This window comes from Carya illinoinensis, chromosome 7 (genome assembly GCF_018687715.1).
Source record: "Carya illinoinensis cultivar Pawnee chromosome 7, C.illinoinensisPawnee_v1, whole genome shotgun sequence".
NCBI lineage: Eukaryota > Viridiplantae > Streptophyta > Magnoliopsida > Fagales > Juglandaceae > Carya > Carya illinoinensis.
Window position 1 is genome coordinate 39920736 of NC_056758.1, and position 70888 is coordinate 39991623.

A 70888-nucleotide genomic window follows, 5' to 3' on the forward strand; every position below is an offset into this window, starting at 1 on the left:
AAACACTTCAAAATAATAAATAACAATGATTTTGATGCTCCAAAATATTCACAACATCGTGGGCCATTTAGAATTGACCTTTTCTAACAATCTCAGCATTAGATTTTGAGAAGGAAAAATGCTATATAGGTGATGTGATTGTGAATAAAAAAATATTAAATAATAATAAAATAGTAAAAAATACAGCCTCATAAGTCATATGATACGTTCTCCGCAGCCCTGACAGAAACAAAAGGTCCAGAATCTCCAGATGCTCCGAAATGTGCTGGGATGCTTTTGTCACCTGTAGAGTGGTAATATAAAGAACGGACGTTAGTGTATACCGCTGCGCCTAATTGAAGGTGGTCTTCAATCAGCCTCCAAATCACCTCCGCCGTCTTTTGCTCCGACTGAGAGAGAGAGAGAGAGAGAGAGAGAGAGAGAGAGGATTTAGTGCTGGTGCATGCGGCTTTCCTGACTGAAGAAATAAATATGGATTCAGTGATTCGTGGGTCCTTTACCAAACGTTCTTCAATAATCTTGGGTATGTGCTTATCTCATTTGAGTTCAGTTCTTGTCAACAGTTAATTAATTTTTGCATGTCGAATTTATTTGTTTATTTTGACTGTTTTTTGGGGTGTCTGCCGGTCTGGGTCAGTTTTAGATGCTTCGGATTGCTTCAACCGTAGTATGACTATGACTGCATGCAGCTCACTTTTGCGGTCTTTCTTTTTTGAGTTCTCACACTGTCACACACTGGGTTTGATTTGCTGAAAACAGAAAAAAGGTTGCTCTTTACGTCTATTTTTTGGGTATCTCTGACCTTCTATGAAGAAGTTCGTTCTTTTTTTGGTACTTTTTGACTGAGAGGAGGTGAGCATATCCAAAATTTTCCATTACCAGTAAACTAAACAAACAAACAAACAAATAAAAGACTTCACTCTCTTGCCTGTACCATTCTAGAAATATGGGGTTTTTTCCCTGTTTATTATTTTTGCCTACGATATTTTTTCCGATTTTGAGTCCCATTAAGTAAAACTGAAAGATTCAAATCAAGAGAATCAAATATTTGTAAGTCTATCATTATTCTTATTTTTTCGCATCTAAGTGAGAATTTCCGAAAATTATTGGCTCTTATAAATTCCTTTTATTTTCAGTGAAAAGTCAAAGGGATGTAAGGCGGTATCTAAAAAGTGCCTTTTGAGTAGAAAAATGGAGAAATTCTTTAGATTTGTAACGGTGTTTGTGAAAGTGAATTGGTAGATTTAAAAAGTTGGATAACATTTTTATGAGAGGTGATGTTTTGGTTTTCGTATTTTTTTCATAGCAACCCAGGCATATGATTAGATGAGCTTTCTTTTTGAAAAGTATAAAAAGATATTTGGACTGAAGTTGAAAAGTTTATTTTTTTGAAAAATTTTGAAACAAAGAATGGAAACCAAACAAAGCGTTGTATCTGCCACTTCATGCTACTGGGTATGTTGTAAATAATGCGATGTAATAACTGGCAGGTGCAAGCGACTGGAGGAGTGACAGATTGAAGAAGGTTTGCTCTCCAAGTATGGACACTGATTCCTCAAGAATTTAACTTTTACATCTTTTATTTGTTTTACTACTCTGTTCCTTTCGCAAATGTAAATGTCCTTGTTTGCTTTTCTGTTTTGCTATTTTTTCTTCTCCAATTCCGATTACACTTTCTTTGGGTAGTCAAAGATTTTCTTAATTGACTAGCATAGCTGATACTTTTCAATAAGGATCTGGAAATTTTATATCCACAATTGGCAGGATCGTGTTCATTGGTTTTATAAATTATTTAAGGTAAACAAGATGGAGAACCTTGTTAGAAGTTGCTGTTCAAAGAAATTTATAGATGTCATTTTGCAAAAATGGACAGAGATGCATTGAAATTTATGAACCTGAAATTGTCTTGGACTACTGAAAGGGGCACATTAATGCCCAATTTTTATAACTAAACCCATGTATAAGGAAACTAGACATTGCCATGGATTATTGTCAAGTTCAAAACTTCTCAGAATTATTAAAGTACTCCTGTCTCCACTCCAAAAGAGAACTCATATGTTTAAGGTCCCAAACATTTCTCAAAAAGGTGCTGGCAACAATTAACTTGGACTTGAGCACATAATCTTCAAATTCAAAACTGTATAACCAACCAATTATCGTCCTGTGGAATGTGTAGAATTGTTTTTCTTTGATAAGAAATAATTAATTCAGCAAAGCCTTTTTCCCAACCAATTATCGTCCTGTGAAATGTGTAGAATTGTTTTTCTTTGATAAGAAATAATTAATTCAGCAAAGCCTTGGGGGGTATGTTTGATCATATATTATCATTAATTTTCTGGCAGGTTTAAGCTGTGTGCTACTTTTAGATTCGTCTTTTGGTGTCTTCCTTTTAGGAATAATTTTTAATTATTCTTTTTTCAGTTCCTATCCAGACTGTCTTACCCTTCCATTTATGTAGATGTAGGTTCTCATCTAGCCGTCAAACTTTCAAGATGTGGAGCATGGAATGTCTTGGATAGACACTTAGATATCAGGTCTCAGCAGCAGTTGTTGAAGCATAATATAAGAGGTTTTGAGGAAAGAACCAGTTTTCACAGGGGACGTAATAAAAAATGCCTGGTGAATGCAGCCTCTGGACACCCTCTTGAACCTGAGACTGGAGCTTATCAACCGAAAAACATTTGGGTCACGCTCAAAAATGCGTTAGATGCTTTCTACAGGTTTTCACGGCCACACACAGTTATTGGCACAGTTAAGTTTCATATTGATAGCATAAATTTAACTGACTTGTTGTATATTTTTTAATTTCTAGAGAGGTCTAATCTTACTTTTCTGTGAGCAGGCATTAAGCATAATCTCAGTTTCTCTACTTGCAGTCGAGAACCTGTCAGATATATCTCCATTGTTTTTCACCGGGGTATTGGAGGTGATGCGTCAAAAATCTTATCTACCTGAATTTTCCATTGGTACATTTTATAATCTTTCTACCTTTGCATTGTTTTTCAGGCTGTCGTCTCTGCCCTATTCATGAATATTTACATTGTTGGTCTAAATCAGTTGTCTGACATTGATATAGACAAGGTAGGCATCGTGAATGAATCTTACTGGAAGTACTTCTATAACTTAAATGATAAATAAACACAAATTATGCTGCCTAAGGACTGAGAATGGTACTATTGTCTGAGCCCTCCATATATCTGTGTGTGTTTGTGTTTACTTGGAAGATATGTGGGCTGTCTAATTGTATTCTTACACTGTGGTGTTTCATTGCAGGTTAACAAGCCATATCTGCCATTAGCATCAGGGGAATATTCTGTTGGAACTGGTGTCATGATTGTGACGTCTTTCTCCATTCTGGTATTAAAATTAGAATCATTGCTCTCAGCAGTTTGGGATTGGTTGCATGGGTGTTGTATTTATATAAGGGAATGAATGTGTATGGTACATAATACATGTGCACAACACCGAACCAGATTACATTTGATTTAAACTAACATTATGTTCCTGTCTCACCTTAGGGGGAGAACCATGGAGGAGTGTTTTTCAAGACAGCATCAGAATTCTGTCGATTCAACTTAAATTCAAGTTATTCTTATAATTTTAATATAGCTTATGTCAATCTAGTGATCCACGTTAGAATTTTGTTTTCTCCTTTTCATTTTTAGATTAATAACGCAGTGTCCTATATTTCTATTTTTATGATTTGCTATGCATGTCATCTGTAAGAGATAATCATGAGAGATAAAAGGAGCTCTAATGCTTTCCCTGTCTCTCTATGGTTTCCAGATATACAAATCAGTTTTTTTTGTCCAAAAACTTGTTTTCATCATTTAAGTTATGGTTTATAGGTCTCTTTATTTTGATACTGGCTATGGAACCCTTTATAAAATGATTTGTTGATTGGAAAGTCAAGTTGTATGTTGAATAAAAGAGAACTTGGACTTGAATAATCAAAGTTATTAAGGTATGCTTATTAGGATTAGTGCATCATTAGTAGATGAAACCAAGCTGCTTTTTAACAAAATCAAATAAATAGGTTAGATGTCAATCTATTTTCAATTGTAATTTACTTATAAAAAAAAAAAAAAAATTCAATTGTAATGCAATATTTGCCAGAATGCTCTATACTATTTTTTCTTTTCAATTTTAATTTGTAAAAACTAAAAACTCCTCGAGTCTTCTGATTATTAAGTTATTCAGTGCAAATTTTCCCTGATTTTGAAAATTTGAGCATTGATCCCGATTCTTTACCGAATGTTTGTTTATTTTTTCTTTCCTTTTTGACAGAGTTTTTGGCTTGGATGGATTGTTGGTTCATGGCCATTGTTTTGGGCACTCTTCATCAGTTTCTTACTTGGAACTGCTTATTCAATCAATGTGAGTTGGTTTTGCTCACATGTAAATGCAGATTCCTCAGATATGGTGAAGTTATGAGTTACTGATGAATAATGTGTATCTAAACTGTTCTTCTATCTGAACTGTAGTTCATGTGGTCTACCTATTCTTTCTCTTGCAGTAAATGTAATGCCCCGTACCTGGATGGGTTGGAGAGTTACTACATTTCACTTAAAATCATATATCACAGTACATATATAGATTCCAATTTCTCAATTACACATAGATTTCACTATTTTAAATCAACTACTCCAAATAATTAACTAGGAACACTAAAAAATCTTGTCAACCTCTCAATATACCATGTTATAAGAACACAACAATTTTGCTAAATAAAATTCTCCAATAACCATGGCATCCTTTTGTGCTTAACTAATCTTGTCCATGCTCCATAATCTTGATCCTTAAGTGAAATATTTAAATTTTCTGAAAAATATTGTGGAGATAAGGGATGAGTTATCAATAACTCATTAAGCGGAGAACATATACTAGTATGTAAACATGAGCATTTACAGAGTTCAAAATGCAGAATAAAACATTTTTAGTTTCAAAATGCAGAATCAAAACATATTATAAAAAATATTAGAGCGACGGTTCGAAGTATTCATAGTAGAAAATCATTTGGCATAGCATAACTGATCATCATCATTAGAATCTAATTCCATATTTAATCCCCGTGGTAGGGTTATGCAAACCCCGGTGGTCAACCGAGCAGAAACATAATATGAAATCTTCCCTTTATCATTCTAGGAACCCCAAGTGTGTACACAGGAAAGCCCACACAGAAAACCACTTTGTTTCTAAAGTGAGTGCACCAAAAATTAAAAAGTTGGTATCAACCCAAATAGAGGCCATAGTTTTATACCCGTGGTAAGGTCAAAACAGAATAGAAACAGAATGTCATGCTAGAGGTTTTCAGATGTCACATTATATCATAACAGAGTACAAAACAGAGCAAATTCAGATCATCTTCATATAATCATGCATAAATTTTCATATTCACTCTTTTTGCACAATTCAAAAACAAAATGCAAAAAATAGCTCATGTCTGCACCAGTCGTGATAGAAAAATACATTTTTTCTTCTAATACAGATTTCATGCATAATGTAGATAAAATGACTGAGGTTGTTTCCAAGTTTTCTTTTCATAACAAAACATGCATACTTTTTTCATAAAATCAACCTCAGTCCATTCGTTTTATGCAAAGTCTAGTATGAGAATCCTGTTTACCTGGACTTTTTAACTTTTCTGAATTTCCTCATAACAGTGCTAAGAGAATATCAGTCATCACCTATAAAATGGCAATGAATTTGCATAAACTTCTAATTGAAGAAGTATGTTGTAATGAAAACCCTAACTACATTAATTAACCTATATTTCCATAAATCTAAAATCCTTGAAACTCTAAATATTATTCCTCTCCAAATATTCATAAGATTAGACCCTAAGAATGTTTCCACCTTCAAAATATCATAAAACTATCAATCCTACCATCAACACTTATTAGACACTGGTAGTTTTGTAATTTAGAAATAAGTCACTTGGGTTTCATGTGAAAAAGTTTTAGATTATCCATTTGGTCTGTTATATTGGAGGGGGAGGGAGAGGGAACGTGGAGAGAGAAAGAGGGAGAAACTAAGGTGAGAGAGAAAGAGGAAGGCCAAAGCCGGGTGAAGGTTGTTCACATGGGCACTTCAATGGTGGCTACGTACATGGGCTAGAGCTGGCCGGGTAGGTCTTGGCTTGGGTGTGTAGTGGCTTGTGGTGGCCACAACGTGGTATGGTGGTGAAGCTATAGTGTACGTCTGCGCATGGCTAGGGGCTGGCCAAGGTGAGATGTGGCCATACACAGTGGCTCTCGGTTGAGATGTGGAGGCAACTAGTCTCAAGATTGCTATGTTTTTGTTGTGGAGAACAGAGGATGTCGGCTGGTGTTCCCTCTGTCCGCGTGTGTGTTTCCATGGGTGTGGCTTGAAGCTGGTCGACTCGGTTGCTTCCGGCGGAGGCTTGTAGCAGTCCTATGGCAGTGTGGCTTTCAGTCTTCTCGTGGCACGATTGTGCAGTGGGTGACGTGAAGGGCTGGACGTGGCTATTGCAGTGTGGAGGAGGAGGTTGGGAGGTGGGAAGGAATCCATCTATAGGGCTGGGTGTTGTCGTGAGAGGGAATGAGGTATTGTGAGAGAGAGGAACCGATGTGTGGGATTAGAGGGAGAGAGGGAGGGCGACGTGGGGCCTATTCTATGGTGGTTGATGGCTGAGATGTTGAGGCTAGGTGATGGTTTCATTGTGCCACAGCGCGGGTCTTCATGGAGACTGTCGGACTTTGCATATAGGAGCTTCATGGTGGAACTGCTTGTGCAACTACACATATGTTATGTATATATATGTGGTATCCTAGGGCAGAGAAAGAAACACGACATGTATGCTATGTGGGTATGGCAGTCGATAGGGGTTAGGAATTTTAATTGGAAGAGGACTCTAGAATTGTAATCCTAGTAGAAAGTGGAGACATGTATGGCTTAGGGTTATAGAGAAATGGGCATTGGGCCTAATGGGTTTTGGTTTCATTTCATGAGCCAAAAATTCAGATATTCCAATGGGCCCCCGTCCCTAGTCCAAAACAAGTCCAACTCGCCCGATGAATAATTTTGGGGTTTCAGAAAAAGAACTCTTGGGCATAATACCAAAATTAAAAGTGGCCCACTTGATCCATAAATATTAAATGGACTTTAACTTTAATTTTTTTTAAGCCCAAAGAAAATTCCAAATCCACCATAAAAATTTAGCCCGTGGGCTTATCCAAAATTATCCCAAAAAGCTCACTTGAAGTTTTTCTGAGATATTGGACCATTAAAAGTAATCTAAGCCAGATACATTTTATTCATTTTTCATCTCAAAGGATTTCGGGTCGGGCTGTTACAGTAAATGTCCAAAATTTACGGTGAAAAATGTGCAAAAGAACATCTGATTTTTCCAGCATATAGGCTATTCTCACCCCTTTACCTATATAAGGCATGTTGAGTATATACACGTGTGCGCAATAAACTCTTATTGCCGATAAGCCAATAGTTTATTAGATCTTTCCAAAGGGAAGCAACCCTAATTAGCAGGCAATTAACAGAAGACACCAACCATTCGCAAGTATATTTTTACTTTCTGTATCTTTGAGCCTCTTTTAGTGTTCCACCAAACAAAGCTCCTCGTAATTTTTACAATATACTTACACACTGTGTGACACATGCTACCATGCTTAGATCACTAGCCTTAAAAAGAGGGAAAAGGTTCAGTTCTAGTTGAGTTATATTTAGTGGTTGTATTTGGGAAAGTTAATATGATGGCTTGATATGATATATATAAAAAATAGTTCATTTTCTGAGATGATGATCTTTTACTCTCTTCCTCTCTCCTTTTTTCCCCAATCTGTTCATAGTTGCATGTTGGAAAATTGATATTGATTGTTATTCTGACTTGCTCTTGGCATACCTTCTACTGTTTTAGTTGCCTCTATTGAGATGGAAGAAGTTTGCAGTGGTTGCTGCAATGTGCATCCTGGCTGTGCGGGCAGTGATCGTTCAACTTGCATTTTTTCTACACATGCAGGTATATTTATTTTTCTTGGAGGTTATAATTTTCACTGTTCTATTCGCTATATACTTAATTCATCATTCAAATGGTAATCTGAAAACATAGTATAAGTTCAGTTCTATGGCAAGGGTGTCGGGGCCAAAAGAATGGTTACTGACACGTACCTGTCATGTTGCAAAAATTGGTAAACTTGGATTGTCTGTTCTTTGTTGTTTGTTGCATTTCCAGTACTTGGTTACTAATGTATATTACAATTTTCAGACCCATGTGTTCAAAAGACCCGTTGTCTTCTCAAGGCCACTGATATTCGCAACTGCATTCATGAGCTTTTTTTCAGTTGTTATAGCATTATTTAAGGTAACAGCTAATTTCCTTTTTTAAAAATGGACTGGTAAAAGTATGGTTTAATTAAGATTCTGAGTTATTTACTTATTTAATACCACATATTCAATTCTTTTCGAGTTGAAACATCACATTCAATGTTAACCTTTTTCTGGATTTTGTGTAGGATATACCTGATATTGATGGAGATAAGATATATGGCATCCGCTCTTTTTCAGTACGTTTGGGTCAAAAGCGGGTTAGTTTTTTTATACGAACTTGATCCTTCAGTGCAAGATCTTGTAAAGGCTTATAAGTGTTGTTTTTTATATTGTTTGGTTGTGCTTGATTGACATTGGCCAGGTATTTTGGATTTGTATTGCACTCCTTGAAATGGCTTATGGTGTTGCCCTTTTAATGGGAGTAGCATCTTGCAGCTTTTGGAGTAAACTCATCACGGTAATTTGTTCAGTTTCTCAACTACTTTTTTGGTAATTTTCTTAATCTGTAGAAGGCATGGAGGACAAGCACAACCCTCATTCCTCTTGAGTTATTGCATTGCTTGGTTTCTCCCCACTCTTTTACTTTAAAAGATAAAAGGGGTAAATATATAGAAAACGGTTAAAACTGCAGTAGCTCATGGAAGTTGCTTTGTTACTGAAAAGACTAATGGTGATAAATATGCTTGTGTACTGTATTGGTATTATATGATGGTAGGTTTTTGCTTTTGCCGTCATTCTTGTTAAGCCATGGTAACATACAACCACTTTAATTCCCTTGGTTACTAGCCAAGAGTACTAGGTACGGTTTATCTCATAATAGCTCAAACATGAAACAAGCACAGCTGCTTAGCTTGAAGTTCTGACTCGAAGTTGCAGGAAATATGCAGACACTTAAAAGCATTAGCAAAAACTATTACTTCAGCTTGGATTAGTTTCACCATTAGGGGGTGGAATGACTTTCTCAATTCTTTAGCATTAGTTTTACATCGAGAGTGATAGAAAATACTAAAATATTTACCTTTACAAGTGATACTTCACAAACCTGAGGGTTCAATGGATTTTCAGAGAATCCTGTATGGAATATTGAGTTAATGGTTTATAGAGATATTCAGTTTTGTTGTTTCAATATAAGTGACCGTACTATATGCTAACTTTTAGAGATGTTGTTGTTATCTCTCTTTGCATTGGTTTAGGTTTTGGGACATGCAATATTGGCTTCAACACTATGGAATCGTGCCAAATCTGTTGATCTGAGCAGCAAAGCTGCAATCACATCTTTTTACATGTTTATTTGGAAGGTAACATAGGCTATGCTTCATATTGTCATAGATTGAGCTACTTTTATTCTGTTTTCACATGGCCCTTTATATGTAGACTATATAAATAAAATGTTTTAATTGGATTTAATTCGGAATTTTCACACGAAGAAATGTGGCTTAAACACAACTTTGGAACGTTGTTGTCCATCAATGCCTTACTTTTCAATCATGAAACCAAAATAGGGCTGGCAAAGTCTGACAAAATTTCTGGAACCTGCTCGAGGTAATTGAATGAGTTTGGTTCCTAGTTATGTAAGAACTAACTGCTACCTGCCTACCCATTGATTATCTCAACTAAGAGCAAAATATTCCTATGTTTTACTCGTACAAATCACTTCATTTAGCTGGAAGTAAATTTCATAAATATGAACTGTTGGTGGACTAGATGTTGAGCTGAGCGGGAACCCTGCTGCCAACTCTATCTAGACCATGGCCCATTGGTCCCGGTCACATATGTTTGATCTCGGTTATTAATGTACCTTTGAAGCTTTTCAATCTCTCTGTTACTTCCTAGATATTCGACTCATACTGGTATGTTTTCTGTTTACTAGTCCCATCTCGTGTTTCCTTTTGCAGCTCTTCTATGCTGAGTATTTCCTCATACCACTTGTCCGGTGAGGATGCATAGCATTTTCGATAACAGGGTTAATAGGTGAAGTGATTTACGCATTCGAAGTTGTATGCGATGTTTAATTACCTCCCCTCACCCCCGTGAACTCAAATCTGTATTAGGGAATCTCGTGTTCAAGGATTTGTAAAATGCATTTAGAAACTCCATCGCCATTCTGCAAGCAGTATATCTATTAGTTTTGTTAAACCAGCATTGTCCTTATCGAACTTCAACTTTTGACACATTGGGGTTACTTCCTTGGTGGAAACAATTTGAAGGGATCCTACTATCTTACAACAAGCATGCATCTACAATATCTTAACTCTAATGGAGAGTACAAAATGTTCTCCAAATCATTTAAAAGGTCATGATGCATAAATGACTTGATTAAAAAAAATAAACTCATGCTCTCTTTTCCAACATATTTCTCCTGCCAAATACTTGTATTGGCCATGAAGGAAAATTGATTCAAAATCCATGCCGTCGCTACTTCTTATGTTTTGGAGCCCAAATCGTTGACTACCAAATCCGAGGAATTAAGATTTTGTAACAAGGGTATTTTTTGAGTTGGAATTAAATAATTTTATAGGTCAATAATTTAAATGAAGATTTATTTAAAAGATAACATATTGAAAATAATGAAATCTAACGTGTAAAATAATATTTTTTCTAAATCGTATATGATGGCTACGAGCTACACAAAAATAAATAAAAATAATCGTAATCAAACGGTACTATAAACATAATCAAGTCAAGAAAACAATATTATAAAAATAAAAAAGTATAAATACCAACTTTCTTTGCAGTAGCGCCCAAGCAACGGTGACGTGGCAAGAATGGTAACCGTCGATGCGTTCTACCCAAGAAATGAAAAACCAGTACAAACCCGCTTCGGCTCCACGCTAAAACCCTACTCGCCTTTTACGGTCTCATTATCCCGAGCCCTCAACGCTGCTATCACCAAAACCTTCTCTTTCTATTTCTTTCGCTCGACGCTGAGCCGCCTCAATTCTGTCTCAGGCAACTCTCTCTCTCTCGCTCTCAAATTCTCAATGCAATCACTATCGTTTCCGTACTATTTGTCATTTCCCGCTGCTTGGTTGTTGAGAAAACTCGATCGAAAAAGATCTTTCTGGTTTATTTTTTGAATCATAATGTGTTTTAAATTTCCTTTTACGATGTCTACATTTGTAATGTTTTCGGATTCCGACGCAGACATTTGATCGTTCTAAGACTTGCGAGAATGGAGGGCTCAGTAGAAGAAAAGGCGAAAGTCCTGGATTCGGAAACGGAATCAGCTTCCGAGCAAACCCTTAGCAAGAAGTGAGTTGACTCAACAAGAAAACTGTGTGTACTGTTATTTTTATCGACAACCATGGATACAAGAACTGCTGTCCTTGGATTTAGCTTTTCATTAGTTTTCTGAGCCAAAATAAAGTACTTGTAGGATATCATTACGATAATAAGTAGGATAGTTAAGGAAGACTTGGAATTAGTGTTGTGGAGCTTATTAATTGTTACACCAGCTGTAAAATAAAAATATTCCGTTCTGTTTTTTTTTTTTTTTTTTTTTTTTTTTTTCGGTTTTTATTTTGGGGAATTTCACAGTGCTCGCAAGAAGGAGTTGAAGAATAAGCAGAAGGAAGAGGAAAGGAGGCAGAAGGAGGAGGAGAAGGCAAAACAGGTACTTGCATTTGTGGAATGTTAATTTTCTGTCTAAATCATGAGAATCCTAGAGATGGGTTTGATGGTTGGGTTGTTTTCTTTCTTGATGAATTCCTGTGATTGTTCACATTTGTAGTATTTTCTTTTTCTTTTTCATATGTACAGGAATCCTAGTTCAGACTTGTTGTTGAGTATTAAAATTCTATTCGAGTATCTTGATGAAAAATATTGCGTATAGGTGCCTTTATATAAATGATCATTTATAGTGTGTTTCACAATTTTGATTAGACATATATTATGATGAGTAGAGGAATGGTGTGAACTGAATTATTTAGGACATTATTTTCTTTGGTAATGAAAGGAAGAGTAAAGAAAAGTATATTTAAAATGTCGTCTCTTTGGTAATGACATTCTTTTCTTCAAATGTATGATTGCTTCCTTTCATATCTCACACCATGCATCAATTTTAGATGGAATTTAAGTGGGTTTTGTTTCCTTTTACCTCTCTTCTATTTCCATTAGATATTCAAACGTGAGAATCGATTAAAATTTACCCACTTCACTTTTTTGCCTTTTGCTCCTCCCAATAAAAACCCACTCTTGTTTTTGACATTAGGTTATTGGAAATATTTAGACCAATTAAGTTGGGGATTGGGGTTTAGTTCTTGTAATGTGATTGAGTTGCTAGATTTGATAAAAAGTAAGAGCTAGACTTGTAAACTAAAAGAGATTTTTTGGAAAAAATTTGGTGAAAAGAATATGCCACATGGATTATAGTATTTTTTTTTTTTGGATAGATAATCAAGAAATTTTATTCATAGAAGTAAGCCCAAGTACACAAGGAGGCCACGGGGATTATGGTTACATTGGGTACTTGTTAATCTTATATATTGTTTTATTACAAATCTCCCCTTGGGAACTATATTATTAAACTTATAATGAGTCAGGACATCTTGGAACATTTGAGATAGTGATATCCGCCCCCCCCCCCCCCCCCCCCCCCCCCCCGGGCGAAATTTCATAGTTATTTGCTAGTATGGATGGGAACAATTTCAGAATTTCTTTTTCTGATTGGCATCGGGTGTCCAAGAACTGCGTCTTGACTAATCCTGAGGGTGCATATGTTCTCGGCAAGGAGTTTCCTTCAAATGCACCTCGAGTAATTTAAGGAGAAAATCCCCTAGTCCGATGGCCCCTAGAGATTGTTTGCACCCCAGGGGATTTGAACCTTAGACCTAGGGGAGCATAACCCCAAGGCCTTTATCACTTATGCCAATCCTTATGGGTTTCGGAAAATTTTAAGTAATAGGTATTGTTTATTGGATTCCTCATTTTGATGGAAACAATTTTTAAATTTTCGATGCGGTGGAATGTATTGGTCTACATTGATCATAATGTTTGGAATTGGATGTGGCTCGGTGCTATTGCCTTTTTAAAAAAAATAAGTAATTGAAAATTTATTGAAGAGTGCTAGGCGTGCCCAAATACACAGGTTGCATACAATTGAAACACCTAATTAGGAACAGAACAGCGTGTCGTTGCTTGTTATCTAAGATAATAATCTTAATCTCAAGGTCATATGGAATAAATTTGCATTTAACATACAGGCTGCTGCTGTGGCGGATTCCAAGGGTAAGAAATCTGCAGCTGTTGATGATGAAGATATGGACCCAACGGTATAAGTCTATTCTTGTCCTGTATTTGTTTGCATTTTTCCCTTAAATTTCTTGATTCTATGATCAATCTCTAGTTTTTATTCTTCCTTGTTCTTCCTGCAGCAATACTTCGAGAATCGGCTGAAACATCTTGCAGCTCAGAGAGCTTCCGGTGTGGAAACATATCCTCATAAATTCCACGTTTCAATGTCCATCCTTGAATATGGAGAGAAATATGGAGTGCTAAACAATGGGGATCATCTCGAGGATGTTTCAGTAAATTTGGCTGGTATTGAAATCAGGGATTTCTTGTTAGTTGGTCTATTGTCTCTTGCTGCGATGTGCATTATGGTGATTCCTTTATTGTCTATCTTATGCAAGGGCGCATCATGAGTAAAAGGTCTTCCTCTTCAAAGCTTTATTTTTACGACCTACATTGTGGTGGTGCTAAAGTCCAAGTTATGGCTGATGCTAGGTATTTTATCATGCTCTGTCTGTCTCCTTCCCTCTCTATAAATATTTCTTTCTTCATTAGATTTTTATTTGTGCTTATGATCATCATATTTATTTTCTTTTTAATGCAACTTATATGTCAAATTATATTTCTATTAATTGAAGAGGTGGAAAATGGCTTCGATTTCATAAAGCACAAACCATTTCCCCTGCTGAGAGTTCTTTTTTACTCTCGAACTGAAAATCGTTTTTTGTTGACTAACGGTTTTTGCCAGCACCAAACATCTGAAAATGCAGGAAATGTTTTCCAAAAAACTATTTTACTTAGAATCAAACATGGGCCTAATGTTTGTCATGATGGTTTTCCTTACCCCTTTTTCTTTCTACCTTTACATGAGGATTAAGAGATTTTTCATTTTTCGTGACGCAGCAAGTCAGACTTGAATGAAGCAGCATTTTCTATTTTCCATTCTAATGTAAAGCGTGGGGACATCGTTGGTGTTGTTGGTTTCCCAGGTTTGTGGTGCTACCACTGTAAACTTTCAACATGTTTATGCGTGTATATGTTGGTGTTGTTGGTTTCCCAGGTTTGTGGTGCTACCACTGTAAACTTTCAACATGTTTATGCGTGTATATGTATATATATGAAACCGGGGGCCTGTGCACTCTTAGGATTAGTTGGGACTTTGTTTTGGACACCCAGTGCCAAAAAACAAAATGTATGTATATATGGTCTCAACTTCGGTTTACACTAAACTTATCAATTCAATCACTTAGGGCTCGTTTGGACACTTGAAGTATCTCAAAAGTTTGTGAATAGTAATGAAATTGTTTGTGAATAGTAGTGAAATAGTTTTAGTTAAAATGTTTTATTAAGTGTTGGGAAATGAGAGAAAAAAAGTTGAATAAAAATATTATAAAGCTAATTTTTTTTTAATGTAACCCCTAGGGGTGGGCTCAAGTGGTAAAGGTCTTGGGCTTGGGGGTATGCTCCCCCCAGGTCTAAGGTTCAAATCTCCTTGGGTGCAAACAATCTCTAGGGGCCATTGGACTGGGGGATTTTCTTCTCGAATTACCCAAGGTGCACTTGTGGGAAACTCCTTACCAAGGGCCTGTGCACCCCTGAGATTAGTTGGAATGCTATTCCTAGACACCAAGTGCTAATAAAAAAAAAATTGTTTGAATATAATTTTTTAATATTATTTTTGTTTTGAAGTTTGAAAAAATTATATTGGATTTTGAGTCTTGGTTTAAAGTTTGTAAAAGTTGTAATGATTAGGAAATAATTAGATGGAAAAGTTGAAGATTTAAAGTTGAAAGTGTTTTGTGTTTGAGATGTTTGGGAAGGAAATTGTGAGAAGTTTTGAGAATATCTCATCTTAACTCATTACCCAAACGTACCGTTAATGTTTCTATTGTTTTTTTTCACTCTTTTGATGTTTTATAATGAAGTAAATATTTTGTCGCACAAAAGGAAAAAACTATGGAAAGGTTAGAGAGAACCCCAAATATACAAGTTTAAAAGTGGATGCTTGAATTGTTGCCTCATATTTTTTTTTTTTTTTTGCATTTGTGAGCTGATTCAGTTAAACTCAAACTCATAAGCTTAGAATCCTATTTTTATTAGTGTTTTCTTTTGTCATGTTCTCATTTCAGGACTCCATAGCAACTTAGCTTAAGAAATAAGCTTTTCACTATCTCATTGGTAAGAGAGTTGCCAGGTTTTGCTTTACCCAATGAAATGGGGCCAAAGTTTTGAGCTTGGTTGGTTATTCCAACTTTATCTGGATGTGACAAACGTGACTGCATTAAGATAGATTATAATACCATAATAGCCTTTTTGTGCAAAACCAACTGCAATGGGTTTTTACATTTACTGAGAGCAGCCATTTGAGCTTATTTTGACAATGGCTTGGAGAAGAGAATCAGACCGATGGATTTAGAGCCATCTATTATTTTTCTTGTATTTTTGGTCTGACTATTTTAAGAAGTATTTTTTTCCTATTACTCGTTTTGAAGCCCATGACTTTTAGCAACTTTAAGAAAGTGGTCCTATGTATAGATATGGACCTGCATATCGTGAGGTATTTCCATATATTTGAATGGGGATAATTTTCATGATTTTCTTTTAGCTTCTACTGGCTCCTAGCTTGTATTTTGGTGTTTTCTCTTGTATACGTCCTGTGTACTTGGGCCATGCCTATTTACTTGCTTCAATAAAATTTCTTATTACTTATAAGAAAAAACATATTTGAATTAAATTTCTTATTACTTGTAAGAAAAAATATATTTGAATTTCAAGGTGGGCAATTAGGTTTGTGAGTCGCTGTTTCTTTAAACGGTAAACACCTTGTTTTATCTGGTTACATTTTCTTTTTACTGATAAAAAGGTTTACTTTCTAAAATTCTCATTCATTTCAGGTAAAACCAAAAGGGGGGAGCTAAGTATTTTTCCAAAATCATTTACAGTCTTAGCACCTTGTCTCCATATGTTGCCAAGGCAAAAGGCCAAAGGTGCTTCTGACAATGCGAATTTGAAGGTGAACATAGTTTTATTAACGATTATGGTGCTAGTAAAGTTCAATTCATGACCTCTTTTGGTTTTATTACTACAGAAAACTGAGGTCTGGGTTCCGGGGAGTCCCAGGAATCCTGAAACATATGTTTTGAAAGATCAGGTATTGATTAATATAATAAAGTTCTTTTTGACACTGTTTTAAACTGCAATGCTTGAGCATGAAATATCTATGGTATCGATTATCAAAAAAAAAAAAATCTATGGTATCGATTAAAATCTTAAAATTCAGTGCAAATGTAGTGCAAATTTTCATGTTTGGGCTTGCTATAATGTTCTAGTAGATTCATAGAATTTGATTGCTTTTGCATTTGGATTAGGGATTGTGATGTGGGTTTTTGTTTAAAATTTTAATCTGGGAATTTATAATATTTTCAAGCATCTAAATCTCAAATTTGAATACCATGAGAGAAGTTGTTGTTATACAAACTCTATCACTATTCTTATTTGAAAAAATCTACACAACTTCCTACTATTCACACAACCTCCACACATCACATTTTTTTTTAATTTTTATTATTTTTTTCTTTTATTAAATATTTAATATATGGATAATGAATAGAAATTTTTAATTAATTTAAAAAGAATAAATTCAAAAAAAATCTTTAAAAAAATATTAAAAATTTTAAAATTTTAAAAAAATGTGGTGTGTGGAGGTTGAGTAGCATTCCTCTTCTTATTCTCGCACCATAAACATTACTATTTTTACCATTCTCACACTGTTGTTAACACCTATACCTCCATTATAATTGCCCATCATCAATAACATTCTTATTTATTGATAATTAAAAAATAATAATTTCCGCCACCAAGAGGCACCGCCATCATCACTATGAACACAGCCACTGCTGCCACCAAAGCCATGGCACCGTAATGTTACCCGTTCACAAAAATTTCCACTGTTTAGTTTACTCATTCAAGTAATTAAAATTTAAATTTGTTGGGAGTGAAATTTCCTTCAATCTATAGTTCATCATTTTGAAAATTCCCAGAGTTTTTCGTGTATTTTTTCTAATCGCAATCTGAATTAACTTATTTATGAGTTTTCACTTGTCAGTTATTTTCTTTGAGTCATTCACAGAGAGACGTCGGTTTAATGTCAAGCTGTAACTAGTTGTTGTTCCTTTGCCTTGACCTGAATGTTCATAAACTCAATTGTTGGGTAATCGATTCTCTGATATAATTTTCCTTATCATTTGAACATTGGAACACAATTTTCCTAGGAGTCAGCTTTTGGGTAAGGTTGGCCTTAGCAGAAAGTTGCTAGATGCTATTTTGAAATATACAATTGCTAAAAGCTGGTCATATTTGAAGTGTACTAACATTTTTTCTTTTTTGGGTAACTTAATCTATTATAGTCATTAGCATCACGGCATGTTGATATGACATTGGTAGGATACTGGGTGCTCAAGTGATTTTGAATCTATAGGGATGTGTTTTGAGTTTTTTTTTTTTTTTTTTCCCCCACGTATGTGAAAAAATCTGAGATTATGCCAGCTATTTCACTTGCTGTTTAGTGCGTTTCTAAATATTATTTTCCCCCCATTCGGTGCTTAATTCTATTTTGTTTTGTGCCAAGGAAACTCGTTATCGCCAACGGTATCTAGATCTGATGTTAAATATGGAGGTTCGGCAGATCTTTAAGACGAGATCTAAGGTCATCAGATATATTCAAAGGTTTCTCGATGATCTTGATTTCTTGGAGGTAAGTTGTTTGTCTGGCTGCACTTAGGAAAAAAAACTGTTTGTCTGGCTGTTCTTGTTGCTCACTTTTTTATGGTGGTATTTTCATATGTTGCTTTCCTTTAATTTATTTTTTCACCGTTTGATATTTTTTACCCTTAGGTTGAAACGCCAATGATGAACATGATTGCTGGTGGAGCAGCTGCCCGTCCATTTGTGACCCACCATAATGAGCTGAATTTGCAGCTGTTTATGCGCATTGCGCCTGAGCTCTATCTTAAGGAACTAGTTGTTGGCGGGCTTGACCGTGTCTATGAGATAGGAAAACAATTCAGAAATGAAGGTATTGATTTGACGCACAATCCTGAGTTCACAACTTGTGAGTTCTACATGGCTTTTGCTGACTACTATGACTTGATGGAGATCACGGAGAAAATGCTAAGTGGTAAGGATCAATTGGTACATGTTGCAAACTAGTGCTTGTTTCCACGTGTAAATTTTATCCTCCAAAAATTTGGAGTTTTCTTCCTGACATAAGAAATTTGTAATAGGGATGGTCAAGGAACTTACTGGTGGATATAAAATTAAATATCATGCAAATGGGCTTGATAAAGATCCAATTGAGATTGATTTCACTCCCCCTTTCAGGTGTGTCAGCTATACATACCTGTATTACCATAAACCATAAAAATAAATTTTTGGGGTGATTTGCTGGTTGTGCAGATCAAAAATTTATTTCCTGGTTGTATTGCCTGTTGTAGGAGGATTGACATGATCGACACATTAGAGAAAATGGCAAACCTTAATATTCCCAAGGACTTGTCCAGCGATGAAGCCAACAAATATCTGAAAGATGCATGTATTAAGCATGAGATCAAATGTTCCCCTCCTGAAACAACAGCACGTTTGTTGGACAAAGTAAGTCTTCTCTGTCTAGTTCACCTGTTTTTATAATTCTGATGAACGAATCAGGAACTTATGTGGCTTTGTGATCATCCATTATGTATTAAGTAGATGCCATATCTGTGAGGATTTGTGAAATAAACTTCATGTGTAGCTTCGGAATAGCCGCTTCAAAGTGAATTCTCTTTAGATGCATCTATCCAATTAATCTTTTGAGCTATTTGGTATATATGAATTATATAAAAGATTTCAAAGGTGCCTAGAGGACAGGCTGGTCACAGCAGAGCAATGACCCAAGTCAATGCTATATCAAGGAGCAGAATCAAAGACTTGACTGTGAGCAATGGCTTAGGTTTTTGGTTAGAACAAAAAGCTGGAATCAAGTAGATTGAAGAGCGAATCTTCTGAGTGTTTGATAGCTGTTGTCAGACGTAATCTTGTTTTTTTGCTTTTGGCTGCTAACGTAATGATTGTATGGCTTCCACTGATAAGTTGTAGCTGTTTGATAAGTAAGAGTAACCCCAAGGGGTTGGCCCAAGACGTGAAGGCCTTGGTCTTAGGATATCATTCCCTTCAAGGTCCAAGGTTCAATACCTCATGGATGCAAACAATTCTTTGGGGCTACACCCCTTGGTGAGAAACTAGCGATTTAACCAGTTCCGTATAGGTAAACTTCCGAGAGTGCGGTGCACGGGAGTGGGGTTTACTCTGCAGGGGTGGGTTTGAAAGGCCCTGCCTTGGAAAGGTTCCCTAATATAAAAGGAGTAAGAATTCTAGTATTAAGCTCGAGGGAGCATAATTGACCATGCTGAACAATGCTGATGGCAGGCTGGAAATGGATTATTGTATGTAATACAATGTGATGTTGTCTATAACTTTTTATTACTAAGTTGTTTGATGCTGAATTCTTATTTGGCCTTTTCAATTTGAATATGTTTTCTCATATACCAATAAAAAGAATTATGTTTTCTGATATGATCCAATTTTATTCTGTTGTATGCTAGATGGGCTGTGAACCATCAGGGTCTAATAGAATGCCTCTGTTATTTCTCTCTCTCTCTCTCTCTCTCTCTCTCTCTCTCTCTCTCCCCCCTACCACACACACACACACACACACACGAACAAAATGCAACCTCTATCATGTTATTTCACGTGATGACTTGTAAGAGGTTTGAATATTTCTTAATCAAGGTAGCCCATATTTTTTAAGCGATCATAATTTCAAGCATGTTATGATGTTTACCTTAATTTGTGATTTGTGCTGCAAGAATTGTGATATCATTTTTGCATGATTGCAGCTTGTTGGGCACTTCTTAGAGGAGACGTGTGCAAATCCTACTTTCATCATTAACCAGCCCGAGATAATGAGTCCTTTGGCGAAGTGGCATAGAGAGAAACCTGGCCTTACTGAACGTTTTGAATTGTTTATTAACAAGCATGAAGTATGGTTGCCCACCTCCAGATTCTTGGTTTTTTTTTTTTTTTTGGGGGTGTCTATGTAATTCATGCTTCTGCTTTAATTATCTGTAATTGCCAGGTCTGCAATGCATACACTGAACTGAACGACCCTGTTGTACAACGGCAGCGATTCGCTGAGCAACTCAAGGTATCACACTTCATTTTTTGTATGTTTACCATTGAATCAGTTCCTTTGGATTTTTTTTTTTTTTTTTTCGTGAATGATATGTGTGGTTTGAATGCAGGATCGACAGTCGGGTGATGATGAAGCAATGGCTGTGGATGAAACTTTCTGTACGGCTCTTGAGTATGGTTTGCCTCCAACTGGTGGTTGGGGATTGGGTATTGATCGGCTAGCTATGTTGTTAACTGATTCTCAAAACATTAAGGTTCTCTCTCTTTCTTTACATGTGTGTATGTGCACGCATATTTCAATGCATTGAAAGCATGGGTATGCCTATCTTTATTGCATATGTGCAATCAATTTTCTCAGCAGACTCACCATCTCCTTTATGCTAACTGTTAACAGGAGGTTCTTCTGTTCCCGGCCATGAAACCTCAAGATGAACCTTCCGCTAAAGGTAGTTATTTTAAATTTTTCCCATGCATTTTTTCCGATTAATTTTGTGGACATTTTCTTCTCATGATGTAGAATGGTATGCAGTTGTATCGGTGACTTTCTAATTTATATAGTTCATTGACTTGTGTTTTGTCCACTGTTTAACAATTTGTCATTGGATTTTCTTTTGGACAATCACAGGGGCTTAGGAAGTTCAAGATTGTGAAACCCAGAAGTTACTTTTTATTTCATGCGCATCTCCTCACCCAAATAGAGGACGTCTTATCAAATATCTGATCATTATTATTTTTTATTCCTGCCACAACTAGAACATTTGAGATACTGTCATTTAGTTCAAAATAGCATTTCATGCTTGTCTATTTTGTTAACTAGGTTTCTTTAGATTTCATGCAAATCTGAAGCGCTGTGTTGAATTCAATGAAAGTTCAAGTTATTGGAACTGTCGTGACCCCTTCTTTCTCCCATAAACACGCACTGACATGCACGTATTGTTGGTGAAAAATACGATGCTTTACCCAAAGCATCGGCCTTAATCACAATACGCATGGAGTTTAAACCAGCTTACACCGTATCATGTATTCATATTCTCCTCCCATACATTTGCTTTCTCCATTTGATTTAAGTATATTTTAGGTTTCTTACTTCCAGTAATGTTCATTTCATTGCTTCAACCTATTTTAGCTCTATTTTGAAGTTATTATTCTTTGTTTTGTCCTGCGTCAAATGTATATCCTAGTGCTGTCAGATTTCCATTCCACTGTCCACTGTAGAAATTGCCTTCAGACCGGTTTTCTCTTCTTCTCGTGTTTGTTTTAATGTAATGTACTGTTGTTTCCTTCCTTTGGGAGTTTAGTTTAGTTGGATTTATCACCTCCCTTTTCAGTATTTTATTTGCATTGCAGTTAAAAAGGCCATATAATTTCAAAGACTAGATTCTCTCTATCGTCTCTCAAATCTCATTTTCTTCCAAAAAGCCATGCCCATATTCCAAGAAATCTTCGTTATGAGGAAAAGGGTATAGACCATAACGTCCAAAAAGCATCTGAAACCAGGAAGTAGGGTAAATGCAATCACTTTGCGATCCCTCCAAAGGGATTAGTGACAATAATTGCCTAACTGTCTGTCATCTCTGCCAAAGTGGTCAGCTTGGATTTTCCCTTTTTTACCTTTCAATGATAGGCCTTAAAGGTATCTTTTCATCTTTGAGTCACAACAAAGAGGTGGACAGTTGTAAGATATCATGGACAGCTCAATTTGCAAATGAAAATGTCTTCCCAAGGTTGAAAGTTAAATGGGAATTATGATGATGGTCCAACATGGCAGGCAATTAGACGACATGCCACTTGCTTTGTCTTGCATGTTTTGAGTTTTATTCAGCATATCATCAGGCACGGTCTAGCCCTATTTTGTGTTCCATGTGCTATCATTCATTCCACAAGCAAGTGTTCCCAATTCTCAAATAAAAGTTTGCACAGATTTGGCCCCACTACTTTACTTGATGTACTCCCTGTCGTGGTACCTACTGAAATACTAAATGATGCTTCAAAGATTGCAATTATTGAAATAGAGGCACACCTAGAATGCAATTTGCCTTGGACAAGATCCTTATCTTCTCACCCCACCTCGAAAATAAAAAAAGGAACTATTTTGCCCATTAATATATTGTTGTTCTCTGCAAAAGTAACTATGTAATCTGATGATATTATGTTTGTCCAAATTTAAGAAAATTGAAGTGACCAAGTCGAACCCTTTGGTTCCCGATGTTATTTTCATGATCATCTCGTCATTTAAACATTCATAAATGAAAAACTTACAAGGCATAACGAGTTAACTACCAAAAGGAGCCATTAAGCGCAAGGAGAGTAGAGTGGCTTGACAAAGGTGTCTATGAAGGAAGTTGATTTCATATTCAGTTCCTGGTATGGTTGTCATTAATATTTGAAGCCTCAGTAAATACTTGGTGTTACTAATAAATATTTAGGTAGTGTCTGATTCAAATCACTCTATTTAATTTGTAGGAACGTGGATTTTTTCCAAAGGACTCTGATCGATCATGTGAATCAATATTCAATCTTCTTGGTCTAATATCGTGTTGGAATTGATTAACTTGTTTCCAGTATAGACAAGCCAATATAATTTTTCTTCAGTTTTAAAACGATATTTCAACTCAGTACTTGAGCAGCCTACACACATACATCATGCACATTCAAGCAGGGCCCAGAGCGAACCCAAAAAACACACTAACAATGACATGAGTTAGTACTCTATCTATGTAATTAGGCAATTAGCATGAGTTGATGCGCACAAGTGGTGATCACATTCTTATGTTTTAATGAGTTAAGCTTGTTTGTCCACCCAACCCCACCTAACCAAACCAAACAAAACAATTTTTAAGAAAAAAAATAAAATCTTAGAAGGATCACCACACTAATGCAGCTAGGATCGATTATCAAACTTTGATAAAAGGACATGATGCAGCTCTAAAATAATATGTCCCTTTATAACAATAAATTATTGAGACAAATTTGAGTGAAATGAGGTCATCATCATGTGTACGTATAGCTTTTTGTAGGACAAATGGGATTAACGTGTCTGCAAGCTGCATGACCCATTCAGGCCTATTATGATAGTTTAGTTGAATTAGAATGCTGCTTGCATGCATATATGATACGTTATGTTGATCATTTTGTATAGCTTTTCATGAGGATATATAGATGGGTGATTGATTATATATCTTCTTTGTCAACCTGTCGTTATCAACGGTGCCACTACCCCATCCATATGAATAGCTTAAACCAATAATATTATGGCATGCATGTTGACATGCTGCTTGCTTAGCTAGCTAGTTTGTTTTAACCTTTTTCTCTTTTCTAATAAATCATGTATAGGCACGGAAAAATGGCACGCGTCCGTAAGGAAAAATCAAATAAGTCATATGCTGGTCGGCAAGGAATTAGAATGAATGCAGATCGAGGCCGGGAAGACGTGCCCTGCATATATACCAGTTTATAAATAGAAGAGCTCGTTTACATGATTTTGACTTTTACCCTTAATAATTAGCCATTTTTTTTTTCGGCTGAGCAGATCGTTACCTTCTAATAACAAAAAGGTAACGTAATTTCCACGCTCGCTATATATCGTTCGTCTTGATAACGTTAGCTTCTCTTTGTATTTACTCTGCAAGTTGTTTTCTCACACAAACAAAGCACGCATGCATGCAGGGCCTGTTACAAGACAAAAATATACTAGTTTCTAAACTACTAAATAATCAATTTGAGTCTAAGTCCATGAAAATATATAAGAAACAACATAATATAAACAAATTAATCTTGCTAGCTATATAAGTCCAAAAATACTTCTAACAAAATATTAATCTGTATACATGTCATGCGAATATTAAAAACTCACCTTGGTGAACAAGTTGAGAAGAATGAAAAAAAAAACACGAATCTGAGGTCAGTTGTTTGACACACACAACAAACACACACGTACGCAGGCACTCTGTAATTGCATATATATATATATATGTATATTATTGGCATGGGCGAGCAGTCAATGTTAACATTTTTAATTAATCTCACCCACTCTAGCTAATTTAACAAAACAGCCAAATTAGTAATATGGAGATTTCAGAAAATTTCTACTAATTATTCTAATTAAGTAAACGCTGTCGTACTCTTATGAAAATGACAAATAGATCTTGCAATAAACGCACCTTAATTTTTTAACATCCCATTTCCATTATCATCATATATATATTATGTATGTATGTAGATCTTAATTTGCAGTCAAATGACAACAAAATTAAGGTGCGTTTATTGCAAGACGTGCCGTGGGGCTAGCTTCAAAATCAATATATATATATATATATATATATATATATTATGCTTAATTTGTCATCATCATGCAGCCTTTTTCTTAATCCATGAAACGTTTGTCAAGCTAATTGGAAGAATATATAGGCCGGTTTCTCAAAGGTTGTAGTTTAAAAACAGTATATGATGAAGTTCCGTCTTTTCAAAGCATCTAAAGCCATTAATTACCTATTGATAATATATATATGAGTTTTGCTACATACAAAAAAAATCGCGTACTAATCTGCGTACCAATACTGATTCTTTCATACTTAAAATTTTAATTAGCATTATTTTTAATAAAATTTACTTTTTAACCAATCACAATAGATTGATGCATATATTAGTACATAATTGTGCTTGTAACTAGATTTTTCCTATATATATATATCAGCTTATAGATGTACTCGAACCTAGCTAACAAGATTCATGGTCCAACATTTAATTTAATTCCCTTTTTTATTAATAGAAATAATATTTACAGCTTTAGGTATTGTTGCCCAAATGACTAATACAAGAGGGGGGTGAATTGAGTTGTATTTAAAAAAATAACAATTATAAATCAAATATACAATATAAAATATAAACAAAATACGAAACTATAATAAATATAAAGAGTAAGGGTAAGAGAGAAACAAACTCAATATGTTAATGAGGTTCAGCCTCACTGCCTACGTCCTCGCTTCAAACTACCCCTTGAGGATTTTCAAATTCACTATTCAACCTCTTTCAGGTGGAAATAGAAACCTATTACACCTTTGAATAACACCGCTACAAAGGATCCGTGTAGAACACATTTTACACTTGCAATCACCTTATACGTGGTGATTCAACTATTCCTTGTGTAGAATACTTTCTACACCCACAAGGGTTATATACACCCTTTTACTGATACAAGAACTGATAGTTGGTAGGTTATCATAAAATACTCATCAATGAGTGAAATAAGAACAATACAGCGCAAACTATATCTATCTCAAAATGAACAAGGATTAAGACTTAATACTTAGAGAAGATAGAATGAAAGTTTTGAATAAATGTTGTATACTCTGGATGTTGTAAATGTGAAACTCTCAAATGATCTATTTATAGGCATATGAGATTTCATATTCAAATTTAAAAATATTCACATGTCAAAGACTATCATTCACTTTTTCCAAAAATTCAAATAAAAATTTCTTCTTTTTCAATTGTCAAAGACAACATCATTCATTTTTCAAAAACTTCAAACCTAATCTTTTACTTTTGGCATATGACAAAAGGAGCACACTTTACTTTTCAAAATTTTCAAACCTAATTTTTTTACTTTTTGCATATGACAAAAGGAGAACATTTTACTTTTCAAAATTTTCAAACAAAAACATCTACCTTTTGCATAAGTAAAAAAAAATCAATCACTTTTAAAAATATTAAAATAAAATATGCACATGTGAAAGATAACAATCAATTATCTTTAATATTTTCAAAATATTCATGGACATATTGAAAATGTATTTTAATGTTTTATGATAAAACATTAATTTTAAGCCTTAATCCTAATTTCGAATTTTTAAGATATTTACAACATTACTCTATGACTTTAATGTGAACTTGTTTCCTTCTTGCTTATGCTTAGTTTTTTGATGTGCTTGACTCCATTGTATAGATAACTTGAGTTTGAGACTCATTTATTATTTGAATTCATTTGCTATCATCAAAATCTAAGTGTAAATATATAATTATACGGAGCTTGAAACCTTGGGTTCAACATGTATATATAAGTTCTATGTATTCTCTTTAAAAATAAGTGGATAAATATGAGATTCACATGAAAAAATAATTTTTTTAATGACAAATTCTAACTCTTTTTAAAAATAGTGTAAGAGATCTACTTGCACATCATAAAATTATATCTAATATTACCCTTTTACAAAAAATAAATTTATAATATGGTGTTCGCCAACTATATATTTGAGATAAATTGAGCCAGCCCTTGAATTGATACCTAGTGCCAAGTGCCTAATTATATATATGGAAAGTGTCAGAGACGGGGAAAAAAAGATCGGATCAAGCAGGGAGACAAGTGCTATAACGTTAAAAATCAGATCGGACAGAATGCAAACTCCTTCCCCGTACTACGTACGCCCTTTCAAATGACACTTCTCATATTTTTTTGTTTTGTTTTGGGAGATCAGAGAATGCTTCTCGAACGAATTTGTTAACAACTTTGGCTTATTATATGTTCAATATTTGTCACTTTGGCGCTGAATTTTTATTTCTTTTTTGTGGGAACGATAATTACAAAATCCTTGACGAAATGAGAATACATTATGGACTAGCGGGAAATGTGGGCAACTTAACATACATGAACCATGTGGGTCATTTATGCAATTTACGCACACATATATTAAAGGGAAATATTATAGCCACAATGAGTTTAAACAAAAACAATCTCAAAAATTGATATGATTTGATATGATTTGTTAAGTTATAAAATTATTTTTATTGTAAAATAAATTCAACAAATCAAATCATGAAACCACATTAATTTATGAAATTATTTTTATATATACAATTATTTAATAGACGTAGCAGTACTCTATATATATTAATTAGATCATATAGCAACAGCGTATGTGCAAAAGTACGTGATAGCACTGCATGCAGTTTTTCTACTCTTCTACTTTTCTAGCTACTTCCAATTAATTCATATTGTAATTTAAGATGTCTGCAGCAAGCTAGCTAGCTGCTAGTAAATTTGTTTTAAGATTTTTTTTTACCTCTTTTAAACTTTTTATCGAAACTTTTAAGACTAAAGTGAGATAAAAATAAATATATAAAATGAGTTCTATATATTTATAATTATTCGAGAAAATGTTTTAGACAATAATAATAATAAATATTTCAGGGCGAATTATCTGATCGATCAGCTGATCCCATTTCAACGTTAATGTCTAGACAGACTAATTTAATTAAAGAATACTCAAAATATATATTCATTTACTGTCCCATCTTATAAATAAAAAAATTAAATTAAAGTGCACGTGGCTAAAATGGCGCTCAATTAGTATTAATTATGTACATTTCACGATCGCGCAATAGCTAGATGCACCTTGGAGTTCTACAAATTAAGCAATTCTATATATATATATATATATAAATGTTAATTATTTGTTTTCTCTATCTTATTAATTGGTCAAACATAAAAATGTAACTCATGTCCATGTACGTACGTAGCCAAACCAAACTGGCCAAACCAGTACGTGTTCAATTTACATGAATTAATTACGTACACTGCACGATGCCGCAGTATGATTTTCTGCATATGAAGTGTAATTTACTTTAATCTCTTAACTTATAAAATATTAACTTGCGTGTTTTAATGAAGTTTAATATGAGTTTATTACTGATGAGGATCAAGTACTGCATGCATGCATGCATGCATCAAATGATGATCAGGGTGATAACAAAGATGAACGTACATTATTATTAAAAAGAAAATAAATACTAGTGCACATACGTACGTTACCAGCTGACTACTTCTGACTCTTTGATCATAATTAAATTCTTAAACCAGGATTAATGTCTAATGAGATCGATCCATCTCAAAATTCTGCGTTTAAACTTAATGGGGTAATCTTCCCGGCCGGCCTATAAGCTGTAATATCCTACTTGAAATTTGCATCTTACAAATGTACGTACGTAAGAAAACCATAATAATTACCATGCAATTAATTACAACGTCTTGCACTAAATTATCAAACAAATTGATCATTCTGATGACCGCATGCATGCATGCAGTACACTAGCTCTCTCTGATCTCTCTCTGATCTATATGTATAGAGGCTCCTCCCGATACGATTATTCATGAAAAGTAGAGAAATACATGTGCTAGCTAGCTAGACGGTGTGATCATATTAAACTATAAATACCGAAGGGGCGGAATACATATATTTGAAACAATTTTAAAAATAAAATACTTAATAATTAGTTATTACTATTTATATATAATTTCTCGAATTGCTGTATAATATTCTTTATCATGATCATGAGGCTCCTAGTGCAGCCCCAAAAAATAGATTATTAATTATATGACATTATTAAATCGATATATAATAAACTCCTATAGTTGATAAAAAAAAATAATTAAAAAATATTGAGTTTACTAGCTAACTTATTTTATTGATTAACTAACTTTACCCTAGCCAGACGTAACGGCTGCCTGCCATGCTCCTCCTCATGAGAAGACCCGCACGACTTGTCTGGTTTTTTTTTTTTTTTTTTCTAAAGCTCTATGAACCTACAGGCTGCATCCATATTCCTAGTTTTTACCTCCAATATCAAATGGAAAACAAATCTGCTCGATCGTTGAATTTTAATTTTCTCGGCCGACAAAGAAAAAGTTCCTTACGCTAGCTAGCTTCTATTGGGTTGAAATTAGAGACGTTCAAAAGCAACACATGATTCTATACTCTTATTTGGAAGCGTATTGGCCCTTTTGGTTGATGCTCGTAATATTTAAACCGTGTTCTCTGTTAACATAACACGCTGCACTTAGTACTACTTTGAAACATGATACTGCATGATATGGATATATGCATGCATGACTAGCTATTATGGCCAACAATTTTATAAGAAAAAAATGTTAGTATGTCTTATGAGTTTGTTCCCTCATTTTGTCCGTGCTCATATATTTAATTTTTTTTCTTAATAGTTAATGAAGTAACTTAATTTAGTCATGTATTCATATATTTTTTTTATTTTTTTAAAAGTATTTAAAAAATACTAAAAATATAAAATGAAGAATTTGTACTAGTAAAAACGCCTAGCGATCAAAGCTGGAATGCACACTAGCTAGCATCGCTCTTTTATAAACCTAGTTAGTGCCACAAACCCTATTATATATGATACTACTGCTCGATCGTATATAGGACTCGTAAGGAGTTGTTCTTTGCAATTGAAGCAAATCATGTCTCGTAATACTCAATAATACATGATGCAACTTGAGTAATCATATATGAAGCTTTTGGCATCCAAAATTACCGGTCATCCCGATCGACCTAATTCATGATGAGCCCACCGGCCAATTACATCTTGGCGTTGGCAATTAGATGCCTACGATCATTAAAAAACATCGACGTACATATTCATTAAGGTTAATTAAGATCATAATCTAAATTCGAATGCACGAGTTCCTAGTGAAGGACCTGAATTAATTAATTAGGTGATCTCCTCGTTTTTTCATGAACGAATTTAAGGTCATGTATGTCAAACCTTCCTGTCGTAGTACTCGATATTAAGCCTTCCCTCATTTTATACCCGCATTTAAAAATAAAAACAAGATCATGATGCAGAAGAAAAAGCTTCCCATTAATTTGGTGCAGGCCATTATAAATTATATATATAATGTTCCTGCAAACATTTTGCAGTCGTTACATATGCTGTGCCACCCTTCTTTTTTTATATGTTATATATATACAATAGAAGTCAAATCTTGAAAATTTATATAATTTTAAATGTAATTATTCCAATGACTTGAGTTTTGTTGTAGTAGTGCTTGTATTTTAAAACCCAATTAATATCGGGGGCGATGAGTAACACCAATATTTCTGACTTTTTTAAGGCAGAGACAAGGCATGGGCACATGCGCTTCACATCTTACGCAAAGGTTGGATAGATCAAAGAGAAAACAAATTGGACCTGAATAAGTCTATATATTTATTTATATTTATTTCCAGGCAACTTAATATAAAACCTGGAGAAGTAGGTGAGTTCCGTGAGGATCATACGTATTCAGAAAGATGACTCTCTTTTTTGCCCAGATAGAGCGGCCAATCGAGGGTCCACACCGAGATGGATCATAAAAATAAAACTGATAATTGACATGAAAGTCAAACTTTGGAAGCTGAAAAACAGCAGCCTAGCTAACACATATATAATATCATATCTGCTTATTTATAATTTAATTAAGTTACCCTCTTCGAATAATTAATTACCAGATATTTTCACTACATGGGAGATTTAGTACTCCTCCACATCGAGAACGCTTACTTGATTTGCATACCGTAATTAAAGATGAATATCATTGATGGAATGTGATGCTCTAGCTCCATGCATTTCACTAAAAATGTACATTATTATAAGATCAGAAGGTGCACTAGAACATGATCGCTTACATGAGATTATGTTAGGACGTACAAATATAAATGATCAAATCTATTTTTTCTAATTGGCTTAAACTTTTAGGATAAGTAGTAATTTCATATGATCTTATAACAGAACAATTCGGCCTTCAATACTACTCTAAAAGTGATATTTCACAAATTGTATATAATATATTGCAAATTATCATGAATTCATGTGAAAGGGCAATAACTTAAAATGAAGGTGATCGCACATTAATTAGTACATGATTCATATCATGACGTTTTAAGCGGGCAGCCGGGTGAGGTGTTCAAAGGTGGTGTTCGAACACCATTTATCTATATATTGGCAAGATTTCGATCAGGCCGCAAAAATCTTTTAAACATGCATGGTGTTCAAACTGTTTTATTTGTTATATATTCAACCGACTACTGCTTTCATACCACAAGCCTGACCTGTAGTTGTTATTGGAATCTGATCTACTCGAGTTGTATAATTTTATCAGCAAAGCAAAAATAACATAAAAAATATTTGGGCAAGTTCTTTGAACCCAGTACGGGACCCCCCGCCCCCTACCCAAAAATATTACTAGAAAAGGTTTCAAGGGAAAAAAAAAAAAAAAATCAAATTATTGGGAAGGACAGTAGTTTTGCTCTAGTACTTGCCGGAAGGAAAAATAAAGAAATTAATGGAAATAAAGAAAGCAAATGTACTAATGATTAACAGGCAATAACATGCTAATTGACCGCCAAAATGATTTTCTATTAATAATGCAGGAAAATTTTATAGATTATATTCTAAACTTATTTTTATCTCATTATCATGATAAGATGATAAAATTATTATGATCATCAATCATTAACTTATTTTATTAAAAAAATTAAGAAGTGATATTCTAAGAGTTATGGAAAGATTATATATATTTACAAATTGATCGATATAGTGTAATAAGAATATAATATATAGTATTTCTGATTAAACATAACATGGAATTAGAGGCACTATAGCAGAGCCTACTGCCCCCTAAGACTACTGCAATTAAAAATTGCTGAATGAGATTAATTGTTATTATTGTTGCACATTGCTCTGGTATTTATTTTTTAACATTTCCCTCCGCTTATGATGGCGTTTCCTCGTGATCAGGGTTAATATGAATTTTTTAATATTCCTACCTGCAATAAAATATCTAAACATATATATATTCGAAACAGTGTTAAAGAATTGAGAGAGGATGAATGCAATTATGATAAAATCCCACTTGTTTGAGTCCAATTACAGAGGATGAATTAATTGATGCAGTTTCCAATCACACGATTACACAAGTTCTCTGATCTTTCTCGTAAATGCTGCTTTAATTTGAATATTTATAATATTTAGGAGCAGTAGAAGTGAAATAATTTGTGAATAATAATAAAATTATTTAAGTTACGATATTTTATTGAGTTTTAAAAAATAGAGAAAAAAATTAGAAAAAAAAATTATAAAGTTTACAAATTATTTGAATATAATTTTTTGTTTAAAGTTTGAAAAAATTGTTGTGTTTTGTTTGGAAATATGAAAAAATTGTCTCGAGTTTTGTATTTGAATAATGATTGAGTAATGATTAAATTAAAAAATTTAAAATTTAAAATTTAAAATTATTTTATATTTTAATAATATTTAAAAAGAAAATATCCGAGAACGCCTAAAAATATATTGTTAAATAAGCCTCAGTCTCAGGAGTATTGGACTAAGAATACATGAGTGGAGTACTACTGGAGGGCACTTCCTTTAATCAGTTAGCTAGAAGCTGCATCCCTTGAACATCTTGGGTAAAGGAATTGCTTTTGAATTTGCTCAAGTCAGTTAATGATAGGTTTTAATTAAAAAGAGAGAGAAGATATTCACATCGTGTCTTTTGGAATAATTAGTCCATAGAATCACATCATCTTGGTTTAAGAAAATAGAAATCTCCACTACTTATCCTCAAATTGATATAACTTCATTATTTCTCTGTCAAAGAGCGTTGACGCAGAGCATAAAATATTCGATACTTGTTTCAATTATACATTATTTTACAGTAAAAAAATATCTGAATCCATGATGTCTATCGACTATCCCATAAGATCCTCTTTCGATCTCCTTTATTAGCAAGCTAGCTAAAACCTTTGTAAATTTTGAATAATTCCGGGATTCTCTTTTATTTTATCTTATATCTATGCTATTTTTTTTTTTTTTAAATATAGACGCTTTATATTCAATCACAATTTAAAATAATAAAAATATAAGTTTGTAACCCGCAAATTCCTTCTCTCTCATTCTCCTCTTTCATTTTTTTGGTCTTAATTTATTTCACAACACACACTAATTTAAAAAAGACGTAAATGAGGAAATAACAATTCAAAGTATTTTTCTAGCAGCATAAAAACACATGTACTAAGTGATGAAGGACCTACTTACATGAATATATACATGTACAAGTACACTTAAAATATAGGATACCATATTACCAATTCATCCGTCGCATTATCATTGATAGAAAAACAAATTAAATCCTAAAAGGCCATTTCACACAAATATATTCACGAGTTGTTTGGATAGTACTGAGATGAGATGAGATGGTTTTAAATAAAATTTGAAATATTATTAGAATATTATTTTTTAACATTATTATTATTTTAAAATTTAAAAAAGTTGAATTGAGATTTGAAAATTTTGAATTGTTTATTATATTTTATTTAAAAATTTAAAAAATTATAATGATAAGATAAGATAAAATGAAATGATTTCGCAATTTAAATAGCCGCTCAATGTAGTGAACTGGAATGGTATGCAAATACGTTAAAAAAAAAATCTAGTTGCAAGTACAATTATGTACTAATATGTGCACCAATCTATTGTGATTAGTTAAAAAGTAGATTTTATTGAAAACGGTGCTAATTTAAATTTTAAATATGAAGGAATCAATATTAATATATAGATTAGTATGCGACTTTTCTTATATATAGTAAAACTAAAAAAAAAATATCAAAATAGTAATATTCTTGTATTTTTTTTTTAAGGTGGAAAATAGTAATATTCTTAATATCAATAAATGCGAAAGATTCAACGCCACTAATTTCTTGAATATGTTAACAAGGTGGAGACTGCCTAAAAGAATTTTTTATACCCAATATATAGACCTTTTAGAAAATTTCTGGTCCCCACAGCACACTAGCTATGCGCCTACTTCGGCTATGAACATTGCTTCTACCCATAGTAAATATAGCGTGAGATCCGTTGAAATCGAACTTGATGTATCCTAAATTTAAATAAAATAATATTTATACAAATTTGAAATATTCCAATTTTGCAAAGGTTTTATTTTTTTAACAGAAATATTTGAACAATAAAAAAACTATACAAAAATAAAATTTTAAATTTGACGTAATTTAATAAAATTAATTTTATCATAAAATAATTATATAAAATTAGATAGTTTGTGAAAAATTTTCTATATGAAAACAAATACACAATAAATGTGTATCTAAAGTTAATTTCTGTACTTACTGAGAGTATTAACGGCGAATAAGCCTGGCAAGTTGGAGCTAGTAGTTTCATCTCCCAGGCCGGGCGACGAGGACTAGGAGTAGTGGGCCATGCCAAGGACTCTATTATTGCTATTAAAAAAAAAATCGGATTGTTTAGGCTGCCAAGGTGGTGACGACTGACGACTTTCTTGCTTCTATTATTAAGGGTCCCACCAATTTAAAGTCAAAAACCTCATATTAATTAGATCATTATCATATCTTTTTAGTTTTTATCCTCATAATACAACAAAACACTTTCTGGGGTTTATTTTATTTTTTCAAAATATATAATGTTGCCAAGTTCATATATAAAATCTGCACCATCATGCGGTATTTCACTAGCAATGTTCACACGGGTCCCACCTGACTGATGGCTAATCCAACGTTCAAGATGGGAGGATATGCATGCAGCATTCCCTCCACCCCATTTCGTACAATTCAGTGTTATCGTAACAAATTTTGATAGGCACAATCACTTTCAAACTCTGATAATGGTGATCTGTGTATAATTAATATATATAGTCTTTTTGGAGAATTTATTTTGAGAGTTATGCTTTCTTTTAACATTACTCCAGATAATGATGTGATAGATATATCAATATTTTTATTTAAAAATAAGATTAGCATAGTTATACAAGAATTATATCTGAAATATCGTGAATGTAATTCTCTTTATTTTAAATTAGATTAGATTGGCCTCCATAACATATCACCGTGACATCAAATTGAAATTACTTTTAAGTTGTTTGAATTTATTTGAGCAAATGTATTAAAAATGCCCATAGGGTAACTTTTGTTGCCCCAAATGACTTGAAAGCAAAACAATAAATACAAAATCATAGAAAGTAAAACGGCAACACTACGTTCAGAACACCAACAAAAGTAGTGCACGGAACCAGGTGGCACGCGATACCTGCCACGTTGACGACCTGGGACCCCACTATTGGGGTGTGATAGGGGGGGAGGTTGGAACCCCAAGGCGCGACCAATCACCATCATCAGCAAGCTAGAGAGAGAGAGAGAGAGAGATAAACAGCAAGAGGTCCACTTGGTGCGGGAGCTAAACGGCTGGTTTACATTTCCTCGCATCACAGGATGAGGATGCTTGAGGCCGGGTGTATATCTATATAAATATATATATATCCGTGTGTGCGAAGGATAAGCAGAGAAGAAAAGCTCATCACTTTTTTCTTGGGATTCTCATTCAATGGCCCTTTAAAACTCTGCGGTCCCTTCAAACTCAGTCCCACGCCCACACACACACACTGCATTTCTAGTGCTCCTATAGACCTGACACTGCGCTTTGTTGTTGGCGTGGACTCGTCTGGGTGTTTGCTTTTCTGGGTTCAAGCCCAAGATGGCGAGTGGCAAGGATATCGATCTCGAGCAGATCAAGAACGAGACCGTTGATCTGGTATTCCTTCTTTCATCTTCCCTTCATGATATTCTCATGAAACTTGGATGGGATGTTTTTTTTTTTTTTTAACTTCCGTTTCTACTTGTTTTGAAAGGTGAGTTTTTTTTTTCGTCCTAGAAATTAGATCTATGGTTCTGAGTGGGGTTTAGCCTAAGTTCTTTCACTGGACCACTTGTGAAGTTTCTCCCCATCTTTTTTTCTTTTCCCAGTTGATTTTTCTCTTTCTTCTAAGTCTGGCGAATGATCAGATAAGACCAGAAAGGGTTTAGTTTCAATTCATTTTCATTAGAATGATTTTCTTTCGTTTCATTTTCATTAAATTCTATTTCTTCCTTATTTGTTTTAAGCAGTTCTTCTCTTAATTCCCTCTGTTTGACTTCCGATAAAACTGAGTCAGTCGTCAGATACATATATAGGAGAATAAAGTATTGAATTTGATGTTGAGTTGCACATGACATGCACGAAAAGCTTCAAGTCCAGTACTTGTTTTCTACGTTCCTACGTATTATAACAAGTATTTGTGTTTCATTAATTTCCTTTTGATGTTTCCTTTAAGTTTCCCTGCCTTTTCCCTCCAAACAAACAGATCACATGTATCCTATAGAAACTAGATCTAAACATGTGAAAGACAGACAGAGAGAGAGTTTGGTACGTCTCATTTTTTTCGCTATTTTTTAATTTTGTTAAATAGGTGCCATTTTTTACCAAGCTCCCTCCCTTGTTTGTTACTTTAGGGAATTTTAAGTACCTTTCCGTGGTACTTCAGGCTTTTCGCACTTTCGAAAAGGTTCCCTTGGAAACCCTTTTTTCACTTTTACATTTCGGGAAGGAACTTCTCACATTCAACGGCTCTGAGTTCTGACTCTCCCCGACACTTGTGATCTACGAATCTTGGATTCATCAATTCACGTTTTGTGTTTGTCAATATTACCCTTGGTTCTCCAGAATTTTACTTCAACACCACCAACATCTAACCGATTTCAGAGCGCGTGGACTGCACAAGTTAATAACGTGGGTGGAAGTCGGGCCCTCCCAAGTCCCCACCTGACACAAACACTTTTTTTTATGCTGTTACGGCGTGAGTCAACGCTTTTGTGATTGGCCAGCATCCCTATGCTTAATTTTGCCAGACTTTTTTTTTTTCCTGGCCTTTTCGAGTTCGTTTATCGAGTTCAGGGTCGACTCGGTGATCTGACCGGGGAAGGAAATCTTGAACCGACAGAAAGCATTTCCTTTTTTGGTTATATTTCTTTGTTGCTTAATTTTAATGCAAGAGAATTATAAGCTCATTTTATAGCCGAGCTGCTTGTGTTGCATGGATTTCCAAAGTACTTCGACATGCTTAATGGACAGCAGTTGCCCGCCGATTGAACCTATCTTGAATCTATGCGTAAACTATATGAGGCACTCTCTACTTGAAGGAAAAATCAACACAATTAGACAAACCATCTACGAAGGTGTACTTAGTATTCCGTTTTTCTGGTAATTCTGTGTACAGGAAAAGATCCCTATTGAGGAAGTGTTTGAGCAGTTAAAATGTACAAGGGAAGGTTTAAGCCAAGCAGAAGGAGAAAGCAGGCTTCTAATCTTTGGACCCAACAAACTTGAGGAGAAAAAGGTCGTTTATTTGTGATAGCATATCAAATATAAGTTTCGATGAAAACGTTTATGCATGAACTCTGATAATGGTGATCTGTGTATGTTTGTATTTAAATGCACAGGAAAGCAAGTTTCTCAAGTTTCTGGGGTTCATGTGGAATCCCCTTTCATGGGTCATGGAAGCTGCTGCTATAATGGCTATTGCATTGGCAAACGGTGATGGAAAGCCACCGGATTGGCAAGACTTCGTTGGCATCTTTGCGCTGCTGGTCATCAACTCTACAATCAGTTTTATTGAGGAAAACAATGCTGGGAATGCTGCTGCAGCTCTCATGGCTGGTCTTGCGCCTAAGACTAAGGTAACAACAAATTAACAGTGAATCAAACTATGTAGACGCCCATTTGAGAGCTACCCATATTTCTAAAATAATCACCCGGTCCGGAAAAATCAATTCCTATGCCAGCATGAGCATATAATCATTGGTTTTTTTTTTTTTTTTTCTTTGTCTTTCTTATTATGTTCTTCATGAATATTTACATGTAGGTCCTTAGGGATGGCAAGTGGAGTGAGCAGGAAGCTGCAATTCTGGTTCCAGGAGACATCGTGAGCATTAAATTGGGAGACATCATCCCTGCTGATGCTCGTCTTCTTGATGGCGATCCTTTGAAGATTGACCAGTCTGCCCTAACTGGAGAATCACTTCCTGTGACCAAGAATCCTGGGGATGAAGTTTTCTCTGGCTCAACTTGTAAGCAAGGTGAAATTGAAGCTGTTGTCATCGCGACTGGTGTTCATACATTTTTTGGGAAGGCAGCACATCTTGTGGATAGCACCAACCAGGTTGGGCACTTCCAGAAGGTGCTCACCGCTATTGGGAACTTCTGTATTTGCTCCATTGCAATTGGAATGCTGATTGAGATCTTAGTCATGTACCCGATTCAGAAACGAAAGTACAGGAGTGGAATTGACAATCTTCTTGTGCTCTTGATTGGAGGCATCCCCATTGCCATGCCCACTGTCTTGTCCGTGACAATGGCTATTGGGTCCCATAAGCTATCTCAGCAGGGTGCCATCACGAAGCGAATGACTGCAATTGAAGAGTTGGCTGGAATGGATGTACTTTGCAGTGACAAAACTGGGACACTAACGCTCAACAAGCTTACTGTTGACAAAAACTTGGTTGAGGTGTTCGCAAAAGGTGTGGAAAAGGATCATGTGATCTTGCTTGCTGCTAGAGCTTCTAGAACGGAAAATCAGGATGCAATTGATGCTGCCATTGTTGGAACGCTTGCTGACCCTAAGGAGGTCTAACGTAGTTTAAAAGTTTTTCTTTTCCATTGCCTCGTAGTTTTCTGTTTATTGGGTGTGAAATGGAAACTTGAGTGACGATATGGCAATGCTTAAAACGTGGATATCTATGCAGGCTCGGGCTGGTATCAGAGAGGTGCACTTCTTCCCATTCAACCCAGTGGACAAGAGAACTGCTTTGACTTACACTGATTCTGATGGAAACTGGCACCGATCAAGCAAAGGTGCCCCTGAGCAGGTAACCTTGTTCCTGCTATTCGCTTTGCCCAAAATTACAAGACACCATTTAAGAGGTTATGAGTTATGACCTTTGCTTATTTAATTAATTTCTGTACGCAGATCTTGGCCCTCTGCAATTGTAAGGAGGATTTTAAGAAGAAGGTTCATGCAATTATTGATAAGTTTGCGGAACGCGGACTTCGATCATTGGCTGTTGCTAGACAGGTTTTTACTTGTGATCCTGATAGCTGTCTTCCATCTCCTCATTTTTATGGAAAACATTGCTGTTTTCTTTTTGCTTGGATGAGTAGCAACCCCATTTTGTTTATTTACTTTTTGCAGGAAGTGCCAGCAAAAACTAAGGAAAGTCCCGGGGCTCCATGGCAGTTTGTTGGTCTGTTATCCCTCTTCGATCCACCAAGACATGACAGTGCAGAAACCATCCGTAGGGCTCTCAATCTTGGGGTTAATGTCAAGATGATCACTGGTAATGCAGACAATTGTTTTACATTTCCTGCAATTGCACTATTTTTCTTTCTCTAGTTTTGCTCATTTGTACTATTGATTTGATATGCAGGTGATCAACTTGCTATAGCAAAGGAAACCGGCCGAAGACTGGGAATGGGAACTAATATGTATCCTTCTGCTTCTTTACTGGGTCAACACAAGGATGAAAGTATCGCCGGCCTTCCTATCGAAGAGTTGATTGAAAAGGCAGATGGATTTGCTGGAGTATTTCCAGGTTGGTACTTTCACTATGCTGGCTGGTGACAAGCATGCAATTTTGACACTCCAACATCTAGTTTATTATGTCTTCTGGCACTAAATTTTGTTTTTTTCCACTGCATAGAGCACAAATATGAAATTGTGAGGAAGCTGCAGGAGAGGAAGCACCTTTGTGGAATGACAGGAGATGGTGTCAATGATGCCCCTGCTTTGAAGAAGGCAGATATTGGTATTGCCGTTGCGGACGCTACTGATGCTGCAAGAAGTGCTTCTGACATTGTTCTCACAGAACCTGGGTTGAGTGTTATTATTAGTGCAGTGCTAACTAGCAGAGCTATATTCCAAAGAATGAAGAACTACACTGTTTGTTTTCTCTCCTCTATTATTATAGACCATGCTCTAAGTTCTCCTTTGGGTGAAAGTTTATGGGATCCCTTGCCCTTTTTTTTTTTTTTGTTTGCAGATATATGCAGTCTCCATCACCATTCGTATAGTTGTAAGTACATACTGAAATGCTTTCAAACTTAATAAGTAGTTCTTAGAGAATTGGTCCTAATCAACATGCTTTTTTCCTACTTGCAGTTTGGTTTCATGCTTATTGCTCTGATATGGAAATTTGACTTCTCTCCCTTCATGGTTCTGATCATTGCCATTCTAAATGATGGTGAGTTCTTGATAAATGCGCATGTAAACTCTCTCATTATTTGTGCTTACACAGCTTGATTTGTATTTGACATGAGGTATTGTTGTATTTTGAAGGAACAATTATGACAATCTCAAAGGACAGAGTGAAGCCATCTCCTCTGCCAGATAGCTGGAAACTGAAAGAGATATTTGCTACTGGGATTGTTCTTGGAGGTTACTTGGCATTGATGACAGTCATATTCTTCTGGTTAATGAAGGAAACCGACTTCTTCCCTGTACGTTAGAGATTTCTTCGTATCTATCGCGTAACTGTACTTAATTTCAAGGTAGTTTCTTTATATTCTTTTGACTTTTGTTTGACATTAGTTCCATTGTTGTTGTTTTAGGAGAAATTTGGTGTAAGGCGAATAAGGGATAGCGACAATGAAATGATGGCTGCTTTATACTTGCAAGTGAGTATTGTGAGCCAAGCTCTGATATTTGTGACTCGATCACGCAGCTGGTCCTATTCTGAGCGCCCTGGATTGCTATTAATGTCGGCTTTCTGTATTGCACAACTGGTAAGAATAATGGATCCTCGGATACCTTTTAGGTAGTACTTACTCGAATTTTAATAGTAAACTCTTACTGCGAAGGAATACCTTATACAAATCTTCAAGATGCATGCGGTCAAATTTAATCAATAAAAAATTTGACTTTGAATATTCATTGTCTCTCTCTCTCTCTCTCTCTCTCTCACGATTGATCTGCTCTGAAATTAAATTGTGGGCTGGGAGGGAAAGAGAATCCACACCGTTTCCTTTTCCTCCCTTCCATTACCACCCAACCAAAACACAAGAAAATACCCCTTCCTCTCCCTCTTGTTACAAGAAGCTGCTAACTGATTATGGTCTTCTCAGATTGCAACTGTCATAGCAGTTTATGCCAACTGGGGATTTGCGAGGATTAAAGGAATGGGTTGGGGATGGGCTGGAGTCATCTGGCTTTATAGTCTTGTCTTCTATGTTCCACTTGACATAATAAAGTTTGCCACCCGTTACATCTTAAGCGGGAAGGCCTGGACGAACATGCTAGAAAACAGGGTAATTTGGTTTCTTTTATGTTTCAGAAAGTAGAATATGGATTAATCTTATTGGAAGATTTAATTGAAGCTTCAATTTACTTTTCTTTTTTCTTTTTAAATTCAATGTAACAGACAGCCTTTACCACCAAAAAAGATTACGGAAAGGAGGAGAGAGAAGCTCAATGGGCTCATGCTCAAAGAACCCTACATGGGCTTCAACCACCAGAATCCTCGAATCTCTTCCCTGAGAAGAGCAGCTACAGAGAGCTGTCTGAGATTGCTGAACAGGCCAAGAGGCGAGCTGAGGTTGCAAGGTAAGCCATCATCTTGTTAGGTTCTAAATATATATATATATATATATGAAATTGAACATTGATTTCCATGTTTTATTATTTTTTAGCAGTGTTTTTATTGTCCATTAATGTGAATCAGTATTTAAGAAAGTAACCTTCTTATTTCCTTACAATTTTTGTTGGTATAGGCTTCGGGAGCTTCACACACTGAAGGGGCATGTGGAGTCAGTGGTGAAGCTGAAAGGGCTGGACATTGACACAATCCAGCAACATTATACCGTGTGAAAAACCAGAAGCTAGCAACGTCCGGAGGGGGGACCAAAAGGGGTGACGTGGTTTGATATTGGTGTGTTCTCAAAAAAGCAGGCCTAACTAATTAAACCTTTCAAGCGATAGGAAAGCACGTTTGTCCTACGTACAACTCCCCCAGCTTGTTTTCTTTTCCTAAGCGTATTATAAATTCCTAGAGTAGCACTGCTGCATGCCGGACGATGGTATTGCATTTGATTTCTTCTTAATTGCTCTGATGTGGGAGCGGAGTAATCTGATGATCTCTTGCATATATAGTTTTCTTGGCTCGAACTTCTCCTTTTTCTTTTTTCCTTGTTATCATAATATATATATATATATATATATATATATATGCCGATGCTTCCTGTCTTTAATGATCTTTTGATCGATCAAATTTACTTTTTCATGTTGTATGCATATAATGCCATCGTCGAATGGAAGTGATCAAATGTAAACATAACACATATATGAGGTTATCTGGACCTGGGAGAATAAGATTCCATGGGATTTCTACGGCAATGTACAAATAATTATAAAGCTATATATAGATCTATTGTTGTCTTGCTTTGCGTTCCTTGCAATATTATCACAGCCTTAAAATAGGAGCAAATAAGAATAATCTTATGCACTGCACTCTTTTTTAAGTTTTATCTCATTAATTATGTAATATTATGCTATACATTTATTATCATTAGATAAAAATAAAATGATATTGTAATGTATAGAATTTTTTTAATTCTTATTGCTTACGGTGACCAAAAAATCTTTCAGGCTCTCTAGCTAGTCTTTTTTTTTTTTAAACAACTCCCTAGCTAGTCTTGATATAATATGTAAGGTTTTGTTTGTTTAGTGGAGTTTTACTACTATTTATTATTTTATCATTATTTTTTTCATCTATTGTACATTACTTTTTATTACCATTAACTATTATTTAATATTTTATCATTATTTTTTTCATTACTATTCACAAAATTTATGAGACCACCTCACTACCCAAATGCAAAAGTCTCTTATTCCTAATTATTGACTTTTAAACGATACTTCACCTACCAAATTCATGCTTGTTTACATATGTAAAACCAAACTAACTCATCTCATCTCCTATCATTATTACAATATTCTTAAATTCTCACATAAAATATAATAAATAATTCAATTTTTTCAATTTTAAAACAAAATTAATCTTAAAAAATTATACTATAATATTATTTTATATAATTTTTAATAAAATATCTTATCTCATTTTATATGAACTGTATAAGTACTAAATGAGAACTAAGTAACACTGCATTCTTTTGCCAACTTTTTGGTAAGTACTGTAGATATTTGATAGTGGAGCATTAATGATGCTCCATTCATTTTATTGCCGTTTGATGAGAAAAAAAAATGGTTGAATTATTTATTTATTTTCCTTGTCAGACATTTATATATATATATATATATATATATACTAGGTGGGAGTAACGTGCAAAGCACGTTTGTCTAATTTTATGAAATGGTTATTTGTAAAAAATAATATATATTTTATAAAAACTATTGATGTCACTTAAGGCATATTGGAGAAGATAAAAAAAATTAGTTCAAAATATTATATAATCCAATACATATTTATAACATCCATAATTTTAGCAAAGATGCATACGAAAAATTTAATAAAAGTCCAACACAAACGGTAGTTCAAACTATGTGTCTTTTGATGTTTGTATTATAATTCATCAATTTATGTCATCTTGTAGACGATCAATAGAGACAACATTGAAATTTTTATTTTGCTGTTGGTTGAGTCGATCAGGATCAACATAAAGTTAAAACATAATCTTTTTATAAAATTTGTGGTATAATATTTTCTATATATAGCATATATATAAATCCTAAAATATATTTTGAAGTTGTTAGCCGAATTTACTCTATCTTGATTAACTCAAAGATCACGGCCTTTGTCACGTGCACATCATAGCAAGTCCACGCGTGGAATATGACTTAGCGGAAGTTATGTCCTACTACCATGAAAAAAAAACACTTTGATTAAACATACTTGTATTATATATTATATGATATTTTTAAATTTGGAATACTCAATAATCTGAGTTAATGAAACGTCTAATACACGTGTATTATACTTAGGGATTCACGTCTTATGCACCTAATACACGTTTATATGTTAAGGAAAAAGACAAAAATATAATAACTAATCTTTAATTACTTATTATTATATAAACTATTAAGTATTGTAATTATTGTGATTAATAAATCATATAACAACATGAAATGTTATTTCTCTCAACATTTATATCTTCATTCTATATGCCGATTACATTTACATGTATTTAAACAAACGGTGTTAACTTTAACGGAAAAACAAGAAAAATTGTTAAAACAAGATTTTCCGTTTCATACACACTTTTTATATATAGAAGATATATATGTCCTTTTCAAAATTGTGAGTTAGTAGTTCTAGCTAATTTAGAGATCTCTAAATTAATTATCATGTGCGTCTTTAATATATATATATATATATATAATTATTTATTTATTTCTTAAAAGTTCATTCTTAACATTTGCATGACAAGTACTGCATATTATATGTAAGTCGAAAAAAGTCCAAAAGTAGATCTAATCACAAAAGTGAAAAAAAGTATAAAAGTCAAAATCTTTATTCCCTATAATTATGATCAAATTTATATGATAAAAGTACATATGGGTTGCAGCGCCATGACTAGTTGACAAGTACTACTACTTATATAAAGAGATAACGTGGAATAATTTCACATATATTTTAACAAGTCGTGTAAATTTATGAGATTATTTTTTTATAATGATTATTTTATAATTAAAATATTTGTCTCAGTAGTTATCAAGCTTTACATCTTGATCTTGGCTTCACTTCTTTGACAAGCACGTTGTTTAAAGAAAAAAGAAAAAAGAAAAAAAAAAAAAAAAAAAAAAAAACAACTTTGCTCTCCAAAACCATTGATTCTTGTTCAAGTTGCATTGTTCAATGCTAATATATATTAATGGTTTAAAACACATGCAAATTATAATAATAATATTGGCCGTTAATATTGGAAGTTGCTGCAAGAATTCAAGGGACCTCATTATTGACGAGTACTATGTTTGGGCAGTGGAGTCTCTTACTATTATTTAATATTTTATTATTAATTATTTATTATTTACATATCATCTAGATTAACGTCCTCACTTCCCAACTAAGAAATCGTACCTAAGCTATATTTGACCAGATCATGCACGTACGTGCCACTTCACAAATTAAACAATTAATCAAAAGACAGAATCTAAAAGTTCTAATTTCTTTTTCCGGTCGCCCCTTCGATCTCGATCCGCTTGATCCATCTATATATTACAACCCCATAAATTTATATGATGATGAACTAAAATGATATATTCATGAGTGCCATAAACCTTTCCACGTGGATTACATAGAACCGAGTTTAGAGAATAATAAACTGGCTTGCAAAAGAAGCAAAACTAGCTTGTATTTTCCACTAGAAACCTAAGAGCATTCACCTGCAACTCAAGACAGGTTATATAACTTCCCACTTCTCTGAGCAGCTCATCATCAGCATCCATCTCATTTCCGCCTGGTAAAAGATTTCTTAGATTCTTCAACTGGCTGCTACTGATCTTCTGCTCTTCACTTTCATCTTCTTTTCTCAATATTACTGATGATCTCCTCGTACTCCTAGTGTTCAGCTTCTTAAGTTCTGGCTTACTATAATTAGGGTTTTGAGAAAATCTCATTGGGATCAACGCATTTGAAACAGGGGGCGGTGGTGAAATCTTACCATTATTTTGCCTACGAGTGTAATGACTGTTGGAAGATGTTAGATGATGAAGGCTGGAAGAGTTAGTGAATCCACCTGCATTGTGATGATCATCATTTGTTTGAAGCTTTAGTTTCAAGGCACGACTCCATGCAAACTCGTCAGCAGACAGTACCATTGCCATGTCCACTTCATGTCGAACAAGTTTCTCCAAACGTTCCTTTGGTTGATTATCATTTTCATCTGATAGAATCTTTTGGTTGATCTTCAATAAAGCTGGCACTAAGTGATCCACATATCTTCTTGGAAACACGGCGCGTACTTTTTCATTTGGTTCAAGGGAATAAACGCGTCTCTTTGTTCGCATTTGCCTCTCCATCCAAGAAATGAACAATGCTGCCACCACAGCGAAAAAAGATGAGGAGGATATAAAAATGAAGAAAAAGAAGAAGAAGAAGAAGAAGAAGAAGAAAATGTAGGTGATAAAGAAATCAGACAAGTAACCAAGATCACAGGCCTGTGGTGATTATAAGGGCTATGTATTAGCGGGAGAATTGCTAAATCAAGGGGCTCGAGTCAAATTTAGGAGGAAATTACGAAGAAACGAAACTAGAAAACGAATTGAAAGAGAATCATACGAGAGAGATCTGTGCAATGCTCTTTTTTTTTGTTTGGATTACTCATCTACCGCTCAAGATGGAGGCAAAAGAAGTTAATTTGCAGTGCTGGTTGAATCACCTGCAGGGTTTTTTAAACAAGGAATAGATGGGGGAATGTGTGACATCTTATCCTAGTCCTATCCTGGCCCCCCATAGCACTCATGCTCCAAACAAGCCTTGACATGTGAACTTGGGATCACAGATCGATGATTTGATTCCTCAAAAGGAAGCATCCCATGCCATAGGAAATTGCCTCTTGGAATGCCTCAAATATGGGGCTCTATGTAGTACTGAAGGCCAAGGGTTGGAAACTGATCAGTTTATTTATTACTAGCAGAGAGAGAGAGAGAGAGAGAGAGAGAGAGAGTGTGTGTGTGGATGGAAAAAGAGAGCTGATATAAATAGATAGCATACATATATAATTATAATACTTTACATAAAAAAATATTATTATACCCAATTGAAGTCATATAAATTTTTAAATTTTATATTTATAATAAAATTATCTGTTGTCAACCAAAGGATCAGAAAAAGTAAAAAAATTAAGTTGGGATGGGGAATAAAGCAAAGGAGTGATATATGATCTTCGCAAAGGATTTTGAGTGCAAAATCTTTGGAGAGGCTCAGAGGCACATGGACTCACATGCATGCAGCTTCTTTAATTTCCTTTTACACCTACCTAAAGCCCAGGAACTCTCCCCCACGTGCACTACAAAACAAAACACCAAAGTCCCACTATAAATGCAATCACATGACTGATGACTCCACGCACTTATTACTCATGCTATTTTTATTATTTTCCTTACATTTTTTCCAGAGTCCCCCTAAAACTTTTTCGCTTATATCAAATCAACCAGCTCATTCCTACCACTCTCCCCCACTTTCAACCTCCTCCTCCTTCTTCTCACTATGTTTAATTTTTTTTTTTTTTTTGTGGTTTATCTCAATTTGGCAGGGATTTTAGCCAGCAGATAAGTGAAAAGACAGGCCATTTGTCGCCAATTACCAATTCTAGCAAACCCAACGCCGGCCTTTTCCCATGCTGTTGTGCCTAGCTAGCTAGCACTACCCCCCAGTCTTGGACTCTTGTTCTCTATCTCTCTATGCCCTGAGTGCATATGTAACGCGGCCATCTCAAATGATTGAAAATGATATTTTCGCTATTTTTTTATGAGAAAATGAATAGAATTCTAATATTTAAGGACTCTGTAGAGTAGCCACTAGATTGTAATTCATAAAAAATAAAAAATACATGCATTATATATATAGGATGCTAAAAGACGAGACTGCTCAACAATGATTGCAGGGACCTCAATGCTTGTGCATAGTACTTAATAATTAAGTAATTCTAAACAAAGTACATACGCAAGGTAGTGCTGCATGGACACCATTTATTTCTGTGCAAAATTTGCCATAATAGTGCCAACTAGTCCATGACCCGACGTTTGCTGTCCTCTTTCTCCTACAGAGAATCCTAAAGCGTGACTTTTACGTACAGATACTTTTAAAAAAAAAAAATTATTTATTTACATTGGGGGAGAGGTTGGAAGTACCCGGCCCGCGTATGGAGTGGACGGAAAAATTTTTTTCAGTCTCCCGTCCTCGGTGTGCAGGGCTGGGATATCCTGTCACGTATAACGGGGTGTGGATTGGGGGTAATTTATCCGTCCCTTGCATTCCTAGTTTCCTACCATGTCTTCGGTTTAGAAGTAATTTTTAGATAAAAAATGATCCATAAATCTCGGTAATGGATAAAAAATGACTCATAAATTTTTATTTTTAGTCTAAAAAAGCTTATAGGCTATTTTCAGCCTATAAAATTATAAATAAAAAGAAAAAAAAATTAAAAACTAGAATAAAAAAAAGTGTCTTGGATGGTAATTGATTTTATGGCTAATAAAAGTTATTAGTCTAAGAGTCTAATATCTAATAAACTAATAATAATAACTAAGCTATTACAAAATTGAAAGGTTAAACAATTACAAAATTATAAACATAAAAGTGTCAAAGGAACATTGTATCAACATTATAAATCATTGAATACAAAATATGAACAAATAATTAAAAATTGAATATTCTAAAGTGGGACTCAGAGAGCTGTCAGCTGTGGCTTGTCTTTGATTGTGAGTCTGTGACACTTGGGGCGGCCCGGGCTTAAGCACATTTTTATGTTGCAGAGGTGCTAGACGTCATCTCATATGTTACTATAAGAATTAATATTAAAATTAATAACGATGAAATCGAAATAAATATAAATAAATCAAAATAATAAAATAAAAAACAATTACCAGGTGGTCCAAATCTAGACTGATCACCACCCTCATCGGTCTTCTTAAAATCTAAAATATCCAGAACATGAATATCCTTTCCTATCGTCTAACTTTGTGTGCATATTAATGCCTCTATAGTTGTAGGAGACAATAAATTACGGAAAGGATCCAATATACGACATCTAGTACTAAAGGCCGACTCTGAGGCAACGGTGTTAATAGGGATCACCAAAATACAGTGGGCAATCTCAGAAATGATGAGATATTTCTTTGATGCATTATTCCACCATCCTAATATATTGAAATTATTTTCATCATCTTGGACTATATCCGCTGACAAATAGTTGTCTAACTCGGAAACCACCTCTGTAGATTGATGGACTAGTGTGTGATTCTGTGCGAGGGTCTTAGTCTACGACATTCTGTGCTTCTTTGTAGGAGGCCCGGTTACGGTGTCTGTAGAAGGTGTTGGAGTAAGTGTATATGTCTTGAATGTAGTACCACCCTTAATTGCATTAAACTCATCATACAATTTAGTCAGGATATCTCAGGCCAATTCACCAATAAGTTCAGTCCATACCTGATCGTGAGCAAGTCTCAACCCATATAACAAGCCTGAAACTTTCAGACGGGGATCAAGAATAATAGTCACATATAACAAAGTATTCATTCTAGTCAAATCTCTCCAACACTTGTCATATTTTAGCATCATGATCATTGTCATCCCCCTCATCTTTTCATTGGAACCCCTACGCATATCTTCTAATTCTTCTTTTACCCTACATATTTGTTGACAAAACCCATGGGATGTAGGGTATAAAGAACCAGATATATTCAATGTGACGTCGTAAAATAATCCGAGAAAATCAACAAAAGTAGAAACTACCACCCAATCATTATCATTAGGCTTTCATAATCCCCCGTGCTCATCAAAATATTTGACATATTTAGATGTCTTCATCACCTAATAATTGAAAGACTACCTTATATTCTTGGGCCGCCTCCAACATCAATAAGGTTGAGTTCCATCTGGTAGGAACATCAGTACAAAGACCCTTCTTCAATGTTATGCCCGTAGCCTTTGTAGCAATTTTGAATTTCTCCAATCTTGAAAGAGAAGACATCACAAATTTCACAGTCATTCTAATTCGTGCAACTGAGTCATCAACATCTTTCAACCTCTCAGTCACAATTAAATTCAAAATATGTGCAGTACATCTAACATGCAAATATTCACCACCCACAAATGTCTTATTTGCATCTTTAAGATAATTCTTTAGATATCCCAAGGCAACATCATTAGACGACGCATTATCAACCGAAACAGTCAAAATCTTTTCCAACCCCCATTGATAATGATTTAAGGGTTTCAATCAATGAAACCCCTAGTTTTTCTAAATTATTTTAGGGTTTCGGATTGGAACCCTAATTTAATTTAGGGTTCCAATCCGAAACCCTAACCCCTAAATTGATTTAGGGGTTTTCAATACAATTAAATTCACAAAAAAAAAATCAAATAAAACGGAATCCGAAACAATCACAGCAAGAAAACAGTGAACACTGAATACACATGCACAATGATCACGAATCCACAGCACACAAGTCACAAATCCCATCCTCCATCTTCGATTCAACCCATCATTCCTCAAATCTCCGATCAAAACTAAAAATAAAAAATTAAAAAATAAAAAAACAACGAAGAAAAAGCATACAAACTAACTTACCGTGTACCGTGCGTCGTGCGAGAGAGAGGAGAGAATGAGAGCGAGTCGAGCGACTCCAAGTCTCCAATTGAGACTGTGAGAGGGAGGAGAGAACGGGGTACTGGGGTAGGAGAGAGAGAGAGAGAGAGAGAGAGAGAGAGAGAGAGAGAGAGAGAGAGAGAGAGAGAGAGAGAGAGAGAGAGAGATTTCAAGAAGCTGCCGAAGAAAGTGGGCGACGCGGGGGAGGGGGGTTTAACCCCTTAGGGTTAAAACTTAATGAAACGGCGCCGTTTTGTAATAGATAAAATGGTGCCGTTTCATTAAGTGGCTTAATGAAACCGTTTCATCTATAAACTGTATTTATTATATATAAATATGTAATATAATATTATATATATAACACGGGGCGGGGGAAACCCAGAGCGAGGTCGCGACGTATCTGTCTCCCGTCTCTGCTGGGGGCATCCCATACTGGCGAGGTTCCCCTTCTCCCGCCTTTGCGGTGCAGATGCCCCGCCCCGCATATGTGGAGGCGGGGTAGAGCAACGAGTTTCAGGGCTCCATTGCCCACCACTAGCAAAGACGTCCATTTCGGAGATTTGAGCTTACGTACAGACTTTAAATAAGTTGTTTCTACCTTTTATTTTCTACATGGCTCGCATGAGTGGTATTGGACTGTAAAGAAGATTTTTGACACCCATAAATGAATGGGCCGTCGCTCTTTGGGCTTTAGACACCCATGAATAAGTGGGCTTTTGGATTTAAGAGGCCCATCTATAAAAAAAATTGAAAAAAGAGATTGTTATGTAATCCGTTAGGGTACTAAATTACTAATAAATCGATCAATTATCTCGTTTTCACATTATTCACCCCTTAGCAAAAAAATAAAAAAATAAAATAAAAAATCAAGCCTTTGGTAACTTTATTTACAATGGCATCCCAATTATTCTGCTCAAATAACATGTAATTTAAGTTATTCCACGCTCATCGTATTTACTTTAATCATCTGAGTCTCAATAAATAACTTTTTCTAGAAGAAACTACTCAAGATATCCATGCTTTGCACTAATATCAATTTATCCTATAGCCTAGAAGGACCTTCAAATCGTTGTAAAATTTTAATTAAAGAGAAGTGTTACATACATTTTTAAAAAATAAGTTTATAAATTAACACAATTTCATCTAATAAATACGTAATATCTAATTTATGAAAAAAATAATTTTATAACCTAACGTATTAATAAAATTTATAAATTTCTTTTTATGAAAAAATTTTCGTAACTAAAATATTTTTTTATTAATAATATATTGCATGCTGAATAATATTTTGTCCTTTTACATATACGCACGTATGTGTGATAATATAATAATGACGACTTATTCTTGAAAGTTCGATTTAGCCATTAATATCTTTCCAAGTGGCAGAATCGGAGTTATGCGAAGGATGAGATCACCATTAATGTCCGCGAACAAAAAATAGCGCAACAGCCATTAAGATTGCAGTGGGAGCTCCATGCCAAGATTCTGCTGTTAGTATAGGTACGTAGTTTGCCAACAACGTAACAAACATGTCTATAGCCTCATCTCGGCAAAGCTGCCTCACCAACACTCTCAGTACTCTACCTTCTAACAAACCCAAGACACAGATTTTATACTCCGTTAAAACTAGCTCATGCAGACCACCTCATGACCACCAAGATTCTCGACGGTAATGTCTCCAAACTCAATCACAGATTTTTTGGTAGTTTCTTCAACTGGGTATCTTCTGATTTTCTTTTCATCTTCTTTGATCTGTTTTTTCGCAAGTATTTATAAAAAAAGGATTGTGCGTTGGGTATTCGGTCTTTTCCCAGGAATGGCAACAACCAGTAAGGCTGGCCGTAGTGACTCTGGCGGCTGGGGTGTTAACACTGGGCTCAGTTCACGATGCATCTGCTGCCAAGACTGGTGGAAGAGTCGGCGGCCAGGCTTTCCGGCCATCGGCTCCCCGGTCAGTCCCCAGAATCAACAACACTTCTAGGTAACTCGAATTACTCTGTTTCTTTTATTCAAATTAGGCAATTGGTTGTGGCATCCTCTATAATTTATTAGATTTTTTGGGAAGTTTCTTTGAGGGGAAGGGATGAATTTAATCATTTAATTTATATTATAATAATTTTATTCAAATGTGAGCATAGTGTGAACTCAAAGGTTCGAACTTTTTTTCCCTTTAATTTATGTGCTTGGTTCTTTCACGAGTGTTACTGAGCATATTCCGGTATCAAGTTGCCTGACTTTGACTTGAAGCTGCAGCCAGATATATTGCCTCACATGTTGAGAGAGAGAGAGAGAGAGAGAGAGAGAGAGAGAGAGAGAGAGAGAGAGAGAGAGAGAGAGAGAGAGAGAGAGAGAGAGATGTTGAATGTCCTCTTGATCAACCAACCACATGTTCTGTTATTGATGATATTAGTACCAGTATTCAATACTAAACATGGTTTTCAGAAGTCCATCAGGCTTGTAATAGATATTCTATTGAATTTGTTGAATCCAGCCTGTGTAGGATCACTGTAAGAATTTTTAACCAAGATGCTCCTTTTAAATTTTCTGTCCTTATCTAAAGGAATTTAACTACATAAGATTATAAGCAAGTTATTATCCGCGGTCTATTGAGATGATTAAATTTATTTGGCAGCAACATTTATATCAACCCTCCAGTTGCTCTGCCTTTAGTTGGTGGGTACAGTTATGGTTATGGTGCATCTTTCTTTGGAGGCTGGGGTTGGTCACCATTTTCATTCTTTGCACCTGGTCCAAGTGCTGCCATTGGCATTGGAGGTGGATTTGAAGTCATAGCTCTGTTTCTGTTTATTGGAGCTGTAAGTGCTGTTGTCAGGAGATTTATTCGATCAAGAGATGAAGATGATGAGTACTAGTGGCAGAGAAAAACCTTTTTTTGATGCTTGAATGGAATGATATGTATAGACGTTTCTCTTAAAGTGGCTACAATACACTGTTAACCAGCCATCATGTTGTATTCTAGACCATTATTCTGCAATGTAATTGTGCCAGGGAAAATGGATTCTCTTAATGCTCTGTTACAATACTTTTTCAGCCAGTGAAAACTGAATCCCCTTAATCTTCTTCTCGGCCCGCAGCTAGTTACAAGTGGCCATGGCCCATAGCGCTTCATAAATCAATCATACACGAAAAACCATCACTTAAAGCTTAATTATGCCTACATTTAAGGTTAGCTTTGATAACTTTCTATAAAGCACATTTCCACTTAAAATCAGCCATTAGAGCACCAACCAGAAAAAAATTGAGAATGAAATGAAAGCCTGCTTTTATATTTCAAATAGAGTAGTCTGCCTCCATTTTGAGCTCTAGGTAATCCCTTGAACCTTAAAGCACTCTTCCTTTGAGAGCCTGTCTTTAATAAAATCAATTAAAATAGCATGAACCAGCATGACTGAGAAAATTGGGTTTGAAATCACAACTGCTTGGAAAGTATGTCCACAATAAATATAGTGCACGAGTTATGGGGTACTAGTAGACCGTAAAGAAATATTGAAGTTTTAAGCAATTACTTAATACCCCTCAGCTCATTTTCTTACATCCTGAGGTAAATGGAAAGCATAAATCAAAACTTGCTTAAAAGTATGAAGGCAAAACATCCTCTATGTTTTTCAGTATACATGTCATTCAATAAGTTGGACAGCCGCAATGGCAGGTATTTTTTCCCTCAACTTCTGTGTTAGAGCAACACGGACTGTCATAACTCCAGCAGCAGGTCCACTAAGCCGAACATTGACGACATAGTCATTGATCTGAACAAGTTCAAGAATCCCACCTCCTGTGCCCGCCAGGTATGGTCTAATCTCAGAAAGAACCTGAAAATAGAAAAAAGAAAAAGAAAGTAAATAACCAACTTGAGCCTTGAATGACTGAATTATCACCCCCTCCCCAAAAAAAAAGTACGATAGAGACTGATTATTGACCATATCCATTACAGAGACATGTGTAAGCAGCATACAGTAAAAACTTGGAAAACTTATTGCTGAGTAGTAGCTTGAAGATTTAAACCTCATTCTACATGTGAGACTTTATGCTCCTATTGACTAGTCATTGTACAAGTGGACATTGGGTCTTATCTAGTTTATCTAGAAGTTTTGCTCTGCAGTCCCAGTCAGTTGTTGCAAAAATAGTAATTGCATGAGATGGTTAGGAAAGTACATAAAACGGAATGAATTAGACTGATGTGTAAGTTGTGTTACCCTAATCAATTTCATTTTTTAACTCCCATGCAAGATTCGTGGTGACTTCCATTATAAATTGCTTTTTAGTTTAAGAACTTACGTCGTATTCCAGATTCTGTGGTAGGTATTAGGTGTACTGAGTAAAATTGGGCAATATAAAAAACCACATGGAAGTCAATATGGTAACTACAACCTCATACATCTTGTAAGTAATTGCAACCCTGACCTATCATGAATTACCCATGTCATTCACCTACTTGTATAAAAATGGCAAAATAATGCCATGTCTCAAACTGTATGGATTGCAATTTGCAAAGGCATTGTACGGGCAGGTGTTAAGGAAACAACCTATTTATTTACTCTATTAAGATTTAATAAGTAAATACACAATGTAGACTAGAGGTCCATTGTCTAACCTTTTCGATGTTGTCCTCATTAAGCTCAAGCCCTGTCTCGGTGTCTAGGATCTGCTCCACGGCCATGATTTCTGGAATTTTATCTCGAAGCCGGGTTTCAATTCCCATCTTTAGTGTCATAGTTGAGCTCGGACATGACCCACATGCTCCTTGTAGCTTTAGTACCACAACAAGGCCATCTATCTCGTGTAAAACCACATTCCCTCCATCGGCCATTAAACCCGGCCTTACTTCCTCCAAAATCTTTTCCACATTTTCTTCAGTTAATGGAAGGACACAGGTTGGTGAAACCACAAGCCCTTCAATAGTGGAAAATAATGCCAATTTCAAAACTTCGATCACATCTCTTATTCAATCAGATCTCAATAACTTTCTTTCTTCTTAACGGTTTCAATAAATGAAACTTTCTTAGCACTATAAATAAATGGAACCTTGCCTTAAATTAAACTATAAAATTGTTGCTTAGTATGGTTAAGGTTGATGTATGATTCAAAATCTTTACTCATTTTATTTTCTCATATTTCCTAAGCATAGAAATATTCTCTTTGTTTGAAGAAGAAATGAAAGAAGCTTAATGAAACGAGAGAAAAGGCTCACTTTCTATGTGAAATGACGATACCATCATTTTTTAATTTATTTCAACTAGAGCAGATTATCTTTCTTTCTGAATTACAAAAGTGTTGTGTTGTTAGTCCTTATCATCTCAATTCTTAAGGAAATTGCTTTTAAAGTTCCATAAGAACAGCAGTTGCCATTAAACAAACATTTGAAACCCGCATAGTTCCGAGTCTCAAGATTTACTTCATTACAGCAAACAAAAGGTAGCTTATTCAAGCAGAACAAAAACTTATAAATTTAATAATATTTGGAGTTTCTATTGAGTATTTCAATTGCACTCACCTGCTCGATTTCGTCGAGCACGTTTCGAAAAGTACCCAAGAAAGTATCTGGCGTGGAATTGACCTCTAAGGAAAGAACAGTTTTTTGAAGAGAATCCTCTGCAATCTGAAATGGGGTTCTAGAGAGAGCGTTCAAAACTGAGTGAGTCAATGAACCATGATGAACTACAAAAAAGAAAAAGAAAAAACCATATGGATGGAACTGTGAATTGAGTTGAGAAGACCTTGAAGACTGAGAAGTTGGCAGCTGAAATCCTTTCAGATGGGAAAAGAGACGAGCTAGGTACAGTAGTGGGTGGTGTTGCTTTGAGACCCTGTGCTTGGGTTGAGAATGCACCCACCATTGAGTGAAAGAGTGGAAAACCCACTAACAGGAGGAAAGTTCCACGATACCAATTTGGTCTCTCTCTCTCTCTCTCTCTCTCTCTCTCTAAAAACAATCAAGGAAACCCATACCGATTTGGAATTCTCTTCACTTTGTTTGTAGTTAAGTTATGATCTTTATAGCAGGAATGGCGGCCGGAGATGTTGGTGCTAAGTGTTTTTGTGATTGGCAGATGGTGATAAAAGGAAACTGGGAAAACTGCCAACCGATATTTGAGTTCCTTCACTTTTCCTTTCCCCACGAGTTTTGAGGATAGAATCGGAGTTTGTCATACAGATTACTGAAGAGAAATGAAGCCACGTCGGGGGATTGGATGGGACACAAAATCCTCCCCCCTCTCGCTCTCTCTGTTAGAAGCAAATACTTTTAAGAAGTGCTCAGGGCCTTAAAGGCGTACTGGCCCAAAAAATATGGCCTCCCTAACTCGCTACAAACCCACAGGATCCATGCATGGGATGTGTGTGTGTGTGTCATCTATGTTAGTTTACTTATTTCAAATTTCGAGTTTTATTTTCCCCCAAATTTTTTTTCTCGGAATATTATTGTCCCAAGTCTCTGGACTTGCCAATCTGAATATTCTCAATAAATATTATTTTTATTATTATTATTTGTTTTGGTACCAAAAGGGTTGCAGACTGGCAAAAGAGGGATCCTTACTACTTAGACCACTCGGGCCAAGTTTTTGTGGGTAGCTAGAATACCCCAGCCCAAAGCCCATATGAACAGACTTCGTATATCCTTTTTCACTCCCTATAAAAATGTTGGGTTTCATCTTGCAAAAGTGTTGGTAGATGATCAGTTTGCTCCAACCAAAAAAAAAAAAAATGATGGGCTTTTGGTACCATCAAACCCATTATCTAGTTAGTACTGCATGCTACGAAGCGGGATTTCTACAGTTTAGCTGAGAAATAATATATGCAAGTTCTAAATGCATAAGTTTCATTTGAACATTTATAAAAAAAAAGTAAATCCTACCATGGAAACTTTTTATCTAGTTAGTACCTAAACACGACTCATGCAAGACCTATTTCACCATTATCTATATTAGGAAAATGATATTTGGTTCCATGATTTTGTCCCTTTAAAGTTATCTCTATGATATTTTAACATTTTTCTTAAAAATTAAGAAAGTGACTATTAATAAAGTAATTTTTTTTAAATATTTAAAGATATTTAAAAAATATTTAAAAGAAAAAAGGGGGGAAAATGTAATTGCATTAGTAGTAACTGATAAGTTTGAGCAGACAAATTCAAGAAACTAAGTAGAAGCATGAACGATTAAAGAGTATTTGTATTTCTTCCATGATTTTAACTATTTACAAAGGCTCCTTTATATAGGAGAATTACAGGACAGTTTGGACATTTACTCAAGCACATGGTGTGCGTACTGCCTAAAGCTATTTACTGGGATATTGTTGTAACCGTAAGATGCCATTTTACAAAGGACTACCAGAAATCAAAACAAGAGAATTTCAGCAAGAGTTTTTTAGAAGTTTCTGGAAGAGCTTTCATGCTGAGAGGGTTGGACTGCTGCATGTACTGCTGAGGTGATTGCTGTGAGATTTTGCTTTGATGAGGTGGAGTACTCGGATCTTAGTTGGGCTGAGCTGTTAATAAAGCACGTGTATATTAGTAGTTACATGCGTAGCAACCCATCTATATCTAACACATGCATGGACATGATGCACTGACCTTCCTTGTCCATAGCTATAATTCTTGTTTCTTTTATTTATTTTTCATTTAAAACATGAGAGACAGATCATCCTGATCTTGAGACATTTGCAATCAAGCTTACGATTCTTGTCTGTTCCTTGCCTCGGTCAATTTTTAATACAATCTGGCCGTAGCTAAAGTTGCCTCCATGTGATATTATTGATCCCCAGACCTACTTTTCTGAATCATTTTGTAAACTAATAAACATTAATTAATCACAAGTATCTGCACTTATAAAAACTAGAACACAGACGTACATGAACATGATCTGCTTTTCGAATGTACAAGCTGTGTCGAGAACTCTGCCCAAACTTGCAATTAGATATGTCGATAAAAAAGACTTTCAAATCAATATATATTTTTAATAAAAAAAAAAAAACAATAAGAGTACAGTAAGCGGTCAATGTTTTTCTTAAAGCTGAGGGCTAAGCTGTCCAGACCAATTACATGTTAAAATGATGCTCTATGCTCTCTAGCACGTACGTACATCCACTTTGTCTCAAAATGGCGAGAGATGTGACCACTGAGAATTACTAAAGAATAATATTGTTGACAGCAATAATTGGGGGCCGTCCAATACAAAACTAGCTAGCTAGGAGATCAAATGATAATGATAATAATAATCAAAGAAGCAATAGATCAACAACAACGTGTGGATGAGGTCGATATTATTGTGAAATGAGATCAAAAGGGTTTTAATTGGATCCAGAGAAGATAAGCTTTAAGCCTACCAACATTAGAGAGATTCCTTTTGATCCTATAAAAATCTTCTACTGATTTAAAAATCTTTCTTTAGCATTTATTTATTTATTTATTGTGATTCGTTGGGAAGTCATACTCCGAATCTGATACATTGAACGTGGGAATCAAACTTGAGCAAGAGGCTTATTATTATTATTATTATTATTATTATTATTATTTTAAAAAAATTATCATCATTTATTTATTAAAAAAATTTAGATTAGATATATTATTACATGAATTATTATATTTTCAAATAAGTATATAGAACATGTCATCCACATAACTTTATTAATTATATATAATATTTGATATATAATATTTAAATTTTAAAATTTATCTTTTAAATTAAATTATATCATGTAAGCTAATATGCTCTATATAATAACTAAAAAATAAATTAAAGCTTTTATTATTGAATTATCATTCCTAAAAATGACTTTTTCTTTTATTAATTAGACCCATCATTTATTTGTTAGTGATCCTAATTTATTTTATTTTATATATAATGTGTTTTTCAAACTTTTGGTATTATCTTCTAATTGTGTGGGTCCATTTATAAGGAAAGGAAGAAAAAGATTAAAAAAAGACTAGCTAGCTAGCAGCTGGGAAGGTGCGTCACAGACGTTGGGTCCCTTTGATCTGCATGCATTATCAGAAATGCAAATCGATGATGACCTGTATCCTTGTCTTGGTTAAAAACTTGAGCCGCCAGGATGGAGTACTTGTCTCGGAGATTATTGCTTAATTTGTTTGTTTGTTTGTTTAGGTCAATAAATGATGGAACAGTACTACTTAATCATGTTACATATTATATATATGATCACGTACGTACGAGTGTCGATCGATCCCTTGCGGATTCGCTGTTTCGACACATGTTGTCGTTACATGCATTTCAACATTAATTAATTTCATTTTGGACGGATCATTAATTAGCTACAATATGCGTGACGACTTTTTTTTACACCATACAGAATATATATATATATATATATATATATCTAAATTATTTAAGTTTATATTTGATTAGTTTAAATTAATTAAATTTCTGGCTTAATTCATCCTTGCCCATGCATGCCTAAATCATCCGCTACATATATATATGATATCCGACCCGTGGAGAATCCTGACCTATTGCATCACGTGTACGTACGTACATTGTTGATCCATTTGATTATATAATTGCCTTCCTTGTCATTTTTTGTTCGAATATTCTTATTGTGTGATTCCAATTATATAATGAAATCACGGATGTGTCGATCGATCACACATCAGCTTAAAACCAATATAGATAGATACCTTCCCTAATTAATCACTGGCCGAGATAGACAAATCAATACTTTAATATTATTCTTATTCTTAATTAATGATATGCTCGCTCATTATAAATCTCGGCGGATTTTCAATCTAATTAATTAAAAAAATAATTATTTTAACTATAAATTAACTGACGTGATTAATACATTATATTATAAAATTAAGTTTTATAAAATTATGCCATTTTTTTGTTTGGGAGATTTTCTCGAGATTATAATTTTTTTTTAAAATAAAAAGAATTTATTACGGTTGATTTGACGTGCATGCCGGCAGGAGTTTACCTGAGTGTCAATCACTTATTCGTATTCTAGTATTGTTCTAATTAACCAACTTTAAGCGTAGGCCATCCAAGTCAAATCGGGAAGTGACCATTAGATTCTCCAAAACCTGATGACATATAATCGTAACCAAACAGCTAGCTTTGATGGTGGGGTGAGCGACAAGTGTTAGGTCAGATATCACCTAGTATGTTAGAGATGTGACCCGTTTCGAAGACCCCCCAAAATACAAAGCGATGCTTGCCCCTTTCCGATATCTATGGATTGGATCATGACTGTACTTCCTGCATGCGTAAGCCATTGGTTTTTGGACAATGCCAACTATCAAACGTGTATATTTTTTTTAGGACTTCAACTATACAAGGTATCGGTATCAATTATCAGAGGAAGGAAGGTACCCGATGATATTGACATGTTTTTATTATAATGGGGCCCCTGATACGTTGGCTGCAATTGAATTACAGTGAGGTTGGCGAATCAACCCCAATTGATAGCTAGCTGGGTTGAAACTTCGAAAAATATCTGCCAGGAGGGACTTTTCTATTCGTTGTGGTCCTTAATTGTGGACAGCTAGAAACCGACACATTGTCAGATAAAGAAAAATATAAGATAAATTTAGATATCATGTAAAGAGCTAGGGTCAGGCATGCATGCCTGCCTGCCGAGAAAGAAGGGGTTTTGATTGCTTCTCACCAACTGATCCTTTCCTTGGATGGCATCTACTTTCATGCATCCCAGATTTCCTTTCATATAAATATAAAGATGGAGGGTTATATATAGTCTCAGATAGTGGAATATTACTTTTAGGAATATTTATTGGAGGAAATATTTAATAACAATGAAAACAAATATTTTATAGGAAATAAACAATATTTCCAAACATGTGGTGGTAGATCTCGATATTTTGTATCACATACTGCGTGAAAATATGCTATATATAATATATATATATATATATATACGTATATATGATGGTATATTATATCCTTACGCACCAGCTTCCGGAAAAGGACAGTGCTACATAGACTGATGATATAATCGAATAAGTGAACCGATAAATGTAAATATATATATATATATATATATATATTTATTTTTTCTTCTTTTCTTTTAATATTTTTTACATAGTTTTAAATATTTTTAGAAAATAAAAAAATATCAATTCACTAATATTTACTTATTTATTTAACTATTAAATAAAAAATTAAAAATAAATAAATAATTTAATCGGTTACTTTTATCTGTTCAACTAGTATTTTTCTTTAAAAAATATCGAAAGCATGCAATATTAGAAAAAGAAATTGCATGGAGTACTATTAATATTAAGAGAAATACTTTAATTAAAAAGAGATTAAATAAAAATAAATCTATAAACTGCCGTAGTTTAATACAATACGTCAAATTATAAAATTATTTTTAATGTAAAATAAATTTAATATATCACATAAAATCATGTCAATTTATAAATTTATTTGTGAAATGTATCAATTCTCTAATCTTAATAGTGGATCATATACGTATATCGGGATGGATGCAGAAAGAGAGAGATCGTTGGGATGAGAGAAACCATGACCAATTGGGGTGGGAGAAATTTGTGCTTTTGGGGAGTGAAGGTGGCGGTGGGTGATGATTGATGAGAGTTAATTGGGCATGATAGAGAAAGGGAAAAAAAAAAAAAGAAAAAAAAAGGTTGGCCAGTGGGGTGGGGAGGGGCTCATGTGGAGTAATGGGGATCAAATATGCAGCATGCATAGGGGGGTCGACTTTCTTGCGGCTTGTGCCTTGTTTAGGCTACAACGCGTGCTCATTCCAATCCATTTCAAAGCAACTTAATTCAAGTGTTTGATCGTACCAATGCTTGGAGATTCCGTCACTTCTTTTCTTTCCTTTTGTTGGCTCGGCCCCTTACTTTACTCGTGCATTAGAATGGATCTATCTAGCTGATGAGATTCCCTAGCTGTGCCATATATCATGTCCATGATTTGCAGCATGCCTTTATTATTTTGGCGCGCACCATTCCTAATCAAGAGATAAAAGTGCACTGTGCACCTTGGAATTTTACGCATATAAGATATTTTCCTGGCCTGGCTGGTGCGAATGGGAGCTACATTCTTCCCCATGTTTTTAGAATTTTACACTTTTTTTTTTTTTTTAGGGCTCTAGCAAGGATATCTCTTTAGATTTTATTTTTTATATTTAAAAAGGTACTGGTAGGTTTTTTTTTTCGGTCCATTCCACGCGTATCTGATAAATTAGAGGTCTAGTTAGCTTAGGGGTGAAAACTGACGTATCGGTTTCGGTTTTGGACAAAAACCGAGACCGAACCGATAGGGTGAAACTGATGAAAATCTCGACCGAAACCGGTCGGAGAAGGGGGAGGAAACCGTCGTCCTCGGTCTTGGCGTAACTCCGGTCGGTTCGTCGGCGTCGTCGGTGGCTGTGTGCGTCGTGAGAGAGAGCGAGAGACCACGGTGACTGCGTGGCTGGCGAGAGAGAGAGAGAGAGAGAGAGAGAGAGAGAGAGAGAGAGAGAGAGAGAGAGAGAGAGAGAGAGAGAGAGAGAGAGAGAGAGAGAGAGAGAGAGAGAGAGAGAGGAGTGGCGGCTGGTGAGAGAGAGAGATACGAAGAAGAAGAAGAAGACGAAGGGAAGAGAGAAAGAGAGAGAGAGAGAGAGGAGCGGCGGCTGGTGAGAGAGAGAGATACGAAGAAGAAGAAGACGAAGGGAAGAGGAACGATGCTGTGTTAACCCTAGAGTTAAAACGGCGCCGTTCGTTTAAATTTTTTTTCCAATACTAAGCCATAAAACGACGCCGTTTCACTTCAGTTTTGAGTGAAACGGCACCGTTTAGATAAGTATATTTTTTAAAAATATATAAATATAAATAGTCGACCGGTTCAGCGGTTTTTAGGGGGGTGAACCGCTGCCGAACTGACCGACATCGGTTTTACATAAATAGCACCGACGGCCGACCGGTTTCTTGCCGGTTTCGGCCGGTTCCGTGAGGTGGCGATCGGTTGTCGTCGGTGGCTGTCGGCGGCGTCGGTTCCTGTACAGCCCTAAGTTAGCTAGCTAAGTGTCAGACTTTGGGATTATCTCAGATTCTCAGAGATAGAGATTATTACAACAAATTATAAGATTTCGAACGTGAACCTTCTTATGGTACCAATTCAAAGAATTGCATGCATCGAGTTTTACAGCTATGCAATGACAAGATCAATATGTTGAACGCAATTAATGCATATATCCTTGGCAGCCGGGCGCGCGCATAGTCATGTGTCTTACTAATTAATACATCACAGTAGCTCAATATTGCGGATGAAAAGATTCCTTAATTCGTCATGGTCATTAAAAATAAGAGAGAATTTTCTCATGGGGTTGCTGATCTCTTCTATCTCCCCCAAGTTTTCTTTTTCTCTTCATATTAAAATATTTGGGTAACTTTGACAGACATCTCCAAGAAAAAAGGGAAGTGAAAATTATTTCCATCTCCCCGACTCCTCTTCTTCTTCTTCTTCTTCTTTTTTTTCTTTTTCTTTTTTTAATATTTCTATGTCCCGGTGGCTTATTTGTCATGTGAATGCCTCACATGGCCAACCCAAACCGCCCATAAATAATATTAATGTATGGCCATCTTAACGTGTTATTTCTGATCTGCATATTATAATTAAAAACCAGTTTAAGGGAATCATTGATGATCATGATTAACAAGCTTGATTAGAAAAAAAAATTAAAGGATATATAAGTGGGATTGAGATAACGATCATCAACAAGATCGACCTCGGAATCTACCGATCGAAGTAATTTGACCTTTTAGATTAATTTTCACGTACGACCTTCTTAAGGATTTGATAATTCATTTTGAATCATGAAGGTCCCTAGAATATCGATCTAATTACCATGTTCACAAATAGATTAAACAAAATTAAAGGGATTTGCCAACTTTGTTGACGATAAGATTGGATAACGGGAAGTTAAAACAAACAAACAAATTAATTAATTAATAATTAAATAGGTATATAGAAATATTGACACATCTTGACATATATATACACGAGATTGCACCTGGGCTAAAGGTTTTATTAAGGAAGATCAAGATAAAGATCAAGATCAAGATTAAACCTTTTCTTTATAGGCAACGGCTATAATTTGTACTTAGCATCATATGCATGTAAACTCATGACTCTATAAATATTCACGTACACCATCCGAAGCAATTACGGTGGTTTTTACAGAACGTTGTTATGGTATTACAGAGCAGTTCTTTAGATTAACATCCTCGATCCCATGGCCTCCGTCCACCCCACTCTGCCTTTCTCCACCATGGTTCATCTTCTCACCATCAAATTATCATCCTCCAACTATCTCCTTGGGCGCAGTCAAGTCCTGCCGCTGCTGCAATCCCAGACTCTCCTCGGCTATATTGATGGTTCACTTGCCGAGCCCCCTGCAACCATTGTTTCAGATTCTTCTGTTTTACCGAATCCCAAGTTGGCTGAGTGGCAACGCACCGATCAACTTGTGCTTAGTCTCCTTCTCTCCACTTTAACAGAGGAAGCCATGTCTGTTGTCGTTGGATTGCCCACGTCTCGTGCTGTTTGGTCTCGACTGGAAACTACATTCAGCCATCAATCGAAGTCTCAAGAACTTCGGCTGAAAGATGATCTTTAGACCATGAAAAAGCATGATAAAATTGTACCTGAGCTCTCTCGAGATTTCAAAGCCATCTACGATCAACTTGCTGCCATGGGGTGTTCGGTTGATGATCTTGACAAAATCCACTGGTATTTACATGGTCTTGGTTCATCTTTTTCAATTTTCTCAACCACTCAATTGTCTCTCTCTCCTCTCCCTACTTTTGATGACGTTGTGCCCAAAGCCGAGAGTTCTGAGATTTCTGTCCGTTCCTTGGAGTCGACTTCTCCTTCAGGCCCCCCTACCGCTGCCTTCACTGCATCCCAAACGAGAAGGCCGTTTCTTTCGTGGAGGACGTGGTCGTGGTGCCCGCAATCATCGAGATCGAAACCAACAAATCCGGTGTCAAATCTGCCGTGGAGAAGGTCACTATGCCTCCTCATGCCGAGATCGTTATACTCGGTTTTCCACTGCTGCCAACTTAGCCAAGGCTTTCACTTCTTGTTCTCTTAATGACGTACCAGATTCCGATTGGTATACGGACACCGGCGCTACCGCTCATATGACTCATGATGCTGCGCAGTTGGACAACGCAAATACATATTCTGGTAAGGACTGTGTTGTAGTTGGTAATGGTGCCTCTCTTCCAATTTCTCACACTGGTACCTTCTCTCCCACATCCTCTCTTCATTTAAAAGATGTTTTAGTTGTGCCGAGCCTCACTAAAAATCTCATCTCCTTTAGTAAACTCACTTATGATTTTCTCTTCTCTATTACTTTTACTAATGATCGCTTCACTGTGCAGACTCGCGACACAAGAAGAGTGGTGGCAACCGGTCGACGTGAAAATGGCCTCTATGTGCTTGAACGTGGCCATAAATCCTTTCTTTCTGTTTTTCCTAATAATTGTCCACGTGCATCCTTTGATGACTGGCATGCTCGTTTGGGTCACGTTTCTCATAATATCATTTCTCTTTTGAATAAAAATCGTCAACTATGTGTCACTTCTTTACTTCCAAATCCTACTGTGTGCTCTAGTTGTCAACTTGCCAAAAGTAAAAGCCTTTCTTTTTCTCTAAATACAAAACGTGCTTCGCAGGTTTTGGATCTTGTTCATTGTGATTTGTGGGGACCATCACCTATCACTTTCAATCTTGGATTTCGATATTATGTTATCTTTATTGACGATTATTCCAGGTTTACTTAGCTCTATCCTTTGAAACATAAATCTGACTTCTTTCGCATTTTTCTCCAATTTCATAAATTTGTTGAAAATCAATTTTCGACTAAAATCAAGATTTTCCAAAGTGATGGAGGAACTGAATTCACTAATCATCAATTTCAAAATCACTTAATTTCCTCAGGCATCCATCATCAAATGTCATGTCCATACACTCCATCTCAAAATGGTCGTGCCGAACGTAAACATAGACATATAACCGAAACTGATCTTGCTATGCTTTTTCACTCTCATGTCCCTCTTAAATTCTGGGTTGACGCGTTCAGCACTGCCACTTTTATTATTAACCGCTTGCCCACACCTCTTCTTGATAGTCGCTCTCCTTTTGAGGTTCTGTTCGATAAGCCTCCTTCTTACTCTCATTTTCATCCTTTTGGTTGTCTTGTTTTTTCCTATTTACGTGATTATGCCCCTCACAAATTAGTTCCCCATAGTCGTTCTTGTGTTTTTCTTGGCTAGAGTATGTCTCATCATGATTTTTGCTGTCTTGATCGCCTTACAAATCAAATATTTATTTCTCGACATGCTGTCTTTGATGATCATGGCTACCCATACAAAAATAACAATTGCTCTGGGCCTTTACCTTCTACCCCAATTTCTACTTTTCTAGAGCCCACTGCATCCCCCTCTGCACCACCAGTCCCATCAAAGGCTTCTTTACCTTCTCAGCCCGATCCTTTCCCGAATTTGTGTGGCCCATGCTTAACTGATCCATCTTGTAGTTCTGTGTCACCTTCAGTTTTGCAGGAATCCACTATTGATGGGCCAAGCTCCTCCTTTGCACCCATTTCTATCACTCCATCTCCCGCTCCGGCTCCAGTACCTGTCCTTGGCACTCACCCGATGCAAACACGGGCCAAATCTAGGATTTTTAAGCCGTCTACTCGGGCCCTTTATACATGCACAGCTCCAAATTCCAAACTCATTCACTCTTTACTCACCATGCGCGAGCCCAAAGGCTTCAAGACCGCTGCCAAGCATCCCGGATGGATTGCTGCCATGGATGAGGAGCTTCAAGCTTTGCATCATAATTACACTTGGGATTTAGTGACCCGACCTTCAAATACAAATATTGTGGGATCCAAATGGGTCTTTCGCATCAAGTATCTTGCAAATGATTCTGTTGATCGTCTTAAGGCCCGGCTTGTTGCTAAAGGCTACACCCAGCAACCAGGCCTTGATTTCAATGATACTTTCAGCCCAGTCGTCAAAGCCTCCACTGTTCGAGTTGTTCTTTCCTTGGCGGTCTCTAATCACTGTTCACTTCGTCAACTTGATGTAAAAAATGCTTTCTTGAATGGCATTCTTCAGGAGGAAGTTTATATGGAGCAACCTCCAGGTTATGTTGATTCGAGATATCCCTCTCATGTATGCCGGTTACGTCGAGTTTTATATGGGCTCAAACAAGCTCCACGGGCCTGGTTTCATCGGTTCAATACTTTTCTTCTTGCTACTGGGTTTTCTTGCAGTTGGGCTGACTCATCCTTGTTTGTGTTTTCCAAGGGTGCTGGCCTAATTTATCTACTATTGTACATTGATGATATTGTCGTAACCAGCAACAACTCAGCTCTTCTTGATGCTTTTATTGGCAAATTATCCAAGGAATTTTCCACCAAGGATATGGGCTCATTGAGTTATTTTTTAGGCCTCGAAGCACATCGGACTTCCTCTGGCCTTTTTCTCAGTCAGGCAAAATATGCTCATGAAATTTTGCAGCGTGCCAAACTAGTTGATAGCAAGCCTGTGAGCACTCCCATGGTTGTTGCACGTCATCTGTCTACTGATGGTCCTGACTTTGATGATCCCTCACTCTATCGGTCCCTTGTTGGTACTCTTCAATATCTCACTATCACTCGGCCGGACCTTGCTCATGCTCTCTCTGCCGTGAGTCAATATATGCACAAGCCTTCTCTTTGCCACTTTCAAGCTGTTAAACGAATCATCCGTTACATCAAAGGCACCTTGCGATATGGCCTCTTTTTTACTCCATCTTATTCCTGCAATATTCTTGCTTACTCAGATGCTGATTGGGCCGGCTGCCCTAATACACGACGGTCTATCTTTGGCTATGCTATTTACCTTGGTGATAACCTTGTCTCTTGGCGTTTCAAGAAACAACTTACTGTGTCTCGTTCAAGCTGTGAATCTGAATACCGAGCGCTTGCTAGCACCGCTGCCGAAGTCAAGTGGCTTGGTCATCTTCTTCGTGATCTCAAAGTGACATCTTCATCTTCTCCGATTCTCCTTTGTGATAATCAAAGCTCCATATTTCTTGTCACAAATCCAGTCTCCCACAATCGCTCCAAACATATTGAGCTTGACTATCATTTTGTGCATGAATTGGTGACTTCCGAAGAACTTCGGTGTAACAGCTCGCTAGAAATTCAATTGTGAAATTTCTATTAACTTTAGGAACCTCGTGAAAACCTCATAAGTTTTCACAAATCCATTAATCGTATAGGTTTTTGTCTAACTATATAGTTAGTATTATTATTTACTATGGTATCATAAGTATATTTTTTATTATTGGAGATAGTTAAAAGTGTCAAAATGTATTATGGTTTGTGCCATTAGACTCGGAGGATTATTTAAAGTCTTATGGCGCAATAACATTTTTTCATATTTTCGGACAAAACGTCTGTTCAAAACTGTAGATATTATTGGATAAAAAGAAATATTTTGAGGTAATTTTAGTGAATATTATTGGGTAAAAATATTTTGAGTTGATAGATATTATTAGATAAAAATATCTTAAGTTGATTTTTTTTTAGATATTATTGGATAGAATATTATAAGATAATCATTTATAGATTTTTTTTGGGTAGGAGAAAACTACACTCAACTCTCAACTCCAGCCTCATCTCTTCCATATCTCATCCATAAGTATCTCCAGCCACCTCTCCCCACGAAATTATCTTCATTTACACTTTCCATTGAAAGAATATCAAACACTCTCTCTCGGACAGCTTTTAGGAGGTCTTTTGCACACCCATTTCGAAGTTTTTGTAAGTTTTTTATCATAAAGTCTCATTCATATAAGTTGTTCCTTTTTGAGTCTAGTTTACATGGATATATTATTTGCCCCATTTGAAAATCATTTGGTCAGTCAAATATTGTGTAAACTATAGAAAGGTCATTCTGGAAGATAAACTGGAGAATATGTTATAGTTTGGAGTTTTTGACCAAGCTAATGGATAGATATTGGTCCGAAATTTTTATGGAGTATTGTTAACATGTATATGTGACTATTGGTTGAGGATTTTTGCATGATTAAAAGTTTTGATGAAAGATTTTCTTAGATTTAGAAACTTAGAAACTGGAAGAAGAAAAACAGTTTCTGTTTTGAGAAAGTTTAACTCTTTGGTGGTCTAAACCTATTCCAATGACTTTGATAATTTTATTGGAGGATCCTAAGCATCTTATATACATGTTATATTATTATTTTGAAGATATTTGGTGTTAGTTTCAAAGATATGAAATTTTATGCAAAGAGATATTCAAATAAGCCAAAGTGTGGATATTCTTGGCTAAATTTATGTTTTGGTTAATTTTTAACCATGTGATCTTGAATTAGAAGCTTATATATGTTTTAGGACATCTTTTTAAACCATGTGATGGTTTGGTTTGAAGATCATATATTTATAAGTCATAGATCAAGATATTTATCAAAACTAGTTGAGGAAAAAGTTTCTGTTTTTGGACTAAGTGTAAAACCAAAAACTCCAAATGTTATTTTGTGATTTTGGTGACTTTAGTTTGATGATTTAAAGCATGGTTGATGTTAGGATGATATTATGAATATGTTAGAAGTAAGATTTGATTTTTGAAATTCTTGGAGATGTTTTGATTTAAGGTCAAAACTTGTGATTCAAGTGCTTGGATCTTTTTACAAAAAAGTTTGGTGTTGATTATTAGATTTTTCTAAATAGATGTTTTAAGTATGGTTTTGAACTTAGGATTGGAAGATGTTTGTTGTAAAATTTTGGTTTAAGCATGAGTTTTGAAGTTGGAAGGAATTGCAACAAAAATCAAGGGAAATGGCCTATGGATGTTTCGGCCATAGTGTGTTCTTCATAGTTGTGTTTTGTTTTAAATTTTTCTGAGTTGATATTTAAGTTTAGGACAAAATTTACATGAGGAATGTAAATTTTAGAAACTTTTGGAGTTAGTATGCAAAATCCTTAAGTTATGGCTAAAACGGTCTTTTTTCCACATGTACTCTTTAAGTTAGTATTTTCCATATTTCAAATATTTAGTGATTTAGTTCTAACTTTTAGAATCACTAATTACAGTTCCTCGTGGTCGCACTTGAAGTTTTATAAGAAA

General features: G+C 35.3%; 5 protein-coding genes and 1 long non-coding RNA gene across 9 annotated transcripts; 4 read left to right on the plus strand and 2 right to left on the minus strand.

Moving 5' to 3' along the window:
- Positions 1 to 211: 211 nt before the first annotated feature.
- On the plus strand, positions 212 to 10440 carry LOC122315331 (homogentisate phytyltransferase 1, chloroplastic). Its single transcript, XM_043131187.1, has 13 exons — positions 212 to 523; positions 1491 to 1538; positions 2459 to 2751; positions 2843 to 2926; positions 3007 to 3081; positions 3274 to 3357; positions 4288 to 4377; positions 7895 to 7996; positions 8243 to 8338; positions 8490 to 8561; positions 8666 to 8761; positions 9498 to 9602; positions 10200 to 10440. The coding sequence occupies exons 1-13, from the start codon at positions 472 to 474 to the stop codon at positions 10239 to 10241; spliced, it is 1239 nt and encodes a 412-aa protein (XP_042987121.1). The 5' UTR covers positions 212 to 471; the 3' UTR covers positions 10242 to 10440.
- Positions 10441 to 11099: 659 nt separating this feature from the next.
- Positions 11100 to 21644, plus strand: LOC122315330 (lysine--tRNA ligase, cytoplasmic). Of its 2 annotated transcripts, none has more exons than XM_043131185.1 (18): positions 11100 to 11253; positions 11449 to 11556; positions 11842 to 11917; positions 13506 to 13574; positions 13677 to 13842; positions 13935 to 14028; positions 14437 to 14522; positions 16428 to 16546; positions 16622 to 16684; positions 18161 to 18286; positions 18427 to 18709; positions 18816 to 18912; positions 19026 to 19182; positions 20466 to 20609; positions 20705 to 20773; positions 20871 to 21014; positions 21155 to 21206; positions 21386 to 21644. In XM_043131185.1, the coding sequence occupies exons 2-18, from the start codon at positions 11477 to 11479 to the stop codon at positions 21391 to 21393; spliced, it is 1833 nt and encodes a 610-aa protein (XP_042987119.1). In that variant the 5' UTR covers positions 11100 to 11253; positions 11449 to 11476; the 3' UTR covers positions 21394 to 21644. The 2 variants fall into 2 exon arrangements, with proteins under 2 accessions (XP_042987119.1, XP_042987120.1); XM_043131186.1 differs by having other exon boundaries at positions 11239 to 11368.
- Positions 21645 to 35808: 14164 nt separating this feature from the next.
- On the plus strand, positions 35809 to 42563 carry LOC122316101 (plasma membrane ATPase 4-like). Its single transcript, XM_043132642.1, has 16 exons — positions 35809 to 36144; positions 37646 to 37765; positions 37869 to 38105; positions 38291 to 39052; positions 39171 to 39293; positions 39395 to 39499; positions 39617 to 39761; positions 39852 to 40016; positions 40125 to 40363; positions 40464 to 40496; positions 40583 to 40664; positions 40760 to 40920; positions 41032 to 41205; positions 41545 to 41727; positions 41841 to 42022; positions 42190 to 42563. The coding sequence occupies exons 1-16, from the start codon at positions 36088 to 36090 to the stop codon at positions 42284 to 42286; spliced, it is 2865 nt and encodes a 954-aa protein (XP_042988576.1). The 5' UTR covers positions 35809 to 36087; the 3' UTR covers positions 42287 to 42563.
- A 3116-nt stretch (positions 42564 to 45679) lies between these two features.
- LOC122316864 (transcription factor bHLH146) lies at positions 45680 to 47084 on the minus strand. 2 transcript variants are annotated; one of them, XM_043133693.1, is made up of 2 exons: positions 46813 to 47084; positions 45680 to 46470 (listed from the first exon to the last, which is right to left on the minus strand). In XM_043133693.1, the coding sequence occupies exons 1-2, from the start codon at positions 46856 to 46858 to the stop codon at positions 45779 to 45781; spliced, it is 738 nt and encodes a 245-aa protein (XP_042989627.1). In that variant the 5' UTR covers positions 46859 to 47084; the 3' UTR covers positions 45680 to 45778. The 2 variants fall into 2 exon arrangements, with proteins under 2 accessions (XP_042989627.1, XP_042989626.1); XM_043133692.1 differs by having other exon boundaries at positions 46713 to 47084.
- Positions 47085 to 52127: 5043 nt separating this feature from the next.
- LOC122317008 lies at positions 52128 to 53778 on the plus strand. 2 transcript variants are annotated; one of them, XR_006244357.1, is made up of 3 exons: positions 52128 to 52414; positions 52560 to 52726; positions 53378 to 53778. It is a non-coding gene; the product is annotated as an uncharacterized LOC122317008 (long non-coding RNA). The 2 variants fall into 2 exon arrangements; XR_006244356.1 differs by having other exon boundaries at positions 52128 to 52726.
- A 377-nt stretch (positions 53779 to 54155) lies between these two features.
- Positions 54156 to 56980, minus strand: LOC122314767 (nifU-like protein 3, chloroplastic). The gene is made up of 4 exons (XM_043130349.1): positions 56481 to 56980; positions 56258 to 56375; positions 55358 to 55656; positions 54156 to 54575 (listed from the first exon to the last, which is right to left on the minus strand). Exons 1-4 carry the CDS (start codon positions 56598 to 56600, stop codon positions 54384 to 54386), a joined length of 729 nt encoding a protein of 242 aa, XP_042986283.1. The 5' UTR covers positions 56601 to 56980; the 3' UTR covers positions 54156 to 54383.
- Positions 56981 to 70888: the final 13908 nt, after the last annotated feature.

Bases quoted from the DNA above. Each gene is read 5' to 3' on its own strand.
- LOC122316864 (XM_043133693.1), bottom strand. From the start codon at position 46,858: ATGTCACACATTCCCCCATCTATTCCTTGTTTAAAAAACCCTGCAG. The intron at 46,471-46,812 runs GTGATTCAACCA...CTGTGGTGGCAG, and splicing joins TTGTTTAAAAAACCCTGCAG to CATTGTTCATTTCTTGGATG.
- LOC122314767 (XM_043130349.1), bottom strand. From the start codon at position 56,600: ATGGTGGGTGCATTCTCAACCCAAGCACAGGGTCTCAAAGCAACACCA. The intron at 56,376-56,480 runs GTCTTCTCAACT...CGCTCTCTCTAG, and splicing joins CCAACTTCTCAGTCTTCAAG to AACCCCATTTCAGATTGCAG. The intron at 54,576-55,357 runs GTTAGACAATGG...TTCTATTTTCAG, and splicing joins ATGAGGACAACATCGAAAAG to GTTCTTTCTGAGATTAGACC.
- LOC122316101 (XM_043132642.1), top strand. From the start codon at position 36,088: ATGGCGAGTGGCAAGGATATCGATCTCGAGCAGATCAAGAACGAGACC. The intron at 40,921-41,031 runs GTACGTTAGAGA...TTGTTGTTTTAG, and splicing joins AGGAAACCGACTTCTTCCCT to GAGAAATTTGGTGTAAGGCG. The intron at 41,728-41,840 runs GTAATTTGGTTT...TCAATGTAACAG, and splicing joins CGAACATGCTAGAAAACAGG to ACAGCCTTTACCACCAAAAA.
- LOC122315330 (XM_043131185.1), top strand. From the start codon at position 11,477: ATGGAGGGCTCAGTAGAAGAAAAGGCGAAAGTCCTGGATTCGGAAACG. The intron at 13,843-13,934 runs GTATTGAAATCA...ATCTTATGCAAG, and splicing joins TGTTTCAGTAAATTTGGCTG to GGCGCATCATGAGTAAAAGG. The intron at 14,523-16,427 runs GTTTGTGGTGCT...CATTCATTTCAG, and splicing joins TGGTGTTGTTGGTTTCCCAG to GTAAAACCAAAAGGGGGGAG.
- LOC122315331 (XM_043131187.1), top strand. From the start codon at position 472: ATGGATTCAGTGATTCGTGGGTCCTTTACCAAACGTTCTTCAATAATC. The intron at 3,358-4,287 runs GTATTAAAATTA...CCTTTTTGACAG, and splicing joins TGACGTCTTTCTCCATTCTG to AGTTTTTGGCTTGGATGGAT. The intron at 7,997-8,242 runs GTATATTTATTT...TACAATTTTCAG, and splicing joins CATTTTTTCTACACATGCAG to ACCCATGTGTTCAAAAGACC.